This window comes from Cupressus sempervirens, chromosome 1, assembly GCF_028749045.1.
Source record: "Cupressus sempervirens isolate cs-2001-9-10 chromosome 1, ASM2874904v1, whole genome shotgun sequence".
In the NCBI taxonomy this organism is placed as follows: domain Eukaryota; kingdom Viridiplantae; phylum Streptophyta; class Pinopsida; order Cupressales; family Cupressaceae; genus Cupressus; species Cupressus sempervirens.
In genome coordinates, this window is record NC_143118.1 from 445,434,344 (window position 1) to 445,506,432 (window position 72,089).

Sequence of the window (72,089 nt, forward strand, 5' to 3'; positions counted from 1 at the left end):
GCAAGAAATGTATCTTAGATATGACAAAACTGACTATATAATCAGCATTTTTCCTAACAAATTCATACCCAAACTCCAAAATCTAATATATAAAGTTCATACATCACAAATACATAACAACATAACCATAGGAATACCTTATTCCTGCAAATCAAATCAAAATATAGCAAAACAAAATTAATTTTTACTTTCCCTGTTATAGATAGTAAACTGTCTTCTCTCTATAGCAGCTATAGAACTTGTAAACTAGAAAGAAGAGCCCCTTCTTTCACTTTCATTTTCATATTTAACTCATCCATTCAATTTCTTTTTAGTTACAGAATAACTACTTTTTGAAAACAGTTATGAAGTGGTTGCCACGAAATCTATTGTTGTCTGTAGACAAAATAAGAGATTGTCGGCCTTTTTGATACACGCCCACATAGTCATGTGTAACTTTTGAATGCGATCAAATAATGTTAATCACTTTGGTCCAATCTTTGAACATTAGGTTTGTAAAAACATATCCAAAACTGAGCACAATCCAATAGTTGGATAAAAAATTATTACCCCCGCAACATGACTATTTTTCTAACTGCAACACATTTGTATTTGCTGGTATGTTGACAAACCCATATACAATCCATTATAACTTTTGACCTTGACCAAATTTTCCCAATTTCTCTAGTGAAGATATGGGGAATTAGCCTCATAGAAACATATCCAAAAATGGGCCAAATCCAATGGTGCAATCAAAAGTTATGGCTCTTGCACTGAGACTTATTTTTCAGCCTACTAATTTTCTGAACATATCAGATTTTAATTTATGAAAGTTGGTTGACATAGCCAAGAAAAGAAATAAAATTTTCTAGCTCCAATGTTGAACTAAAAATATTGCGTGGATAATATTTGTATCTAAACATAACTGGTAAATTGGCAATCCATTTCCTTTTGATCTACCAGCTAGGCACTGTGAGTTGCCAGGCATGGAATGTATATGCTACTCCATCATACATGATAGTTTTGGACTCCACATAAAACCTCTTTGAAAGTTCAAGTTTGATGATCATTACAAGAATTTACCTTGAAATTGGATCTGACCTTAGTCTTAAACTTTGAGCTACCAATTTTTTGAACTTGCATTTTATAGCATGGCAAGGTGGAACTTGAACTTGAAGTTGAAGTTGAAATTTGAAACCTTTAGTTCAACTTAAACTTGGGGGTGGTGCATCTTTAACTCTCTTTTTTGAAAATATTTTCAACTTTTTCAAGAGTTTAGTTATGATGATTTTTGCCTTCAACTTGAATTTGAACTTAGGAACATTCAAATTCAAGTTCAAGATTCACATATTACTAACTAGAATACTATCCTCATAAAGACCGCAACCTTTTTATGACATCGGACAGAACTTGAACTTGAAGTTGAACTTAGGAAACTTCAACTTCAACTTTTTCTTGGATGAAATAATTGGCCTTAAGAGCGAAGAAAAATATAAGTGTAACACGCCATAAATCTTTGACATGTTCCACTTTCCTATGATTTCCTTGGTTGTTTCTTTCTAAGTGGGTTAATCTTTTCTTTGTTCTAATGCACTATTGATCTTTTCAAGATCAATGGTCAGTGCTATACCACAATATGGAGTTGCTCAAGTTTTAAGTAATGCAGGGAAGCATTGTATCGACAACTATCCAAAGTGATGACAGGTGAGATGTCACGTATAGTTCTCAGGTATCTTTTCATCCACCATTGATCTCACCATGATCAACAGTCAGTGCTTACCTACATTGTGAAGATGAAAGAACTTTAAACAAAGTAGGAAAGCGCCTTGTTGACATTTGGCACAAGGTGATGTCATCACCAAATTCTATGAAGGAAGTTATTGATCTTGACAAGTGTTGTATGCTAATACAACAAATGTAATATGTTCATTGGTTAAGGTTTTGGCTTGGTGTTATCCAATGTACTCTTACTCCATCGTTGATCTAGAGGTAGATCAACAGACAATGCTTTCTCACTTGATGAATTTGCAAGACATTTAAATAGTGCAGGCAAGTGCCTCAATGACACCTATCCATGCTGATGTAATGGATGGTGTTCCACACTACTTAAAAGGTGTAGAATGTTACACCATTGATCTTTGGAAGATCAACGGTTGGCCCTAACCCTAATTGTGAAAGTGATCGACAATTAGATAAAGTGGGAAAGCATCAACATAACATGTAGAAAATGATGACATCATGGACCCACCTTTTCCAAAGGTAATAATGAAGTCTCTGTCATGGCACTTCTCAAAATACGTTAGCTCAAAAGGAGATTTTCTATTGGTCAAATTAGCTGACTGGATCTTATAAAGATACAAATTTTTGTGATCATCGATCTGAAAAAAATCAAAGGTTGGTGCTTACCCATTTTATGAAGTTGCATGACATTTAAATAATGCAGGGAAGTGTTAATCTAACGCGTGGTGAGCTGGGACCATTTGCAACAGAAATGTGCTAACTTGTGCGAGGCTAGAAAAAGTATTGAATTGTAATTCCAATTAGACCTCAATATTAAAGGTTTTATTTCAAAGATGTTTGAATCTTCATAACTGTAGATCTTAAAGGTAGATCGATGGCTAGCACTTACCCCCATTATCAAGATGCAAGAATTTTAAATAATGTAGGGAAGTACCTATTTGACATGTAGCCGATATTTTTAAAGTCATGAAGTAGTTTTTCTTTTTGAAACAAAGCCATCCAATGTTGTGAAATTAATGGATGAAATTTAAACTTGAAGCATGACATGAAGTTAACAGCTAAAGGAAATTAATATGGCTCAGAACTCCTTCGTGCGATCTTAATACTCGGGTATAATTCACAAATTTGCCATTACTAAATCATATAATCACAAAGAAATATCAAAGTGCAAGGGCTTTTAGAGCTAGGGCATGAAATTTTGCTAAGTTTTTAGCAAATTTTGCAGAGAAGGAAAGAAAATTCAATGGGTAATTAATCTGCAACCATTGAAAATCAAGAAATTAGAATTGTGTGAAGTCAAATTTCTCAAAAGATGCCTCCATGAAAGGAATTCTCCAGTCACACTGATTATCTTAAGAAGTCTATTCATGATGATTTCCTTGAACAATTTCTACCATCTATAAATGAAGTAATAGCAAGCAGGGAGTTTATTTGTGAAAACCCTAGGTTGGTTGTAGCTAAGGGTTTCTATGATAAGGCCAATTACTTAAGAGATGCCCAAGTTTCTGTAGGAAGGTTAGAATTATTTTTAAAATGGTTTTTTGAGTGTAACTTAGATACCCCTATGAGTAATGTCTGAGAATTCGATATTGGTAAATTAGTAGTCCCTAAGGTTTTATTTGATAGCGATCTATTGACTGATTTAGCTAAAAAGTATGACCATATCACTAAATTTGTGAAGAATTATGATGGAGATAATCTCTTTAGGGTTTTCCTGAATTAATTAGTGAGGTTTTTAACCTTAACCCTAACCATGGTGTGCATAAGCCAATTGACATGGATGACCTTCAAGCAACATATGATGCACAAAGAGTGTATTTAAGAGTAGGGCCACTGCAACAGCATATTGCTAGGATTGGATCACTACCCTTGGTCACACCAAATATCTTAGAGCCACTTATGAGGAAATGCTTTAATCCTAGAGCCCAAGCTTTGCACTTCACTCTCTACAAAAATTTTGGGATTGATGAGGGGGAATACATCTAGGGTTTTATTGTTCTTATTATGGCTCAAACATTACAGTTTTAATGAGTAGCATTCTTGATTTTTTCACTTTCCTTGCAAAAGAGATTCATAATGGTTTGGTGAGAATATCTCAAGGAAAGGTAAATAGACCCTTTTGCCGGTACTCCATGCTAATGCACATATGTCTTTATAAGGAAGTTACATTTTTCTCTAAGGGAATGGAGTTGGAGTTAACAAAGGATGGTGAAAAGCAACCAGTCTAGTTATGGAGTGTTGATATGACTCGGGAAGCCAGGGATGCCAATTATGTGAGATTTGATAGATATTTTGCATCCAAGCTTAGATTGCTCTTGAGAGGGGATGGCCCAAGAGTTCCATAGCCTTAGCTAGAGTTGATCAAACCTAAAGAACATGCAAAAGGACTCTTGGTCAGTCACAATTGGGGGGATATAATCTCATACAATGTTTCTATGGTATTTAGAGTTTATGGATTTTTGGGAAAGCCTCATGTTCTACCTTTCCATGTACCTCTAAAGATAGGAATTGCAGAATTATTGTGGTAGATCAAAACTATTGAAGAGAGGGAATGATTGGTAAAGGTAAAGGTACTTTCTTTTCGGTTGTTACTTTGGCTCATGATTTTGTTTTTGTAAGGAAGGGATGAAAAAACCTTAGTTTGTTTTTGAATAGATACAATGTGGCAAAGTCCCATGCAAGGTATATTGATCCAGAGGGATTCTATGACCTTCTAAGGGATAGGACAAAAGCTAAGAATAGTACATAATATGTATACTTCCATAAAGATGTTATTAGGAATATACTTTCATTGCAGGAATAGGAAGTTAGGAAAGAAAAATGGATAGTATTCAGTAAAGTTTTGGAATTCATTAATTCATTTAACTTTGATTATAATCCCTTGAAAGATAAGAAGTATTGGGGGGCTAGAATTAATGTATTAATGAATGACTTTGTTGTAATAATGCAAACTATGAATGAGAAGAAGGCTACATATGTTAAAGCCTATCTTGATAGAGTAGCAGAGGTGGAAAGAAGAATAAATAGTAGGATAATAGTTGCTCTAGGCTAGTATACATTGCAAAGGAGGGTGCAATATATTGTGGTTCAAAACATACAACAGGTTCCCCCTCATAGAAGGCCAAGACTAGAGAGCCCAGTTGCCACTAATGCACCAAAGAGATAGAAATTGTAACAAGGATCCTCTTCTTGCATGGAAGAGTATTCCCCAACTCAAACCCCAATCTGGATAGAAAATGAAGCATCTTTAAGAGAGCAATTAAGCCAAATGGGTGGGGAAGGAGATATAATGATTACCTCTGCAGATATCGAAAGAGGAGTGCCTCAAGAGCCTCCTGTGCCCTCCTTAGACCTCATTGTTGCTGATTATAAAGGTAAGGAGATAGATCCAATTATTTCTCAAGCCTCGCAAAAGTTTATAGATGATGAAAATTTTGTTAAATCTAGAGCTTTTGCACAATTTTTGCGAAGAAAGAATATAGGGAATTTTGAGGAGATATGCAAGAAAATAAAGGTAAAACAGCCAGGAAAACTAGATTCTGACATTGAGGAAGAGGTGAAATCTAAATTTTTTAGTGATTTTGCCCAATTAACACCTGAGGCCAGGAGGTAGTTGGTTAGGGAGTCAAGAGTCTTAATTTTACCTGAGTGGGACATATCTAATGCTATGATTTTTTATTCAATTAGAAAAGAAAAAGATGTGCGCTATAAGATAGAGGAAGAAATATTACAAGCATATAGGGGAATCAAATTTAGTAATGATCATCGAGCCCTGGTTATTTGGTCAATTGAAAAAATGAATAAGACCAAAATACGAGAAATTTTAGTGAAGAACATACTAGTACTCTTACAAGAAATTTCTAGTGCAGAACATATTGGTACTGTTACAATATATAGGGTTGATGAAGTGGGTAGTCAACAGGTTACTAGAATGGCCAAAGAGATGCTAGAGTTTGGGGATGTGGTGGCTAGAAAAGAACAAGATAGATTCTTAGAGCTAAATGCCAAATTTGAAGAAGTACTAAAGGCATATGAGGATAGAGGAAAATAGATACAATTACTGGAAAATTAGGTGTCCCAAATGGATAAACAACTTGGGAAGAGGAAGATTGGAGAATCCAGCAAGCCAAGAATTGTATATCCTTGGCCACCAGTTGAGCCATTTAAGTCTACTCCCATTGTTGAAATACCAGACACCCCATAGAGGCCTAAATTCTACACTGCAAAAGAATTTGAAGAGGAAAGAGACAAATTACGGGAAATGCATATAGAATTGAATAATTAGTATGAAGAAAAGCTTAGGCAAGCTATTATGTACTTGGTAGATAGAATTGAGTGGCCAACGTTTTATGACTAGTTGGCAAGAATTGTAGATATATGGGATGAAATAAAAAGAGATGAAGACAAAATGAGACCCATTGTGCAGAAATGGAGTGAAAGGAATAATGATATTACTGTTATGTGTATATCTGTCATCCAAATGTCATGTCATCAAATAGAAAAGATTTTTGATATACTTACAACTTGGAGGACTTTGATGAGAAAAGGGTTTCTGTTCAAAAAAGAATAGCAGTTTGTCTTTCCAAGTATGTAGTAGAAAAGTTTGACCTTTTTCCTAGTGCCCTTAAAAATGTCGATAAAATAAAAGAAAAAGAAGAATGGAAAAAGGAATTAGAAGAACTATTATGCCAAAGAATGAATAATGTTGTAAATGAAAAGGGGCATATACTATGGGCAATGACCAATGAAGAGCTAGTCAAAATATAATTATTTTACAATGTTATCAGAAAGGATCTTGTTGAAATAGAAACAGTTGGGAATTTTGTAATAAAAGTGTAGAGGGAAATCCTGAATTTTGATTGGCCTGATGACACTATTTTCAACAAGTGGAAAGAGGAGTTTGTGTCTTTGGAACAGATGGCAAAAGATGATGGGGTAGATGAGAACGTAAAGGTAACTATTACCTTAACAGTTCATGATGAAGATAGTGAAAACCCCTGAGTTGAGGTTAGCTTTCAAGTACCATAACAGGTCACATTACTAGCAAGCTTGATAGCCACCTACTTCAAAGAATCAGAATAAAAAGAGTAAAAATCATTAACTTCACATTTTTGGAAGTGTAACAAAAAAATGGCCCACCTAAAAGAATATTTTGATGTAAAAAAATTTTGTTACACACAATTTTGTCCTTTTGTGATAATTACAAAATGTAAATATCCTTTTTCAAAATGATAGTTGTTAGTTCTCTATGCCTGAAGCTTGTTGCATCTCACACTATATAAGTGAGATTCCAGGGCTAGATAAAAGGTACGAATTATTATCTTTTTAAGTCTTAACTAGGTTTGTTCGATCCATTTTTTAAAAAGATATACTTTATAATATTTTTCTCTGCACATTTACGAGAATTGTATCAGTGTGATAGGCTCAAAAATGCTTAGTCTTGAACTATTCTGAGTTTTATTCAATTGTACGCAAACTTTTTTCAAATGAAATCAATGCAAAGATGAACTATCACCGTAATTTTTTTTGGCTGAATCTTGTCTCCATTTGTGTTATCTGGTCACCTTGAGATTGTATGAGCAAGTCTTATTCAATTGAATACAATTAAGTCATATTATATGTCAATTTTCTATTACTTTTAATTCAAACAATTAAGTAAATGCTTCAGTGAAATTGACAAGATTACCATGATAATAGAAGGGATGTCTTTAGGAATGAGTTTCAGTCAGAATTATTGATAATATTGATTGTAATGCAGTTAGTAAGATCTAGGAATTGAGTAGACTCTAGATCTCAATAGATTAGGCACTGATTTAATTATTTTAGTTTACAAAAAGAAAGATCATGAAGAACCTTCAAACTTAATTTCAAAATCCATTTTATTTTACTATTGAAGATTATCAATGTTGGTTAGCACTCGTTTGCATTTGATCTCTGAGTCTTAGTTAGCTACTATTGCCAAAAATATTTGTAAACTTGAGGAGAATTATGACCAAATCTGCTTATAAGGGATGTCTATCATTTTTAAAATGTCATGAAATGAATGAATCATGTATATGTCAAAGATAGGAGATGAGAATTAGAATGAAACTAAAAAATATTCTCATGTAGTAACATTCATTTGAACCATCCCTCGAGTATACCCACCTTGGTTCTACAGAACCTAAATAGTAGGAATTCTATTTAGATTTCGTTGCAGTTGGGTCTAGATAAGAAGCTCTTTCAATTGTTCATAGGAAGTAGTTGATCCTTAGATTGTTTGTGCTCTCGCTATCTTGGTGTTGAGTATCTCATTACTTAAAAATTAAAAACCAACAAGTACTTTGTGAGGTACAATTTTTCTTCTTGTTGAGCCAAGAAACTAGTCTTCCTCCAAGGAAAAATGCTTCTCCACTAGTGCTTTTTCTATTATCCCTATCTCCAGCCCAATCAACATCTATATAACTACAAAGAGTAAAGTCATTGCTTCTATCATACCAAATGTCATAATCTGATGTTCCTTTTAGATATCTGAATGTCCTTTTTACTATTACATAGTGATATTCTTTAGGATCATCTTGAAATCTAGCCACAATTTCGAATGCATTAGCTATATCTGGTCTGCTATGAGTCGAATACTGTAATCATCCAATCATAGATCTGTACTTCTTTTTTTTAATAGTAGGTATCTCATCCTTGAATGAAAACATGTGACCAGTTACCATAGGAGTTCCAATAGGTTTACAATTTTCTATACTAAATATTTTTAGCAAATCTTTTAAGTACTTGGTTTGAGAGATAAAGATACCCTCTTTGTTCTGAACAATCTGTAATCCCAAGAAAAATTTTATTTCTCCTATCATGCTCATCTCAAATTCATTCTTCATGTCTTTTGAGAATTTGTTACTGGCTTCATCATTTCCACCAAAAATGATGTCATCAACAAATACAATGATTATTAGCAAACCATCTTCTATTTTCATCAAGTACAAGTTACTATATGTTGTTTCTTTAGCAAATCCAAGCTTTACTAAGTATTTTTCCAACCTTGCATACCAAGTTCTTGGTCCTTTCTTTAATCCATACAATGCTTTCTTTAGTCTGCAAACCATATCCTTCTCTTTTGTTAAAGGAAAACCCTCCGGTTGTTCAATGTAAACTTCTTCAAGTTCTCCATTCAAGAATGTTGATTTAACATCCATCTGATATACCTTAAAATTCTTGTTTGTTGCATGTGCCAAGAACATTTTGACAGTGTCCATCCTTGCTATAGGTGCATATGTTTCCTCATAATCAATTTCTTCTTGCTAAGAGTAGCCTTTGCATACAAATCTTGCTTTATTCCTTATTACTTCTCCTTGTTCATTCATTTTATTTCTAAATACCCTTTTTGTGCCAATCACATTTTTGTCCTTAGGTCTAGGAACTAATTCCCATGTGTCATTTTTAATTATTTCTTAGAGTTCTTCCTCCATTGCTCTTATCCAATGATCATCTTTGATTTCTACATCTGCGCTTCCTAGTTCTATTTGAGATATCAGACATAGTTCTTCATTAATTTTGCTCCTTGTCATTACTCCCTTTTCTTTACTTCCTATTATTTGGTCAGCAGGATGATGTCTTATCATGTTCCTATTCAGGGTAGGAGTTGCTACTTCAACTCTTATTTCAGGCACTGTGTTATGTTCTTCTCTTTCATCTTCAATTTGCTCATTATTCTGAAATTTGTTGTTAGTTTTGAGAAATAATTCATTACTTATGTTATTCATTCCAGAATAATCATCTCCATAATAATCCATTATCCTTTTCTTGGTACCAAATTTTTCATCAATTTTAACATTTGCGCACTCTACTATAATTTTTGTTCTATAGTTGAAATAGCTATAAGCTTTACTTTTTAATGAATAGCCAAGAAACATGCCTTCATCACTCCTTGGATCAAACTTACTGATATCATCATCTCTTGATGTAACATTTGTCTCCAAACATCTTGAAGTACTTGACTGATGGTGAGTGACCAAACCATAATTCACAAGGTGTTTTGTCCATACCTTTCCTAATCTGCGCTATGTTCAGTGTGTATAATATTGTATTGACTACTTCTCTCCAAAAGGTCTTTGGTACATCATTCTCAAACAACATAGCCCTTGTTGCTTCAGCAATTGATTTGTTTCTTCTTTCAGCAATTTCATTCTGCTTAGGTGTATGGGGTAAAGACAGTTGTCTCCTGATACCATGCTCTTCACAATAGATATTGAATTCTCTAAAGGTGAATTCTCCTCCTCTATCTGATCTCAAGCTCTTGATTTTGACTCCATATTCATTCTCAACTTTGTTCTTAAATATCTTGAATTTCTCAAATGCTTCTAATTTTTCTTTAAGAAAAGCTACTCACATCATTCTAGTGAAATCATCAACAAAAATCATAAAGTACCTTTCTTTGTAGTATCCACTTGTTCTTATTAGGACCACTCAGATCTGTATGAATCAGTTCCAGCTTTTGCGTAGTACAAAACTGCTTGCTAGGAAATTAAACTCTCTTCTACTTAGTCAAAATACATTCCTTACAAATAGTATTAGTGGTCTTTCTTAGGTAAATCTCTTACAACAAGTGTATTACTAGCCTTCACAATGTTATAAAAGCTAATGTGACAAAATCTTCTATGCCATAGCCAACTATTGTCAATCTTAGCTACCAAACATGTTATTTTAGTGGAGTTTAACTGAAATACATTACCTATAGTTCTTGTGCCAGTACCAAGTAGTTTTCCTTCCTTGTTTTTGATAATGCATGTGTTATTACCAAACTACAATTGGTAACCTTTGTCCATAAGTTTTCCAATGCTCAACAAATTATGCTTCAGTCCATCAACAAAGTAGACATCATCAGTGTATATTTTATCATCAAGTGGGATAGATCCAATTCCTGTAATATGACAGGCTGCATTGTTCCCTACTTTGACAATGCCTCCATCATGGCTTCTAAATTTGACAAACTTACTCATGTCACTAGTCATGTGATGTGAACAACCACTATCAATGATCCAATATTTCTTTTCAACTTGTGAGATCAACACACTCTCTTCTCTGATTTCTTTGTCAAGATCATCCTCCTTTATAGCTATGAACCCTAATTCATCTTCACTCATGTTTTGATTAGATTCCTCTTCTTTTTCTTCTTCATTAACATATAAACAATTTCTAGGTCTTCTAGAATTAAACCTTCCCTTATACTTTCTTTCTCTTTTAGGACACTTGGATGCATAATGACCATATTCATTACATGTCCAACATTTGAAGATATTCTTACCATCTTTTTCTCTTTCCACAAGAAGAGCTACTCCCTCTTGGATCTTTTCTTCAATGGACTTGTTGTTGCTACCAATGTCTCCCTGTGCTTTTATGCTCCTTGCTAAACTAGGTTTGATATTTAGTGCACTGAATGTTGTCTCAACTTTTGCCAACTCTCCAGACTATTTCAAATCAAATTCTATAGCTGCCAACCTACCAAGCAATGTCTCTTTGGTGAAATTAGTGGTACAGGGTATCATCAGCTAAATCATTTGTGCTACTATCTTGAAAGGTGGTGTCAGACTTTTCAAAATCTTCCATATCACTTCATCATCAGATTTATTTCCATCATGAGATGTGATTCCTACAATAATCTCAGATATTCTTCCAACATAGCTTCTTACATATTCATCTTCCATCATTCTAACATCTTGGAAAGCACAATACAAATTTTGCAATCTAACCCTTTTTTCATGTGTATCACCCTCATAATTAGCCTCTAAAGTTTTTTGAATTTCATGAGATATGTTGAGTAATTTTACCTAACTGTACTCACTTTCAGGTAACGCTGACAGTATTGCTTCTCTTGCCCTTATGTTGCACATAAACACTTTTCTCTATTCCTTGGTATAGGTTGCAAGATCGTCTTCTTCTACAATATTTTTAGATGTCTTGGTTACAACCCAATATCCTAGACCCATGCACAAGAGATGAGTCTTCATTTTATCCTTCTAGCTATCATAGTTTGTGCCATTGAATCTAGCACTTTCCTTTCTGAATAGATTCGCCATGGATCTCCCAAATTTGTTAAACTTCCTTTCAAGGACCTTAAGCTCTAATACCAATTGTTAGAAATAGTAGATCACCAATATAATTGGTGAGGGGGGGGTGAATCAGTTATCTATTAATCTTGAGCAATTCTTAAATATTCAACCAAGTAAACAACAATCATAAAGAAATATGCATACACAATTACACTAGATATGCTGACTAGGGAAAACCTTAGTGGGAATGATGCCCAAAAAATAATGTACTAATCTAAATATTCCTAGTTAGAGGATGGACCCTATTAGGAATCTATTACAACACTTAGTACAAAGAGTCCCTGTTAGGAGACTTTGAATCCCTGTTAGGAGTTGAAGAAGGCAGCTGAACCCACTGTCCAAATAGCTTCAGGATCAAATCAATGAACCCACTGTCCAATTGATCTCGGTACTATTCCTTTCAAAATAATAGATGTGATATAATCTTTTTCTTCTTCCTCTATCTAATACATCAGACTTCTTTACCTTCAGATCATGCAATTAGATCTAGAACTCTAAACCCATCAATAGTAACCCTTGAAGTCACACATTAGCAAATTACTCTACTCCTCTACTTTGCAATTTGTAATTCTTCTCTGCTTCTTTATCTCCAAAATGATGTCTAAAACTCGAAAAACATATTTCCTTTATACCAAACTCAATATTAATTCCTTGAGTCAACTCACCAAACTCAATATTAATTCCTTGAGTCAGCTCCATACTTTATTATGAGTTAATTAAATGAAATACACATTTAATTAATTTTTTCGGCTCAAAGTTATACACAATATTTCACATGTGTGACTTTTGTAATTGTGCACTTTCTGACATCATCAGTGGTTAGTGCACTACCTCTAATAAACTATGCAACCCTTCATTCCAAATACAATGTGCTATATTGATCATACAATAGAAATTATTTTCCTAATGTTCTGTTTCTCTACAATTCTCTGTAAATCATCAATAACTCTCATATGTTGTCAATTTAGGTTCTGCACACTTGCTCACATGTCACATACATGTTGTAGTATATGTTGGTAACTGTGCATAAGTAGTTACGTAGTGTATTATCCTTAATACAAAAATCACAGTCTGCTACTCTGCCAATTTTACTAACTTATTACTATGTTGTCATCAATGACAAACACAATTATACATCATGTTAGGGTTTTGCAATACTCCCCCATAGCATCAACATACATGCTAACAACATAAACTTCTTCCTCCAAGCACTGAGCTCTAATACCAATTGTTAGGTAATTGAGAGGGGGGTTGAATTAGTTATCCTATAGTTCCTTTGAAATATTTCAGTACCAACCAACATTCATATTCAATATAAAATTTCACTTGGTGTATTCATTCAACTTCACATTTAACTTAATCAATCACTTAACTCAAAATTGTTCAATTATTTTTTGTTTTAATCTACTAACAGAAATAAAACATAGTTGTTAGCAAGTTGCAATAAAATAAAAATAACATGGAAATTAACTTGCAATTTAACAACATTAACAATTTGATACCAATATTTTAACGTGGAAACCTTAGTAAGGGGGAAACCACTTGGGATTGGCAACCTAAATTTTTTCACTCTTATGAAGTGAGCTCTACTAGGAACCAACCTTGTTAAAGGTTACAAACACATTGCTAATGTGACCTTGTTAGATGATTTTAACCAAAAGATCATCTAGACCTTATCACTCGTTGATCTTGTCTTAAAAGTGGCATGCTCTAAAGGATATACAAACACCACTAATCAATGTTACTATACATAATTTCACAGACTTGTTATGTCCACTCGGTTGACAAGATTTTTTGCTACAATGATTGAAAAGTAACAATATAAAGTGGTTTAGGTATAGCACTACCTTTCTTGTTTAGATATCCTTTATGTTCATTCTTATTTCTAATTGTCTACTCTAATCTCTTTACTTTTCCCTCTTGACTGGTTGATTCACTCTTTATCTTTCTTCGTCCTTTAATGGTGTAGGAGCTCCTAAAGTATAAGAACATGAGAAGTTTAAGATTCCTTATTTGAGATATTTAAATCCATTTGAGTCATTTATATTGTATTTGGGTCAATTTGTAAAGGGTATGAAGCCATTTTGTCAAAAATGTAAAAGTTGCATAAAAAGTTGTAAAATGCAACATTGATAAAGTTGCTAACAATACAAAAATGATGTAAATAGGTATATGGTTGGTCTTGGGGGTAGTTAGGAAGGTTTATAACTATAAAATGGATATAAATACCATTGTATGGTTGAACCAAATCAAGATTTGAGAAGAGGAAATATTTTGATACATTTTTGGTGCATTCTATTGTTGTTGTTTTGATTGGTGTTTTAGTTTTAGTGTTGTTTCTAGGCCTTGTATGGTCATTTACAGCCTAAAAATGATATAATATAGTAATTCATAGGTATAATGATGAATCATCCTTCTCATGCTTTTTGTTTGGTTCAAATTTATGAAGAAATGAATAAGATATGATCGTTTTGGTGAAAATGGGTATTTGCAGATTTGAGATTCCCTAAATATAGTCATATTGTAGAGTGTGTCACAAACACATATTGGAGACTCAAGACCTCTAATAATATTCATTGGAAAGATATGTGAACTATCTTTCATTTCCAATTGGTTTGAATCATTTTCATTTAGATTTGTGAAAGTTATGAAGATTTGAGTGAAAATTGGTTTTTAAATGCCTTCAATGATGTTGCAAACAAAAATTTGATCTTATACAATGATTTATGAATAGAAAAAATAAATGGCTTATAGATTTGGAAACTAGACTTACAAATGGATATTGTGGAATTGTTTTGGTGTTATTTGAATTTGTTTTGTGAAATATATTTGATGCCCTAGATAGGGTTACTGTTTTTACTTCTAGTTTATGACAGAGAAAATGTGTCTTGATACAAAGACCATAACTTGTAATTGGTTTATTGGATGGGTATCATCTTTGAATATGTTTTATTATTCCTAATTTGGAACAGTTTCTCTAAAAGGTTTGGCAAGAAAAGTTCAGGAATGAAAGTTATAAATAAAGTAATCAAACATAGAAATCTAATTGTGTGAATGTAGATATTGTCTTTATTGGTGTATAATGTCAAGGTTCTTTGTTGAAATCTTTGAGATGTTCTTGGTTCCTTGAGGGTGTTCCAGCCTACTGTGAAGCCTTTGAGTTGAACTGGGGTTCCTTGAAGGTAAATATAGAGGGCTCTACATCAGATTGGTATTAGAGCTTGAAGATCTTGAGTGTGTGGGTAGAGCGCTGAGGGAGGCAATCCACACCAGGACCTTAGAGATTTGGTATTTTTTTTGTTGATGAGTTTTGGTTGCAGGGTTCTTATCCATCAAAGATGTTGTAAAAATGTGTGTGTGTGGAAGACCTAAGAAGGGGTCTTAATCTTGTCTCCATCAAGATGAAGCTGGGTAGACGGTGTAAAGAGAGAAAACACTAAGAGAGGGTGGTAGTGCATCTTCTAGAGTCTTGGATGGGTAAGATGGTAATGGGTTGATAGTTGTGTAGTAGCAAGAGGAATGGTGGATTTATAGAACCCTTGTATGACAACCATTAATGCTCCACTAATAGGAGTATTTGAGGAGATAATTTTGAGGACAATCCTGTGTCCTTGAAGGGTAAGTTGATGAGAGAAAAAGCATGAAGAGTCAAGATTTTTGGTCTAATTTTTTTTTGTGTAGGTTATTGGTTCCATGTTTCCAAGAGACTTGGAAACTTTTCAAGGTTGGGAGTATGGTGCAACAGAACCTAAAGTATAAGAACATGAGAAGTTTAAAATTCCTTATTTGAGATATTTAAATACATTTGAGTCATTTATATTGTATTTGGATCAAGTTGTAAAGGGTATGAAGCCATTTTGTCAAAAATGTAAAAGTTGCATAAAAAGTTGTAAAATGCAACATTGAGAAAGTTGCTAACAATACAAAAATGATGTAAAAAGGTGTATGGTGGTCTTGGGGGTAGTTAGGAAGGTTTATAACTATCAAATGGATATAAATGCCATTGTATGGTCGAACCAAATTAAGATTTGAGAAGAGGAAATATTTTGATACATTTTTGGTGCATTCTATTGTTGTTGTTTTGATTGGTGTTTTAGTTTTAGTGTTGTTTCCAGGCCTTGTACGGCCATGTACAACCTGGAAACCATGTAATATAGTAATGGATAGATATAATTATGAATCCTCCTTCTCATCCTTTTTTTTTTTTGTTCAAATTTATGAAGAAATGAATAATTTATGATCATTTTGGTGAAAATGGGTATTTGGAGATTTGAGATTCCCTAAATACAGTTACATTGCAGCGTGTGGTACAGACACATATTGGAGACTCGGGACCTCTAATAATATTCATTGGAAAGATATGTGAACTATCTTTCATTTCCAATTGGTTTGAATCATTTTCATTTAGATTTGTGAAATTTATGAAGATTTGAGTGAAAACTAGTTTTTAAATGCCTTCAATGGTGTTGTATACAAAGATTTGATCTTATACTATGATTTATGAATGAGAAAAATAAATGTATTACATATTTGGAAACTAGAATCACAAATGGATACTTTGGAACTAGTTTGGTGTTATTTGAATTTGTTTTGTGAAATATATTTGATGCCCTAGACGAGGTTATTGTTTTTACTTCTGGTTTATGACAGAGAAAATGGGTCTTGATACAAAAACCACAACTTGTAATTGGTTGATTGTATGGGTATCATCTTTGAATATGTTTTATTATTCCTAATTTGGAACAGTTCCTCCAAAGGGTTTTGCAAGAAAAGTTCAGGAATGAAAGTTATAAATAAAATAGTCAAACATAGAAATCTGATTGTGTGAATGTAGATGTTGTCTTTATTGGTGTATAATTTCAGGGTTCTTTGTTGAAATCTTTGAGATGTTCTTGGTTCCTTGAGGGTGTACCAGCCTATTGTGAATCCCTTGAGTTGAACTAATATTCCTTGAAGGTAAATATAGAGGGCTCTGCATCATTCAACTCTTCTTGGTTCAACTTGCTCAACTATCTTCTTTTAGCTTCAACAACTTTAATAGTTTGCATTTATAACAACATAATCAACCAACATTTGATCAATGACAAAAAATGTCTTGAACATCTCCAAAATAGTCATTTCAATGCTTCCATATTCTTCCATTTATTGTCGCTTAATCACAATCGTCAATCTCAGATTCAATGTACTTAACCACATAGAACTTTGTGCTCATCTTTATCTTTCTTCAATATTCATCATAAAATCAACCTTATTGAATTTTCTTAGTCGTTGATCTTGTAACAAACTTTGACTCGTGTGTTTGACCATCTTGAACATTCCATAGTTCCATCAAAACTCAGCCTTAGATTCCATTTATTTCAACTTGTTTTTACCAGATGTTATTCGGTGAATATAACGTTTCACTTGGGTAATATAACACTAGGGTAATACTAGACTTTTTCAAGCAATATTAATTTTTCAACTTGCTTTGCCAACAACTCGGTGAACATTGTAGTCACTTGACAAATATTGTCTACTTTCTTAAACCTTGTCACTCGATTAAGTTTGTATAACTCAATACATTACAATACTACATGATTGTAAAACAATCAAACCATCATTACATTATCACTATCCATTTCCTTCAAGTGCTCATTGTATACCATACATATCAACTCTGTCTTCAACATACTTTCTTCAAATCTTCTCCATCAATCAAATGATATAACACTTATTGAGTTTCCATAATCTCTATCCACTAAGACTTGACATCAATGAGAACATAACAACTAATATGACTCTTTTACAGACATTCATAGCATTACCAAATACATAATCAGTTAGGACTAACAGTACCATCTTATCTCTAAATTGTTGGAAGTATCAACAACATATTCTCTCTTGGTTTTAAGATTGACACGCATTCTTTAAGGAAGACCATTTGAAAAATATTGTGGGGAATGAATGAGTTTTTCTTTCTTTGAATCATTTAACTAACATAATCCAAAATATGAAGAGGACTATTAAATTGGATTATTGTATGTACTTTTGGTTAGAAGTAATGGGGGCTCTAAGTGGTGTTATGGCCATTTTTATCAAAAAAAGTTAGCATTTAAGGACCTTACATAGTGTAATTCCTACAACTTTTGGATCTTACATTGGCCCCTTTGTATTGTATTTGTTAGTGGTCAAGCAATTTGACTTCTTTGGTTCCTTTGACATGAGAACTTTCCATATAGTTCTCTTTGGATTTAATTTCTATTAGACATTTAAAGGTTCAAAAATTAGGAAATATTTGATGATCATAGTTAATTTAGATATCTCATGGCTAGGGCTTTATGATCCTAATTACTATTATTGGATAAATGAGAGGTTTTAAAACAAGGAAAAATCGCAAATGTATTAAACATAACCAACATATCAATCTAATAACTGATGTTGTAAGATTTAGGTTTATTGTCCTCTTACATTAGATTAAAATTAGTTGATACTTTCTCTCCACCCTTTAATATATTTCCTCTCTATATATTCCTAACAACATAACCATTGCACCTTATTAGGGTAGGTCCCCATCCTGTTGCTTAGCTTATTTCTACCAGTCGTAGTTGTTCGATGTTTTAAGGCATAAATTGTGGAGCTGATGACCCCATGCATATAATATTTGTTGCTCATTTTTAAGCAATCTTATTAAATTTTATTTTTAGCTACGCATCTTGAAAAAACACATCTGAAGGCAAATAAATAGGAGATTGAAAAGCTTGGTGAAGACACACGTGCTTTCTTCAATAAGTAGCAATTGCTTATTTTCAAACCCTTTTTTTTCAAAGCTTATTTTCAACTTTTAAGTAGCAACCACTCCACAAAAATAAGGAAAGATTCTAAATTATCCTGTTGCAATAGTTCAAAAATGCGCGGGGACTGAGTAGTTTAAAATGAATCAGAAATTACTCTTAAGCAACCTCATGGGACATAGGGTTAGAGTGTAATTGCTAGTTAAATAAAATTCACACTGCAATTATCTTCTAATTTCTGAATTAAATTATAAATGATTCAAAACTTTCTAATCTGAATGATCCAATCAACTACATAGATATTGCACAGAGTTACTATGTGTTGGTATGGGTGCTCTTTCTCTAAGCACTAATTGCGAATCTAAGCAAATATAGGGGATGGAAGGTCTCTTACCTCCTTAAGAATAAATGTAGGAAAGCAAAACTATGAGATTGGAAAACTAGGAAGACCCTCTTTGGTCTTTTGGTGGTTCCAATTATTCTTTATGGGTGCAAAGTTTGGGGGAGCATCGTATCAAATCATAAGGTGTGACTAATTGAAAGAATACAAAAACATCTCATTACATCTAATCTCAAGGTCAAGGTAACATTTCCTTATGAGATCATTTTGGTGGAGGTGGGCGTGTTTTCGATTGATGCCTTAGCTATTATCTAATTGCCTAGCTATTTAAACAAAGTGAGAAATACAGATAATCATGAGTGCCTAAATTGGTGGTTGAGGAGGAGCTAGAATGTAGGGGAAAAAAATGTGGAGGAAACAAAACAACAAGTGGTTGAACACATGGAACATTAACCCTCAAGGATGTCCAAACAACATTATAGAGATTTAAAAAATTGGTGTTAGAGAAACTCAGAATTTCTATGTGCACTAAGATGATTAGTAGGAAAAAAAACCTATTACATCAAAGAATTAAATCACAAATACGAACATGGAGACAAATAAAATCTAAGATCCACAATTAAAGGTAAGACCAAAATTGTAATTGCTTTAAGAACCAAGGACCAACTCTCATCATTTAGAAGGAGATGGAAGGTGCCTAAAGAAGACTGGAAAAAAAGAATCTTTTGAGACATAATCCACTACTCAAATTCTTTTCCCATTCTTTTCCTACCAGAATAGGCTGGAGGGAGATTCAAACCTAAGACTATTAGGTAACCCACACCCTCAAACATTCTCTCCAAACCAGTCAAGAAAGTGTGTTGCTTATGAAGATACATAAGCAACAAATACAAAGATAGTTTACAGGGAAAAACACGAAGGAACTTTTCTAGGAGGCAAGGAAACCGCAGTTAAACTCACCCACCGTTACCCCCACTGCAATTACTTCACGGGTAGATCACAATGTTTCACGATATGCAACAAAGAGATTTCCTAACGTCCTTCTGTTCCGTGCTAAAACGGGAGCTTCTGATAATGGTGTCGAGATAAAGCAGGATTTATGCAAAATGGCCTTGTTGATAAGGCTTCTCAAACTCTTAAGCAGTTACAATAAGTGTAAGATAAACTCCAGAACCTTTCCAACAGTTTTCCTGCCTCTGTCGAAATGGGATCTTTGGAATAGGGCATGGAGTCCGTTAGAGGATGAAGGACAGAGGAATTTTGTCAGATGTCATAGTTGCAACTACCTTGCTAGACATGTTTCCCTAATTTGTAAGCATAGACAAGTTACGCGAATTGTTTAACAGAATACCTCAAATAAATCTGGTCGTATGGATTGCCATGATTGCAAGATATGCAAAATGTGAAACCATAGACAAGGAAGATGAACGATTTAAAACATTTCCTGAAGACATGTTCTTATGGAATACCTGGAGTGCAAATTACTAACAAAAATGATTTGTTAAAATGGCTTTAGGAGCTTTCAAGCCAATTCAATTGGGAGATGCAAAACTAGACTATACAAACTTTGCAAGCAGTGTCCTAGCCTGTGTCGAAATTGGAGTTTCGGAACATGATATGGAGGAATCCAATCGTAATAATCGATCATGGATTCAGTTTACAAGGCCTGCAAGGAGTTAACTTTCCATGCATATATATGTATGTTTGTTGTTCATTGGTATTCCCTACAATGGTAGATGAGGAATGAGATGCGGCCTAACAGTTGTTGTTATGCAGACAAAGATAAAAGCAACTCCATTCGCTGGATATTTTGATTGAGAACAATATTTAGGCTCAGAAAATGTGATTTTGTGTATCTCCTGCAATCGTAGCATACAATGAGACCACATCTTATCAAGGATTTATTTAAAACAGTTCACATGCCTTGTCTATCTTTCTGCACTTTGGTCTTTAAAGTACAAGAGCCAGTATAATGACCCAAAATTTTGAAGAAATGCAATGTACAATGTATAGAGTTTGTAAACAAGAATGTAATAAGTTTAACATATGAAGGTGGTCTGACCTCTGCTATTCATTATACGTGAAGACGGCTTCGATAGCCATTTCATTTATAGCATCAGCAGTAGCTGGGATCCATTCAATACGAGATGATTCTGCACAACAATTCTCACAAACAACAGAAAAAGGAAATTATTATTAAAATTCAATAGAGAAGAATTATGCAAACTTTCTATCTTCGATGATTTCTAACAGTGATGAATGCATGCTGGCATGAAAGATAACATAAAGGGATTGAATTGTAGAGATTCCGGCTTTTCTCTTGTGGGCAAGGTGCAAACTGAACTCCATATTTAGAGAAGGGAGTATCCCATTCATTTCCACAGGTACAACTGAATAGCAGGTCATAAGTCTCTCATAAATTTGTCTGCTGATCAATGTTACTCATCTGAAATCTACTAGTTGCAATGTCTCGCAGAGCACACACCAATTATTTTCACTTTTAATGGAGGGACCCTTCACAGTACTGCGTTCCTTTTTTCTACTACTGTTCAATCAAGCTACAAAATAATTGCAGGTATGCACTAACAATCTTGTTTGAAAATCTACCAGTCAGACTAGTGTAATGGATTTGGTTGCTTCCGAATTACCTTGATTGAGAAATGAAAAAGTGCTAATATGTTAGTGCAGCTGCCATCTAGAGGATGTGTTGACTATACACAACCCCACAACCTTCAAGATGTAGGTTCCTGATAAAAGAAGAGTTGGACCTGCTTATGGTCTCAAGATCGATTGGAAAACTATTCTACCACATTCTTGGCATGTTTTTGATTTATTCATCTAAATGCATGATTATTTAAAAATAATTTATATTAAGTTAAAGGAGATTGAAATCATTGAATATAAACTGGACAAGCGTTTGACTACTTGTCAACCATTATTATACCAAGAGACGTTCTAGAATGACATCAAAGATATTATTGGCACCACTATTATCCCGAGATACATTCTATAATGACATCAAAGATGCCATTAATAGCACTTAATAGAAAGAATCACCTTGCAATAACTTGAATCAAAGCCTCAAATTTCCATTAGAATGTTCTGAAAGTGTATCTAATGTGGAAGGTCTAATAGTGCTCCAAGATCCTCATTGATGCAGACTTTGGCTCTCATTCCAAAGCAAAGAATACCATCATCGGGACAAACACCACCAAGATTTGGATCAATCCACTTTTTAAGTGTCTCTTCTTTGTCTCTCCCTTCCATAAGGGGTTTAATTGGGATTCAAAGAAGACCTGCCCTCCCTGCTAATGGAACTCCCCCTTCACACACTATGGGTTCTTTTCCAGAAATCGGCTCTAGTAGCATATCTTCAAACACATTCCAGTCCATCTGCAACATATTCTGAACCCATGTATCTGTGTGCACTGTCTTGTCGGAACATTTATCCCTGGTTTCACTGTTTCAAAATTCACAATTTTGGTCCTGAAACTTCTGTCCAAGAGATTGTAGATTTTCACATCATTGTGCATAATGCTAGGGGTTGTATATTCATGAATGTATTGAAGTTACTGGAAAAATCCAAGGCAATTTGCAATTTGATCTTTCATGAAAAAAATGTAGAACTCTAAGTAGAAGCATTCCGCTTTCAAATAACAGGTGCATGGAGCCAGCAATTGAGAGAACAATTCTCTGCAAACCCATAGGCTAAGAAAGATTTTTCTTTTGAACTGATACAAAATGCTTCCAGTTTCACGAAGTTACTATGGTTTACCTTCTGCAAAAGCTTCAATTCTTCAGAAACTTCGCTTTTCATATGCATTATGTCATAAACTTTACCATCTAAAGTACTTTTGTAAACAGAGCCCTCTATGTTACAGAGATGGTTGAATTAAATATACAAAACAAAAAACTTACGAGACTATTAAGATCTTTGTACAAAATATAGAAAATAACTTGTTTGATATACTTCTAAAACATTTGACAGCACCTACTAAATGTTTTTAAGAAAATCTCCACCTCGAAATCATAACCTTTCTGTGGTGATTTGTCAGAGCAAGTCAAAGAGTTCTGTATATTATACAGCCTTAATATACATATGATTCCATTAACACAGCTAATTGCGGAAACAAAACAAGCGACTCCCAAACAGATAACCCTTAACAACAAAGACATCCCTATAGGGAAATATCTTGCAGGTAGGCTAACATTAGTCCATAATCAAGAGAATTATCAGAGAAACAAAATCAGAGATAGAGATGCATATTCTGAATTCGATTGTGTGCCATATTTTTCATCAATGTTTTGAATCACTCACAGTAATCGATCATCAGGATGAGAAGAGCTAAAGGATGGATCACTGAGTGTGATTCAAAATGTTGATGCAAAAATATGGCACACAATTGAATCCAGAATATGCATCACTCTACTATGACTGACTGTGAAAATCTGTTCATCTTAATGAAATTAGAGATGTCATGATAGTAACCAGAATATAACTAAATCAAATAATGAAAATTCAAGAATACAAAACAATCAGAACCTACACAAAATATATCCCAGAAAAAACCCTTTTCACTGAGGGAAACAACCCAGCCCACCACAAAGAAGATATTTTATTAGAAAGCAAAACTGATTACAAAAGTATTCTGCCCCTTCGAATAATTCAGATGCTCAAGTATCATAGAGAGATCTGAGCTTATACAAACAATAGAGAAATCTGCTTAAAGAAACTACGATGCACATGCATCTCAGAAAGTACATCCTTATGTTTTCTCTTAGAAATAGAACCAATACCGATACATCAATATGAAGCAGATATATCATTCCACTTCTGAAAAACAGAACGTCTTGTACAAAAATGAGCAGTCCAATAAAGGCGAAAGAAAAAGAAAACATAATATCGTTCTCATCATAGTTGAACGAACAGAATGGAAGCAATCGAAATGTCTTAGTTTGCTATTACAATTTAAATGGTTTTTTACTAATTCTATGACCAAGAGAACCGACGTAGAGAATGCACAATCATTAAATAAAACACAGCCTAGGCAAAATAAAGACTCCCGGTAATATCAATACAGTAGAAGGTTATGCTGGCAACAGAGATACCAAGTCATCATCTATGTGGACTCCAGGTGTGATCATAAGTGATGCTGTCGATGAGGAACATATGTGTGATCATAAGGTAAACATACGAGTAATAGAAAGAAGAATGGAGAGTAAGAGAGCTATCACCAAACATTTACTTGAGCGCATGATACCAGGGATGCGCAACACGGGCGTAAGAGAAATTACTACAGATGACTCCTAGCAATTATCATAGACACACCACCATACTGCAAAATGGTAGTGACAGATAAGTTAGAGATAAAAACACCATACAACAGCAAAAAAGAACCTCAGAGAAGAGCATGCAGATCTATATCACAGCTACCAGGAATTCAACACTCCCTATTAGCAAGAGAGAGATCTTCAAAGTGCCATCTTTTGACAAGTGCACATAGCTGCAGTAAAAATTATAACAGTAATACACATCTAATCATAGATTGTTATCTCATTATAACAATGTTCACCATAGCTACTCTTAGCGGGTAAGTCATAAGGAATAAAACATTTTTGTAATCACATTCATGACATCCACCATGCTTACTTGCAGAGTGAGGATTAAAGGATTTCCCCTCGAACTTCTCTCTCAGACAAGAACTCATTAGCAATATCCATAGTCACTGAAAATGGGATTCTCTCTCAGCAAGAGAATCATTTTCCACTAAGCCTAGCTTATTCCGAAAGTAGCAGAACTTGACTCTCAGAAGAGGCTTGGTAAGTTTATCTGCAATCTGTTCCTCCATATAAGTGTATTTGTGCTCAATAGCTTTCCTTTGAACCATATCCCTTAAATAGTGATATTTAATCCCCACATGTTTTGACCTGTCATGGAGTTCTGGATTGACTGAAAGTTTTACTTAGCTTTGGTTGTCAAACAAGATCATAGAAGGTTCCAAATGCTGTCCAAAAAGATCTGTAAGAAATTTGCAAACACAGCTTCTTTTTGCAGCCATACATGCTGCAAGATACTCTGCTTTAGCTGTACTCTATGTCACACAAGATTGCCTTTTGCAACACTAGAAATCATGGCTGACCCTAGGCTGAAACAACATCCTGAAGTATTCTCTCTGTCAGGTACGCATGCTGCCCAATCTTGATCAGAGAATCCCTGTAAGTTCAGCTCAATATCTGAGGAGTATTTTAATCTATATCCTATTGTATCACGGACATATTTCAATATATGTTTGGTTGTGACAAGATGAATTTGTCTTAGTTCACACATGAACTTACTCAATGTATTAACTGCATAACATATATCAGATCTTGTGTTTACCAATTACATTAAAGAACTAATAAACTGCCTATATATAGTAGGATCAACTAAATCTGATACACCAACATCGTCGTGTAATTTTTTCAGATGTGCTTCCATAGAAATAACCATGGATTACACATTAGCATTCCAAATCTCTTCAAGATATCTATTGCATATTTATCTCAACTTAAAAGTTAATATGATTTCATTTGATCTTTGCCAAACCTAAGTACAAGGAAATAATATAGCTTTCATTTCAAATTCCGAGTTAAGCTCTTTCTTACATGTACCAATGAGATCATCATCACCGGTAAGAAACAAATCATCAACATATAAGTGCAAGAATCAACACCTTGTCATCGTTTACCTTGAAGCATAGATTTGGATCAGGATCATTCTTATTGAAAACCAAGCTTAAAAGATAGTGTTCAATTCCTGACTCATAATGGTCTTTTCTTGTTGTTCGAAAAATTACTAGGTCTTGTTGAACTATCAATTTAATCTATACGATTAACTGGTTCAGCTGAAATGTTTGAATCTACATTCTCCCTCTGAATTTCAGAAGGTGAACCTGGACCAACCATCACTGAATTTTGAGGATGCTCAAAATCTTCTCCATCATTTTCAATGATAGGTTCATTGCAAATTTTGCAAGCTACATCTTCATCAAAGATAACATCCCTGCTTAGTTCAATCTGTTTTTGACTAGGAATTATAAATCCTAAAAGCTTTTGATGAATCGTTGTATCCAACAAAAATACCTTTCTTTCCTGAAGGTTCCAATTTTGATCTTTTCTATTTTGGAATGTGATTATATACTAGACATCAAAAAATTCTAATAAAATTAACGTCTGGATTGAAACTTGTAAAAGATTCTTTAGGGGTCATGTTGTCAAGAACTTGATGAAGACTGATTTTCTACAGTTTTGCATGCCTCGGCCCATAGAAAGGTTTGAAGACTTTTTTCATGAATCATTACCTTTGCTGCCTCAATAATTGTCCCGTCCTTTCCTTCTAACTACACTATTTTGTTGAGGATTATAGCGAACATAAAACTCCCTCTTAATCCCAACTTCAACAAAATAGTCATGAAATATACCAGAGACATATTCACCTCCATTATCAAATCTTAATATCTTAATTTTCTAGTTAAATAAGTTTTCAAAAAGAGCTTTGAATTCTTTGAACCGGAACAACACCTCATCAAACTCTTTAGACTTAAGAAAACAAATCCAGCATTTAAGAGAATTATCATCTATGAATGTAATGAATTATCATCTATGAATGTAACATAATACCAAACACTAAGAGAAGCAACCGACAATGGACCACATAAATCAAAATGTATTAATTCTAGAATATCTCTAACTCTGCTTTCACTGCTATGGAAAGTGCTCTTGATAGTTGAGCACATCCCTTGCAAATCCCTTCATGCTTTTGGTTCAGCTCTGAAAGACAACCTACAACCTTTTCCATAGAGGATAAAGTCCTGAAACTTAGATGCCCAAACCTCTTATGGAAAAGTTCATTTGAATCTGAAGAATTAAGAGCAAGAATTTGTAGAGGACGGACTGAAAGTTTGTACAAACTATCATGCCCAACACTGATTTCACAAGCTGATTTAATATTGCTGTTCTTTTTCCATGTCAAGACCTTGCCACTAGAAAAAGAAACATCATATCCTTTGTCTTCTAGAGCTGATATGGAAATTAGATTCTTCTTTATTCCAAGAACAAATAATACATCACTTAGATGAAGAGGAATTCCTGAATTTAATTTAAATGAAGTAGAACCAACACCCTTTATTGAGTAACTTGCACCATCACCAATTATGACTTGAAGATGAGTCTTTTCCTTCAAATTGATAAGATGTTCTTGGTAACCAGTGATATGATGAGATGCACCATTGTCAATCAGCCATGTATCGTTGTTTGTAGGAATATTGCTAGAAAGTGCACAAATAAATAAAAAACTCTTAGAATTTTCACCTGACTCCTTTTGAGGAGAGATTTCGACAATTGTTGCAGCAGCTTGAATCTTCGGTCTAGTACAATAATCTCTTGTAATGTGCCCATACTTGTCACACCTGAAGCACTGGATTTTGGAATAATCCCTTTTTCTCTTGGAGACAAGTAGATGCTAAAATTTTGCATAGTTACACCACCCTAGGAGACAGGGGGACGGCGGGATGGCGGGACAAGTTTCCGAGATGGGGGGACAAGTTTCCGAGACGGGGGGACAGAGGGGCCTTGATTTGGGGAAGGTGGGGGGACGGCGGTGGGGGACGGGAGGGTGGTAGGGGAAGCAAGGGTGTATATACTATACATATGGTACTTAAAATGCTAGTTATAAAAATATGTACTACAATCATACAATATAACTTGATATAATCATATAAAGATGTAAAAAATAGTAAACTTAAACAATAAAAAATTAAAATTGAACATTGCATTGAAGTTTTGAACTGGAACATCATGATTCATGATCAAATGACAAACAAACAATGAACATTGACATTGAACATCGGCAAATATTAGTCTATACTAGTCTTCAAATCATAGTATGAGTATCTAGATTCTACTATTTAAAAGTAATCAATGATCATAAGTCATGACTCATGACTCATGACATAAAGATGATTACAATAAGTATCATGTGCCATGAATCATGACATCAAAATAAGAATATAATATTATAATGCAAACAAAAACTACAAGTCTCCCCGCACCCACAACAAAGGAGATTCCGTCATATCCCCCCACAATAAAGGAGACTTCGTCACGTCCCCCCGCAATAAAGGAGACTTCGTCGTGTCCCACTGTACCCACACATAGGAGACGTCTCGTCTTGGAGACATCTTGCCGTCTCTGACAGAGGTGGCGCTCTAAGTGGCGCCGCTTGAAACATCGAGATGCAGTCTCACCGTCCTGAGGACGTCCCCATCTCCAAGACGGCCTAGTTTGAGGGGGGGACGCGTACCCGTGTTACACTAAAATTTTGTCTATGAACCTCTTGAAGCATTCCTTTTCCTCTTGAAGTATGAGATGCAAGAACACAATCATCTTCAAGATTATTTCTTCGGTCATTTTCTCTTGCTTCTAATCTACACTCCTCTTGAATACAATTTGCTCTTAATCTATCAAACCTTGGAAGTTCATCCCTTCCACTAATGCCAATAAAGCATTCCAAAGAACGAGGAAGTCCACATAGCAAGCATAACAAGATCTTAATCTGAAAATGTCTCACCAATTCTGCAAAGTTGATCCTTCAATTCTATAATTTTCATGAACTATGTAACTATAGTGTCACCCTTTTCCATTTTTACATGCAACAGTTGACACCTCAAGGCAAGAACTTTACTAGTATCATTAATTTCATACAAATCCTTAAGAGTTTTGAACATTTCTTTTGCGGATTCCAACTTTGAAATGACCAAAATCAAATGATCTTTGACAAAGTCGATAATAATCTTTTTTGGCTATAATCTTGTTCTTCTTCCACGAGTTCTTTCATCATCGTCAAACAGCTTTGCAACATCATAATTAACATAATCCAAAAAGTCATTCACTTCAAGAACAATGAGAACCCTAGGTTTGCAAGAAGTAAAACTTGTTGAGAAATCTAATCTATCTTCATCTTTTAATCTATTCACCATTTTTACCCACTGAGAGATTAACAAATTAAATAATACTTCTGGTTCTAGATCGATTTTCTTTAGACCGGCTCAAATACCATGTTATGATAGTAATAGAATACAACTAAATCAAATAATGAAGGCACAAAAATACAAAACAATTAGAACCTACACAAAATATATCTTGGGAAAAAGGCCCCTCATTGAAAATATATAATTAGAACACAAAATTGATTAGAGAAATTTTTTGCCCCTTTGAATACTTCAGATGCTCAAGAATCATAGAGAGATTTGAGCTTATACAAACAATAGAGAAATCTTCTTGAAGAAACTTCCATGCGCACATGCATCTAAGAAAGTGTGTCCTTATGTTTGTTCTCAGAAATAGAAACAATACTAATACATCAATATGAAGCAGATATATTGTTCCTCTTCAGAAAAATAGTACGCTTTGTACAAAATCGACGAGTTCAATAAAGACAAAAAAGACAGCATAATATCGTTCTCATCATACTTGAATGAACAAAATGGAAGCAATCGAAATGTCTTAGTCTACTATTACAATATAAATGGTCTTTAGTTAAAAGTCTATGACCAAGAGACCCAACGTAGAGAGTGCACAACCATTAAAAAAACACCGCTTAGGCAAAATATAGACTTCCGACAATGCCAATACAATAGAAGGATATGCTAGCATTAGAGGTACCAAGTTATCATCTATGTGGACTCCAGGTGTGATCATAAGTGATGATGTCGATAAGGAACATGTGCACGATCATAAGGTAAGCGTACGAGTAATAGAAGGAAGAGTGGAGAGTAAGAGAGTTGTCATTAAACATTTATTTGAGCACATGATACCTGGGATGGACAACATGGGCAGAAGAGAAATTACTGCATATGACTCCAACCAAATGGTATAGAATCACAACACCACACTGAAAAATGGTAGCGACAAATAAGCTAAAGATGCACAGACACCATGCAACAACTGTTAAATTTAAAAGACAAATTGCAAACCACAAAATAGAGAAAGAGACACATGATTTATCCTGGTCCACTACAAATGTGTCTATATCCAGACTGAAGAGCAGAGCATATATTTATTGAGTCATTGCAGCTTACAACTTACATACATAGGGCTTTGCCCTTAATAGTCTTCAACAAAAGACAAAGAGTCAAACAGGAAACAAATAGTCAGGGAAGATGAAATGAAGAGTTGGACTTCACATTCAACAATCTCCCACTTGAAGTTCAACTCATGCTGCAACCTCATATCTGAACAACCTACCACTTAAAGTTTGCTTTCCTTTACCAAATACCATGGTAAGAAATTGCCAATAGACAATCATCACAATTGGATAGCAACCACAAGCAATTGCTAATCACATCCAACTAACTATAAAACATCAATAGATTTGTGCTGAAATATCCAGCTTATTCAACAATGAGCAGTGTCAACCAAAAATTGACTCAATCTACCAAACAACACATAAAAGGTGTGGCAATAACTTGAGTTGATCTGCAGACCACAACCAACCTGCTACAAAATATCATGACCTCTTCCAAGTTCTTTCTTGGAAGGAACACCCATGCAAACCATTACTCATCCTTTTACCAACACCACCAAGTGCTCAGCTGTGTTAGGTATGATCTCCTTTACCTCTCCATATGAGAGCATTTACAACACCCAACCACCATGGATGAAAGTCTTTGTAAACAAAAAGATCAAACTCAAAACACTCCAAAACTATGAACAATACCAATCATCTCCTAAATGCACAAGGAGATAAATCTGCCAAATAGGCCAAGCATGGGGAATGAGAATGCTCCTCTAGGATACATGCATAAGGAGATAAATCTGCCGAATAGGCCAAGCGTGGGGAATGAGAATGCTCCTCTATGATACACCAAGTCATAATGACTCTTCTCCAAGAACAATCTCCACTAGGTCCATAATGAACTCATGTCCATCCACAGGTGTAGGCTCCTCGGACTTCATGCTGAAACCTCCAAAGAGAAACTATCTCAACAAATGTTCTCCAAACCAAGAGAACTGTAGCCTCACCCAAGCCTCTTAATTTTTAAAAGCACACCACGGTCAATCCACCAAAGTACCCGATACCAAGAGCACTAACCAAGATCAATTGTCAAAACTCTCATCGCACATCTGCATAACCAAGGAACACAACATGACGACTTGATCTCCACAAATTAGAACCTCATGCTCTAAAGAGCATAACCTGCTATACCATGCCAAAGCTCTAATCTAAAATCAAGAGGTCACTATGACACAACAACATACATCTCCAATCACATGAACGAAACAATCTCATGACAAAATAAATTGAAGTTGCAATTGTATCACTATTATTAATAATAATGCTGCCAGTAAAACTATTACCAGAAAAAACAACACAGCCCCAATAACCACCTCTTTGCCCCTCGTCAGAATCAGAAAAACACCAGACTCTACTACCAAAAACACACCAGCCCTTTGCAATTGCAGCTACCACGAACAATTACCACGCACAAGCTAGCATTCGTTTTCCATCATGGCTATGGGAATTTTCTTCTTTCAAATAACAAACCTATGAGGCTCATTACTTGCTCCAACTTTCCACAGCGCGTAACAAGAAAATTTATTGCCTCAAAGCTAGGAATGAGCATCTTGCTTCTCATCCACTGGCCTTGCTATTTCTTAACCTTCACTTCTAGAGTACAATATTTTATTATTTTTCAGTCTTATGACCCTTTGTCTTCTTATCGTCATTTGGCATATCCTTTGCTAATCCTTCATCCGCAGGCTACCATGTCTTAACTCATAACAAGCCTGTTCCGTTAAAGAAATGCATGTGCTTTGACAGAGCTAACATTCAAAGGCTTAATTTTTGATTATCATACAGATATGCATCAATTCAGTCTGATGGACGACTGTTCACCTCCGAGGCTCTTCATGTCCTTTGCACACAATCACTACCCATGGTCGCTCTTTGAGAAAGTGGGAAAAGTTCCTATGACTATAGTTTTTGAACTTGACTTCCAAAATTACCCGCACACCCCTATCTCTCTCGGTGAGGATGCTGAACACGTGACCAAGAACAATCTCAGGCGTGTGTTTTCCTACATGTCGTAGTAACTCCAATTTTGAAAAGTTTTCAACATGGTGAACACCTATGCTTTTCCACCGTATAAAAGGACATCTCCTATGCAAATCGCACATGATCATGAAGTGTGTGACAGACTGAAATTTCATTCCCCAATCTCTGTAGACTTACTCCCTCACTCATCTTCTTCTGTCCATAGCACGTTGCCTTTACAACAAAATCCACCCATAGGTGAGATGGACTCCACCGTGGAGCCTCATCCGCAGGCATCCTTTGACCCTGCAGATTTGTTCCCATCTCTTATGCATCTGCTAATAGATTAGCACTCAAATAAATTTTGCTCTTTATTAATCCAACCATAACAGCTCTGGGAGTGTTGCGAGGTGTGGCCTCCTCGGCCTTGTCGGGCTGCATGATTTCTTAATGTCACACCAGCCTGTTATAAGCTTCCATATTACAACTTCCCATGCTTCTGGATCTCCCTTTAATGGTTCTGATAGACTACTCTGCTCTCCCGGATCTTATATGCTTTGATATCAATTGTTAAATTTAAAAGACAAATTGCAAACCATAAAACAGAGAAAGACACAAATGATTTATCCTAGTTCATCACAAATATAACTACACCCAAACTAAAGAGCAGAGCATATATTTATTGAGTCATTGCAGTTTACAACTTACATACATAGGGCTTTGCCCTTATATTTATACAATAGTCTTCAAAAGAAGACGAAGAATCAAACAAGAAATAAACACTTAGGGAAGATGAAATCAAGAGGTGGACTTCACATCCAACAGCAGCAACAAAGAACCTCAGAGAAGAGCATGAAGATCTATATCACAGCTATCAGGAATTCAACAAGAGATAGATCTATCTTGGGCTTAAAGTGGTTGGAATAGAGTGTGACATAAGGGAAGAATTGATGGTAATGGAAGCGGGAGCATAGGATGGTACAGGCAGTGCAGGTGGAAGAATAGGCTCTGCAACTTCAAAGCTCAGTAACCTCAGCACTTGCCTCATTTTAGGGCGACTAGCAGCATCAGGATGAGAACACCACAACCCCGTGACAGTCAATCGTTCCATTTCTTTCGTTTCAAAATCCCCATGTAATCTCACATCTGCAGCCTCCAATATCTTTCCTCGACCATACAGATCCCATGCCCAAGCTACAAGCCGCATGTCGAAATCTACCAAGCTTGCATCTATTACTCTCTTGCCAGAGGCTATTTCCAAAGCTACAGCTCCAAAGCTGTATACGTCAGATTGAGGACTAGTTTTTCCGGATGCAACACATTCAGGGGCCAGATATCCCAATGTCCCTGCAGCTTGGGTGGTCTGATCTAAACGCTCATGCGTAAGCATGCGCGCCAGGCCAAAATCCCCAAGTTTTGCACTGAAATTGCTATCCAGCAAAACATTACTTGATTTCACATCTCTGTGCACAACACATTCATCCCATTCTTCATGAAGATACAGCAGTGCACTCGCCACTTCAGTAGCTATTTTATACCTGATACTCCACTGCAGCACATAACGTTCTTCGTCTTCTCCTCTTCTGGGGAAAATATGTCTGTCCAGACTTCCATTAGACATATATTCATAAACCAAAAGCAACTGGTCTTGCTCATGGCACCATCCCAAGAGTTGAACAAGATTCCGATGTCTCAAACGACTAATTATGCTCACTTCTGAAATGAACTCCTTAATCCCTTGCTTTGAACCTTCTGAGATGCGCTTTACAGCCACAATCTCATTTGTTTGGACAAGATTGCATTTGTATACTGCCCCAAATCCTCCATGCCCAAGCTTTTGAGCTTCATTGAAAGTGTCAGTTCCGGCGATTAGATCATCCATCTTAAATCGTCGTGGAATATGGCGTAGAAGCTTTTCAAGATCCATGCCTGCTAGCTTTTCGCCGCCAAGGGATGCAGCTCTCTTCCTTCTTCTGTGAAAACAAAAGTAGAAACATAGGCAACCTGTGATGCAAGCCACAATACCAGATCCAATACCCAGAAATAGTTTTGTTCTTGAAGAAGGAGATGATGACGGTGAGAGCGCAGAGGAAGGAGATTGAGCTAACGTTGGCTTTTCAGAAACAGGAATCAAGAGTGTAGAATTATAAACAAGTAAATTTGACGACATACCATTTGCAGACCTTATATCCTCCAGATTTGCACCAAATTTTTCACTGATGGATTCTAGACTATCTCCTTTCTGTACAACATATGTTATCTGCAAATTGATCCCTTTAGTAATTTGGGCTTTAGATGGACACTGACACCTGATTGGAAAGGTACCCGGAGTACCAATAGTGATATTTTCTGGTACCAAGGTAGGATTTGCGATTATTACAGCCTGATATGTGGTCAAATATTCAAAATTCTCTGTTGAGATCTTATAAAAGGTACCACCGGGCGGTATGACGAAAGTTATGTTGGCCTGAGAATAATTTCGCACGCATGTACATGTAATGGGAATAAGCAAACTTTGCCCTTCAGCCAAAGTAGTAGTATTCTCGGGCAAACCATTGGCAGTTGCTATACTTATCGGGGTAACAAGAAACAAATTAGCGATGGTCTGCAAATTTACGTAATTAGGGGGCTGGGGTTTATAAAAGACATATGTATTACATGGTGCTGGGCCATCAGAGCAGCTGTAGCCTGTAATATTGGATTTTCCATCTTGCCCTTGAACTTTAGCAGTAATACAGAGGAGGGTGACGGATAGAAATACCAGTTTCCAAGGGATTTGAAACATGGTGGGTGAGGACTGAAAACGCAGTACAATCATCCAAGCTGATGAATTGGGTACATATGCACTTGCCTAATGGATCAAGAGGTAGACTGTAAATTATTTTTATTTTTCTATCCGGTCACAAGCTTTCGTGAGCAGATCGAACTTCCCAATTAGAATGAGTGTTATGTCAAAAGTAGGATATGTTTTTGGAAAAAAAAAAGCAAATTTAAGAAACGAGGATTCATCACTGTTTTATTTCTGGTCAGAAGCCATCGCCCGCGGATCGAACAGTCAATTTGGATGACTGTTGAGAGCGACTGGAGTAATGTCCAAAACAGGGACTGAGGGCTTAGTTGAGTCGAAAGGAAAAAAAAGCTCTAGTCATAACAATCCTCCGTTTCGTGTGTCATTGAAATTCCGCAATTCTCCCCATGTTTATTTATTTAACACGTAATTCGGTGTTTCTGTCCTTTCAGATTCGCCGTTGACCTCAACTTATTAGTACTTGCTACTATTGTGATGATTTTTGAAATTTATACGTTAATTAGTTATTAAAACTTTTCATTTCTATCATAAGAATATCTTTAAATTTTATTATAATATTAATACACTCTATATAGTATAGATGCAAAAAAAATTACTTCTTATATGATCCAAATTTCATCAAATATAAAACTTAATACTTTTTGAAAGATTCATTATTAGTTTGTCTTTGGCAAAAAACTAATGGAATCACCTAGTTCCATATTAGTTCTATAAGCTAAAAATTTCATTGATATACTAATGTTTGCAAAAAGTTTATTAATTTGCATTTTTTTTTAAATTGAAAAATAAATTTTTTTTAAAATTTTATTGGTTCATGATGAAAAAGGCAATGAAAAAATTCAATTTTCTTCATAAAAAATACAACTATTTTTTTCAACACCTTTATTAATGCAAGCATTAATTGCAACCTTATCTTTTCTTGTGACAAGTGGATAATTTTTTTTTTTTAAATAATCATTTCTTTAACACCTCTATTAATGAATGCATTAATTTCAATTTTATCTTTTTCACATTTGTGACAAGTGTATAAACTTTTTTTTAAAAAGACAATTAGTTTTAATTGATGTTTATTTTTGTAATTTGTAAAATGTTATTCAAATATAGATATTTTAATCAAATATAGACATTTTAACTCTTTTAAATTGTCAATTTTCAAAAATTATTTTTTATATAGTTTAATTTCATATTTATTTTAATTTTAATTTGTATATAAATTTAAATTAGAATTTAATTATTTTTATTTTTACATATCTAAACCGATGCTTTTAATACATTTTTTTTTTTTTTTTTTTATATACATAATTTTATTAGATTATACATTTATTTAACATATATACTTTATACTATATTGATATTTTTAATTTATACTTTAAAATACATAATACTAATTTTGTATCAATTTTAATAAAGTTCAAATTATTTAGCTTGGTATATTATCAACTTTATTTATTATAAGTGTGTTTGGTTTTTTTAAAGCATAAATGTTATTTTTAAATTAATTTATGTTTTTTTTTTTTATGCATTATATTTAACCTTAAGAATATTGCCCAGCTTTTGCAATTGGATGAATTTATCATTTGAACAAGATATATCAAACAATTTAATAATTGAAATTAATCAATTTAACTCTTTTCTTAAAAAATTATACAATTTTATCTATATCTCATGTATAATTAGTTGATAAATATCTTTGGTATGATAAATGTTCTTTAGGATGCCATCTAATTTTAATTTAGCATGATACTATAATGTTTATTTATATATTCTTTTACTATTTTAATTAATATACATCATTGCAGTTATATAATTTAATAATATACTAACTATACTCGTAATTTAATTTAGTTTACCACTATAATATTATATTTTTCATTACTATTTATTTGTTATTTTATTAAATTAAATACATTATATTTTAACCAAAATCTACTTCAATCAACCATAAAATCATGAAGGCAGGAACTTTGGCACATGCGCCCCTTGTTTTTATTATATATTTTAATGTTGTTAGTGTAGATTCTTTTATTTTTAATATTATATTTACTAAATATATATTTTCTCAATGCAATTAACAAATGATATATATATATATAGTATGCAATATACACTTCTATTATACGTGTGTGTATATATGTGTGTGTATGTTTATATATCATATAATAGAAGTGTGTGTATATATATACATACATACGTATATATATATATATATAGGTGTGTATGTATATATGTATGTATGTATGTATATATGTATGTATAGATATACATATGTGTGTGTGTGTGTGTGTGTGTGTGTGTGTGTTATACAATATATGTAGTGCCTGCCCCTAGTTCACATTTTGTTTTAATTGCCAAACTCTTTTAGGCTAGTTTTATACTTGATGTTTAGTAGCATTACTTTCAGATTATCAGATATTGTTTTACATTCAGTTTATTATATAGTGAGATTACTTGGTACTCTATATTTCATGTATGTATGATGATTATTCAGTGTTTTCAGTTATCGATGATGATTAGTTAGATGGTTTATTATCACATGTGCTTTCTTATGGATACTTACCCAATACTGCATGTGTATGGTGTGCGTGTTTGTTTTCTTTATGTATGGTGTTTCTGATGTGGTTAAGGAAGGGAGTCGTAGTCACCTGCTAGTCGGGATCTACATGATGCACCACTTCTTGCCATTGCTTGTTTAGTTTAGAATATTGTGTCTGTACATGCGTGGATTTTATGCAGGTTGTAGGTATCGGGTATCGACTTCTCTGAATTGCCAGGATGAGCGTACCCTATCACATTATCTCAATGGTAAGAGGGGAGATAAATCTTAAGTCCAAATCCTAAACCCTTTAGCCATTTGTACTAATTGATAATTAGGACAAGTATCTGAGTTGAGTACCCTCCGAATGCATCGGATGACATTAATTCGTGATTATAACCCTTTGTTTAATTTAGTATGTGTTTTTCTATGATGGGTTTTCGTATGTTGTCTTTATGAGTCTTTGGTGTATTTTCTATTAATTAAGTTTAATTAAAAGATTAATTAATGATTTAATTTAATAGAAAATTATTATGACATTTTAATATTTAATTATATTTAATTAATTGAGAAATTAATTAAATAAAAGAATTAAATTTGAAGATAAAATTTTAAGTATAAATTTAGAACGTGATAATATTTATTTAATTTAATAGTAATATAATTAGAGTTCATTTTTTTAAAATAAATGCTAAATAGTATTGTTATTTAAGTTAACTAAATCACTAGTAGAATTTTGGCAAATAAATGACCATGTGACTAAAATTTTTAGTCACAACACTAAAATTTTTAGTCATGTGACCAATATTGATCAAATTTTGGTAATGTTTTGTAATTTATAAGTGACTAAACAAATGACTGATTTGGTCATCAGATAAAATCACAATATTACACAAAGATAAATGACTAAATAAATGATCAACAAAATAACTAAGCAATTGGTCACTAATAATTAGTCACCTAAACAAATAATTAAATTAACGATTGATCAATTTTTTATCATATTAACTTATTATTTTTACTTTTTAATAACTTTTATTATTCAATAATATGGAGTTTTTGTTCTATAAATACATCATTATTTGTTAACTTCCTCAAATGTCCTATCTATAAATATTTCTCTTTTATGATCATTCATTCCCCTTAGTAGTGGTTATCCATTAATACAATAAAAATAGAGGAATGCCAAATTGAAGTTGGCAATGATGGATCAACCACATCAACATGACATAAAAATTGTACCACATGTGATGTAAAACAAGAGTAGAGGAAAGGCACCAACTAGGGTGAAACGTATTTTCACTTATTCAAATCAAATGTTCCATGTCACATTTGATGCCATGACATGCATAGTGTTTTCCTATCTACCAGCTTGAAGGGAGTATGATCAATATTACTAAGAATAATACATTTTAGAAGAGCATTTTATTAATGTTAATTTTTCTTTTTAAATTTTTAAACTTTTTATACTTTGTAAAATTATATTAAAAGATAGAAATAAGATATATACACGCTTTAATTTTTTTAAAGTTTTTAGCTAGACTTAGTATAGTTATATTAAAAGATAGAAATGCGATAAGTCGCATCCTCATTGAATTTAATGTTTTGTTTACATTAAAAAACTTGAATGCATGTAGAGTGGCTAATATTATGATATGAAATATTTATATTTTTAATGTTTTATAAATTTGTTTGTGGAACAAACTATATATCAAGATTATTCAAATTTAATTTTGAAATGTCAAGATGACTTTATTTGAAATGTGATATATAACAAAAAGGATGCAAACTTGTTATTTCAATAATACATTCTAAGATCATTAAATATATATTATATGTTATTCTATAATTATTATTAAATTAAATAAGAAATAATTTTTAAAAAATATTATATAATGCATTCTTCAAACATTTTATTATATGTTATATATTTTATAACATAATTATTATTACAATAAAGATTTTTTTTTTGGATTAAACACATAAAAATTGTTATTAAAATTTTAAATATAAATTTAACTATTAATATACTTAGATATTATATATATATATAGTAAAAATTATAATAAATTTAGTTGATTTTTTAAATTTAATTAAAAATAATAATTAATTAATTCTAATTTTAATATTATATGACATTTAAGAAAGTTATAGAAGAATGTAGAAAGAGTAAAATTCCTTAGAAAAATTACAGAAATTAAATCTACACAATTATTAAAATGGGGGTAAATATTTGACAAATTAAATATTTATTGATCATGAAATAAGAATGTAAATTCAAAGAGGTAGTAGCCTTATTGCACCATCAAATGATTCTTTGATAGTGCTCATCAGTGACTTTTGTCTTTTCATAACTATGTTTCATTATTCTTTAAGATGATAAAATTTTGTTTGTGATACAATTATTATATTAAATTATTGTATATGATTTAAGTACTTTTAAAAATCTATTCTTATTTGATTCATGATTTTAATAAAAATGTTTTACAAATAATTGGAAATACGTTATACATTTTGATAATATTGATCATTTTTAAAAATATTTTAAAATGATCATTTTGGAAAATAATATATCTCTTAAATTATTATTATAGTGATATGCATCAAACAATTTAGTCAATGATTATTAAAATTTGACATGATAATTTTTTTTTGTGATAGTATTGTTGTTAAGTAGGAGATAAATTCCACATGAAGTGAAATAGTGATATTGTGGATTTTCCTTCATGGTTAAACACACTCTTTTGCAACCCCATTTCCAAAACCTGCACTGAATTTTGTGCCTTATGAACCAATCATTAGAAAGCCCCTTAAGCTCATTAATTGATCAGTAAGAGATATTCTCCATAGCAAGTGAAATTGTAATATTGTTATATATTAGGATTTAACTACATAGTTATTGAGTCAAACTCATTGACCCATGTTTCAGGAGTAGTTACTCACACAAATGCATCTCTCATGAGAATAAATGGAACACTTAGCACTCATTGGATCTAGGTGATGCTCACAAAGGTAAAGCACTAGGAATTCCTATGAGGTCACCTATCCAAGTACTATAACAACTTGCACATGCTTAACTACACAGTTTTGTCCATGGTTAAAACTAGTCTACTTGCAACTCCATTTTCAAAACCTTCACCAAGTGTTGTGCCTTATAAACCATTCATTAGAAAGACCCTTAAGTTGATCAATTGATAAGTAAGAGATGTTTCCACAGCAAATTAAATTGTGATATTACTACAAGGATTTACCTATGTAGTTTTCGAAACAAACTCATTGACTCATGTTTCATGAGTAGTGATTCACATGAATCCATCTCTCATAAGAATAAATAGATCACTTAGCACTCATTGGATCTAGGGGATGCTCATAGAGGTGAAGCATAAAGATTTTCGGGAGATCCCTCATTCTTATACTACTATAGTGAATTCCTTTATAAGATTTGTGTTCTTTTAAAAGTTCAATTTTTATTTGATTCGTTAAATTAAAGAATATCTTAATCTAATCGGTCCACTTTCGAATGCCCATGGACAAGAATAAAATAAAAAACCCGCCAAATACCCTTACCAGGCGAATTGGAGAATACTTGTTCCTGTATTGAATCGCCATGGGCGTGAATTGAATCAGAACTTCACAAAATGTGAGAAGGTAGATTGGAAATGACGGTGGCCGCCACCACAGCTGGAGCAGTAGCATCGACATCGGTACTATCCTCAGAAGACGCGGCCGCCACGGCTCTGTGCGACCACATACGAAAAAAGGGCTTCTAATCACACATATTCTCAGACATAATAGTCTCCTTTCTGTCCAAAGATTACCCTCTACATAAGATCATCTTGTCCCAAAGCTCATATTTTTTGTCCCTTCCAGTCGGGCCGTGGAAAGAGCACAGGAAGGCGAAGATATAGCTTCAGATTGATGATTCCAATGTCACTACACAGGGGCTTGAAATTGCACTCACTTATCTCTGTGGAGTCACACCCGTCTTGAACTAGCAGAATGTCATGGCCGTCTTGGAAGTGGGGTGTTTTCTCTATCTGGACAATCTTTGTGATCTGAGTGTGCATTTCATTGTTGGGGATTTGAGGGTTGAGACTTTTCTGACTTACCAAACGTTGTCAGAGTGACATTGTTATGGGAAGCATGTAAAGACTGTGAGGGCTGCCTGCTGGTCTTTTCTTTGGTCTCATGCCGCCAGAGAGCTGGTGCATGTTTTGCCCAAGCTGTCTCTTCAGGTCAGGTCTTGGGTTATTATTATTATTTTTCTTGAAGTTTAGTTAATCAGGTTTTGGGGAAATTCCTAATTGTTATGTTTCCTTTTGGGTGAATTCTTGTTTCAAATTTCAAATCAAAGTTTTGCTTTCTCTATTATTTTAACAACTTTCTCTTGCTGGGCGTTCTTCGATTTCGGTGCCCTAACTGAATCTTATTTGCATTTTCTTCAATATATTTTAGCCGATCCTCGCCCATTCATGTACGAGCATCACTTTTTGAAGGCCTGTATGTGGTTTCATGGTGTTACCTTTATAAATCTTCTCATAGCATTCTATTTAAAAGTTGTCTGAAAATCTTCTTATAAATCTTCAATTATAGATCATATTCAAATCTTACATTAAAAAGTCTTTGATTTCAGTATTCAATTTACATGTCTATTGACAAAAGGAAAATAAAAATTAATAGCACCGAATAAAAGCAACAATATGCAATGCAAGCTAACTGGTGTTTGTTTTGCATCTTCTAATTCAGGATTAGATAATCTCATAGAAATAGCATTTGTAAGCATCTAATATTATATTGTTCCAGAGCAGGCCACAATGGGTTTTTGAAGGAGGATTCTGGATGGATAAGGCATGGAAAAATAGAATAGGCAACAAAAGATTGTGTCCTCATGGAGTAAAGAGATAAGTAGATCTATAGCCCCAAAGCATGGGAAGAACCAAAGGAGTAACCACTAGATCCAACATTTTTGGGAAGGAAAGATGTAGGGTTTCAAAGGTGTGCCTTCGCTAAGAAGAATAAGGTGGGTCACATAGCCAAAGAGGATCTGTTGATTTGACAAAGATTTTGTCCAGCCAGCCAAGCCCATTTTTGTAAATCCCAGTTTCCAGCTTCTAAAGAATAAGTCTGCATATAAATTGAGATTTCAGACTCATATTTCAAGCCGAGTCCTAGATAAACAAGGATGTGGTTATTCACAAAAAAAAGATAATTACATGAGAATAGAGATACCATGTCAGAATTTCATGTCCATTATGTCAAGCAGGGGATATCTATGTTGCAAGGGGGCAAAAAAAAAAACATGTATATCAAAGAGGGTAAACAAGCCCCAAAGCAATCAAAGCATCCTAAAAGATCAAATCATATTAACATGCAGCCCAGAACACATTCGGGACAACTACTATTCGACCCTTGCTTGGATTCCCCTTTACCATCACGATCTAGCAAGACATCTAATCAACATGCTTTTTAGGAAGCTAGGAACCAACAACCAAGGCACTGGAACAAGCATTCCAAGGTTAGTAGTTATCTTCAGAAGCATTCACAGCCAGTATTTGATATTTATGAAGGTTCTCTTCCACAACCCTCTTTTGGTGGGATTGTAAATAAAGTATGGAGGACTAAGGATGCACTACTTGATCTAAGGAGCTCTGATCTTGATCAACATCAACCAACATCTGCAACTAACATTTCTGGCAAGCAAGACAAGCTATGGATAGGGGATCATTCAGTCCAAATCACACTCCCCAAGGGTCCCTTATTAGAGTAAGTGTCTTTTCTTCATGAAAAGTTTTTTCCATCGTTATCAGTTGTTAAGGTTCGGTTGGTAAATCTATATTATGAATTTTTTATGATGTATCATAGTGAAAAAACTCCACCTTCAAAAATGTTGAATTGCATATTCTGGGACTGAAGTTTTTATATGCCTCCTAAAAAGTTGTTCTTTTGAGTCAAAAAATATTCAATATCATGGGAAGCACATTCAATGTAACCTTTTCCTTTTATTTTAAAGTTATCTTGGAAATTGCCATTTAAGATCTATACATGTTCCCTTTTGATATACATTAGTATACTTTCATGATTAAATGACCATTGGTTTCAGTCTATCGAGACTAATCTTAAACATAGCTTTGGCTGAAAGAAATTCCCTAGAGTTTTAGAAAGCATCAACAATATTGGCAGTACAAGTTCTGTAACGAGAACTTAAACATATCCCTAACAAGGTTTGGAACCACATATAGGAGCATCAAGTGCATATTCAGATATGGATAATACCAAGCTCTACATCCATCTGTCGAGGCCAAGGTAATGTGAAAATGCATTCTCTACTATTTGTTTCATAAATAGATGGTACTTGACTTGCACAAATTGATTTGGACAAGAATTTAAGTTATTTGTCAGTGGAAAGTGACACAAGAAAATAAACTCTAAAGGATGCAATAAAAAAACATGTATTGAGAAAATGTCGAACTGACACCCCAAATCTTTCTTGGTTCATTGTAGGCAATATCACAGCTTTCACCTAGAAACAAATGGATACTGAACTAAGTGTAATGTCCTAGCTCTAGCTACATTCTTGTGAATGAATTTGAAATAAAGACATGTTTCAAGTACATCTCAAATATTTTCTAGTCTTCACAATTGTATAGTTTTCAAGTAATATACCTCTTGATATGAACAAAATACATAGCCACAAGATAGTAAGGAAAATGTTGGCACTATCTGCTTACTATTTCTAGAAATGAGAATGCCAAGACCTGTTCCTAGCTAGAGTATAGAGAAAAAGACAAAATTTCCAACATATCTCATTTTCATCCAATAATAAACAAGTAGAATAAGGAAATCAAGGAAATGTACAGTGTCAACATACCAGATCTACTATATTACTTGTTGATTCTCCTTTAGCTGTAATATCTCCTATGTTTTCTTTGAGCACAAAAGCCTTATAGATGGGAGTATGAGTTGATGTTGAGGACACAATAACAATATTCTAGTTATAGAAGAAAAAAATATAGAAGACGTAAGTTATACCTAGTGCAAAAATATGTACTTGGAGAATAATTGAACACATGAAAGGACTGAGCACAAAATAAAATTAGAGAGATAGCTCTTACACGAACAAAATAGTAACTGGGAAAATGAAATGGTCTTCATAAAAACCACATAATATAAGCCAAAATGATCTCTAATAACTGTTCAGTAGGGAAGTAAAGGCAAAAAATGAATTCCAAATCAATTAAGGTTTAAGTCACTAGAGACAACAAATGCTGCAATGTTTGTGGAGAGGCCTTAAGATATTATAAATCTACTCCTTAGGTCACTGACTTTCCTGAAAGGATTTTAGCTTAGGTGTTCAGAAAGATTTGAATGATGCCATTCCATATAAATATCCAAAGATGCATGATTTAATCAATTATACTAAATATTGCATTGGCTTCAAGTGATGATTTTCACTAGATATATAATTGGATACTTTCTACTCAGATTGAGTATGTTTGACACAATATGGGGTGAGCATAATGTGGATCTCATTTGAGATTGTTGCAGGACACATTCAACAATATTGCAAAGGGATTTAAATTACCATACATTCTAGGGTTATCATAATTTCACCAAGCTTGAATGTTGAGGGAAGAAGAAAAAAACCAGTTCCTAATATTTAGTCATTTGGGATAGAAATTAATAGTTTTTAGTTTTCTGAGGTCAACAGTGAATTATTTAGAAAGAAAATCAACTAGCCCCAGACATACAATTATATATTACATTCCACATTACTCCCCATCTTGGATGGTAGCCAGTCAGAGCATTAAATTTACAATTTAATCAAAGTTTGTTGAGATCTATAGTAGCATTTGGGCACTAGGATAATAGTGCCAAAAAACATAGATCAACAAAAGCCAAACCATCCATTTTGTAGTCCAAGAAGTCAGATCTATACAACAAGTAGCTTGGTATGGCCATGAATGTATTATTTTTAGGAAAAATTAAACAAATCAGATTTCAATCAGTCTTTGGTGTCTAGTTTAGAAGTTAGTTTATTTATCAGCATTTGTTAATTTAATTCAAGTAAGGCTTATCCTAAGTTGCTGCATTGATTCTCTTTGACTCTCTAGGTTTGAATTCCATGTCACTTAAACTTTTTTGATGTATTCTCCAAACTTAAAAGAACTAAACATCTTTTTTACATCAAGAACAAACCTAGGAGATATAGAGTTTAATTCTATATTTGATTTTAGATCCTTAGAATCATCATTTGGACTTTCACATCTTTGTATACATCTTTCTTCAAATGATTTTGTTATATCACTTATGTTTTTATTGAGAATCTTGTCCATCATGCTAGAAATATTTGCATCTTCTCCTTTTTTTTTGGAGTTAGGTCGCTAATTGGCATTTGTGATAGTTTTCTTCAATTCCTTTTGAAAAATTCATGCAAGAAATTGCCCTTGCAACTTTGAAAATTGTTTCACCACAATCATTCATGTCCTCTTCTACTTCTTCTCCTCTCTATGTTCTTCTTAGGGGCTTGAAGCTGGCCTCAATATTCATGGGTTTTCTAACAAATTATTCCTATTGTTGTTCTTTCTTTGGATTGTTCAGTTGTGGTAATAAGGAGCTGTTGGTAATACAAGATGTTCAGGCAAAGACTTTTTTAATGGTCCCTAATATTCTTATTAGGCTAATAATTATTTAATCAAGGTTTTGAATCTTGCCTTGGCAAAGCTTACATTTCTTGAATCATTTTTTTTCATTTTGTTTTTTAATGAACCCTATTTACACCTTCTAACTATGTTGAATACAATTCAAGATTTTGTTCATACAAAGTGTAAATATTTGATACTAGGAAAAAAGAAATATTTTATCCTAGTAAACATTTTTAATACCCACCTAAGCTTAAGGAAGAGGAAATATTTGATCCTTTCGCAACTCCATATGTTAAAAAGTGAGTATTTCAATTTATTATGTTCCATAGTTTTTAATAGATGTGATTTTTTAATGGGGTTTGATATTTTTACTTATTGCAAAGGTATATTTTTTTGACATAAATTGCATAATCATTTCTATATTTTTTTGAGAAGTTAGCACAAGAAATGATACTTGTGTGTGGCCAAAGTTCTCCAAATTATATTTTGTAAGTCTATCACTACATTAATTTAGAGAAGTGTAATTGACATGAAATATAATTAAAAAATGCTTGAACAAAATAATTTAAAATTGTTGAATTGTTATTGATCAAGATTTAGATGATTGTTTTTTACTAGCTTATATATACCTCTATATATATTACGCCGAGTAATCGTTCTCGAGGCGCCTATTTTTATTTAATCTCAAAGTTATTTTAATTGAAGTTGGGATTTATGAAAATAAAAATAGGCGCCTTGAGAATGATTACTCTCGGCATAATATATATAGAGGTATATATAAGCTAGTGGCAGTCGCGACGCAATAGGAAAAATATTTACTTTTTATTTTTTATTTTGATAAGGTTACTATAAAATTGTTAATTAATTTTTTATTAGAGTTGTATGGAGTTACTATAAAATTATGCTTCAAAATTATTTTTTTAATTTAATATAAGGAGTTTAATTTAGATTAAAAATATATTTTTTATTTTTGGGATATTGTAATGGAAAATGTTATAGTCATATGTAGATATATGGTTAGGGACAAAGTTACCATTATAGTTAATGTTAACCTTAGGGATAGAATTAGGGTTAGGGTTAGCATTAGGGTTAGGGTTGGAGTTAGGGTTAGGGTTTGAGCTATGGTTAAGGTTAGGGATAGAGTTATGGTTATGGTTATTGTTAGAGTTATGGTTAAGGTTCATATTAGAGTTATGTTTATGGTTAAGGTTAGGGTTAAAGTTATGGTCATGGTTAAGTTTAGGGTTAGAGTTATGGTTATGGTTATGATTAGGGTTAGTGTTAGGGTTATAGTAAGGCTAAGGTTAGGGTTAGGCTTAAGGTTTGAGTCAAGGTTAAGGTTAGAGTTAGGGTTACAATTTGAGTCAGCATTAAAATTAAGGTTAGGGTTAGGGTTAGAGTCCAATTATGGTAGAGTCAGATCTAGGGTTAGAGTTATGCTCATGGTTAAGGTTAGGGTTAGAGTTATGCTTATAGTTAGGGTTAGGGTTAGAGTCCAATTATGGTAGAGTTAGAATTAGGGTTAGAGTTAGGGGTAGAGTTATGTTTATGGTTAAGGTTAGGGTTAGAGTAATGCTCATGGTTAAGGTTAGGGTTAGAGTTATCATTATGGTTATGGATAGGGTTATAGTGGGGATAGGGTTAGGGTTAGGGTTTGAGTCAAATACTTTTTAAAATTTAATATAAGGAGTTTAATTTAGATTTTTTTAAATTTTTTTTTTGGGATATTGTAATGTAAAATGTTATAGTCATACGTAGATATATGGTTAGGGACAAAGTTACCATTACAGTTAATGTTAACCTTAGGGATAGAATTAGGGTAAGGGTTAGCATTAGGGTTAGGGTTGGAGTTAGGGTTAGGGTTTGAGCTATGGTTAAGGTCAAGGACAGAGTTATGGTTATGGTTATTGTTAAAGTTATGGTTAAGGTTCAGATTAGAGTTATGTTTATGGTTAAAGTTAGGGTTAGAGTTATGGTCATGGTTAAGGTTAGGGTTAGAGTTATGGTTATGGTTATGATTAGGGTTAGGGTTATAGTAAGGCTAGGGTTAGGGTTAGGGTTAAGGTTTGAATCAAGGTTAAGGTTAGAATTAGGGTTAGGGTTTGAGTTAGGATCAAAATTAAGGTTAGGGTTAGGGTTAGAGTCCAATTATGGTAGAGTCAGATCTAGAGTTAGAGTTATGCTCATGGTTAAGGCTAGGGTTAGAGTTATGCTTATAGTTAGGGTTAGGGATAGGGTTAGAGTCCAATTATGGTAAAGTTAGAATTAGGGTTAGAGTTACGGGTAGAGTTACGTTTATGGTTAAGGTTAGGGTTAGAGTAATGCTCATGGTTAAGGTTAGCGTTAGAGTTGTCATTATGGTTATGGTTAGGGTTATAGTGGGGATAGGGTTAGGTTATGGTTTGAGTCAAATATTTTTTTAAATTTAATATAAGGAGTTTAATTTAGATTTAAAAATACATTTTATTTTTGGGATATTGTAATGTAAAATGTTATAGTCATAGGTAGATATATGGTTAGGGACAAAGTTACCATTACATTTAATGTTAACCTTAGGGATAGAATTAGGGTTAGAGTTAGCATTAGGGTTAGGGTTGAAGTTAGGGTTAGGGTTTGAGCTATGGTTAAGGTTAGGGATAGAGTTATGGTTATGGTTATTGTTAGAGTTATGGTTAAGGTTCGGATTAGAGTTATGTTTATGGTTAAGGTTAGGGTTAGAGTTATGGTCATGGTTAACGTTAGGGTTAGAGTTATGGTTATGGTTATGATTAGGGTTAAGGTTATAGTAAGGCTAGGGTTAGGGTTAGGGTTAGGGTTTGAGTCAGGATTTAAATTAAGGTTAGGGTTAGGGTTAGAGTCCAATTATGGTAGAGTCAGATCTAGAGTTAGAGTTATGCTCATGGTTAAGGTTATGGTTAGAGTTATGCTTATAGTTAGGGTTAGGGTTAGGGTTAGAGTCCAATTATGGTAGAGTTAGAATTAGGGTTAGAGTTAGGAGTAGAGTTATGTTTATGGTCAAGGTTAGGGTTAGAGTAATGCTCATGGTTAAGGTTAGGGTTAGAGTTATCGTTATGGTTATGGTTAGGGTTATAGTGGGGATAGGGTTAGGGTTAGGGTTAGGATTAGGGTTTGAGTCAAGGTTAAGGTTAGAGTTATGGTTAGGGTTAAGGTTTGAGATAGGATTAAAGTTAGAGTTAGGGTTATGGTTAGAGTCCACTTATGGTAGAGTTAGATTTAGGGTTAGAGTTAGGGGTAGAGTTATGTTTATGGTTAAGGTTAGTGTTAGGGTTAGGGTTAGGATTAGAGTTAGAGTTAAGGTCAGGGTTAAGGTTAGACTTAGGGTTAGGGATAGTGTAAAGGTTAGGGTTAGGGTTAGAGTTAGTGTTAGGATTAAAATTAGGGTGAGGGATAGGGTTTGACTTAGAGTTAGGATTAGATTTAGGGTTATTGTTAGGGTTAAGGTTACAATTAGAGTTAGAGTCAAGGCGAGGGCTAGACTTGGGGTCAAGGTTAGAGTTAGGGTTAGGTTGAGAATTAGAGTTAGAATTAGGATTAGGGTTAGGGTTAGAATTAGGGTTACAGATATAGTTAGGATTAGAGTTAGAGTTAGGGTTAGGGTAAGAATTAGGGCGAGGGTTAGAATTAGAGTTACAAATATAGTTAGGGTTAGGGTTATAAAAATACTTAGGGTTAGAGTTAGGGTTAGGGTTATATTTAGGGTTAGAAATAAGGTTAGGGTTAGAATTAGGGTTCAAGTTAGGGTTAGGGTTAGTGTTAGGGTTATGGTTAGCATTAGGGTTAGCATTAGGGTTAGGGTTCCAATTAGAGTTAGAGTTAAAATTAGAGGTAGTGATAGTGTTAGTGTTAGTATAAGAGTTAGAGTTAGAGTTAGATTTAGGGTTAGAATTGGGGACAAGATTAGGGTTAGGGTTAGAATTAGAGTTAGAGTTCCAGTTCAAGTTAGAGTTAAAGTTAGAGATAGAGTTGGAGTTAGAGTTAGGGTTAGAGTTACCTAGTTAAATTTAGGGTTAGGGTTATACTTAGGGTTGAGATTAGGATTTAATTAAGGTTAGGGTTGGAGTTAGAGTTATATATATTGTTAAGGTTAGGATTAGGGGTAGGTTTAGAGTTAGGGTTAGGGTTAGGGTTAATGTTAGGGTTAGGGGTACAATTAGAGTTAGAGTTAGAGGTATAGTTAGAGTTAGAATTATGAATAGGGTTAGAATTAGAGATAAAGTTAGAGTTAGAGTTAGGGTAAGAGATAGAGATAGATTTAGGGGTAGGATTAGAATGAGCATTAGAGTTGAAGTTAGAGTTAGGGTTAGAATTAGCATTAGGGTTAGGGTTAGGGTGAGAATTAGAGTATTGTTAGAGTTAGAGTTAGGATTAGAGTTATAGTTAGGGTTAAAATTAGGTTAGGGTTAGGGCTAGAATTGGGATTAGGGTTAGAATTAGGATTAGGGTTAGGGATATATAGGTTAGGTTTAGGTGTAGAATTAGAGCTACAGTTAGAGTTAGGGTTAGGATTAGGGTTAGGGTTACAAATATAATTAGGGTTAGAGATTGAGTTAGAGTTAGGATTAGGGTAAGGGTAAGAATTAGTGTTAGGGCTAGAATTAAAGTTGCAAATAAAGCTAGGGTTAGAATTAGGGTTAGGGTTAGGGTTAAATTTAGAGTTAGGGTTTGAGCTAGAGTTAGAGATAAAATTAGAGTTAGAAGAAGGGTTAGAGATAGAGTTAGGGTCAGAATTAGGGTTAGGGTTACAGTTAGAGTTAGGGTTGGCATTAGGGTTAGAGTTATAATTAATGTTAGTGTTAGAATTAGGGCTATAATTGATGCTAGGGTTAGGGTTAGGGTTAGGGTTAGAATTAGAGTTAGAGTTAGGGATCAAGTTAGAGTTACAATTAAAATTGAAGATAGAGTTGGAGTTAGGGTTAGATTTAGGGTTAGAGTTAGGGTTAGATTTAGGGTTACAATTAGGGTTGGGGTTAGGATTAGAATTAGTGTTAGGGTTAGAGTTAGAGTTACATATAGTTTTAGGGTTAGGATTAGCATTATATATAGTCTTAGGGTTAGGATGAGGGGTAGGGTTAGGGTTAGGGTTAGGGTTGGGGTTAGGGTTAGTGTTAGGTTTAGGGTTAGGGTTGGGGTTAGGGTTAGTGTTAGGGTTAGGGTTACAATTAGAGTCAGAGTTATAGTTATAGTTAGGGTTAGAGTTAGAGTTAGTGTTAGGGTTAGAATTAGGGGTAGGGTTAAGGTTAGAGATAGAGTTGGAGTTAGAGTTTGAATATGGGTTAAAATTAGGGTTAGGTTTAGGGTTAGAATTAGTGTTAGAGTTAGAATAACAGTTAGGATTAGGGTTATAGTAAGGCTTCAGGTTAGGGTTAGAATTAGGTATAGAGTTAGGGTTATAAAGAGTTAAGGTTAGGGTCAAGGGTAGAATTAGAGTTAGAGTCAGGGTTACTGTTAGGGTTAGGGTTAGAGTTAGATTCAAAGTTAGAGTTAGAGTTAGAGTTAGAATTAGAGTTAGAGTTAGGATTTGTATTATTATTGTGGTTAAGGTTATTTCTAGGTTATTAATCATATTATAGTTGATGTTAGTGCTATTATTACAGTTTATCTTAGTGTTAGGGTAATTGTCAGGTTAAATTTTTATGTGGGTTAGTTCTATTATAGTGCCCATGATTAGTACTATTGCGATACAAGTTATTAATCTTTTTAATAATGTAATCCCTCCCTCTCCCATCCTCTCTATCTCTCTCTCCCTCCTTCCCTCTCTCTCTCTCTCTCTGTCTGTCTGTCTCTCTCTCTCTCTCTCTCTACTCTCTAACTACACCTATTAATACCTCCCCCTATCTAAATACACCCTCTAACCTCTCTTTGTCTCTAGTCTCTAGATACGCCCCCTAATCCCTCTCTGTAATATCTAGATACACCCCTTATCTCTCTCATCTTGCTCTCTAGATATACCTCCTAATCTCTCTCTCCCTCTATGTTCTCCAGATACACCTCCTAATCTCTCTCTCTCTCTCTCTCTCTCTCTCTCTCTCTCTCTCTCTCTCTCTCTCTCTCTCCTTGCTCTCCAGATACACCTCCTAATCTCTTTCTCCCTCTCTCTTTCCTTGCTCTCTAGATACACCTCCTAATCTCTCTCTCTCTCTCTCTCTCTCTCTCGATAAACCCCCTAATCTCTCTCTAGATACACCATCATATGACTCTCTCTCTCTCTCTCTCTCTCTCTCTCTCTCTCTCTATATATATATATATATATATATATATATATATATATATATATATATATATATCCACTTATAAAAAATATAATATTATTTCTAGTTTCTAGTACATATAGGGTTAGGTTAAGGTATATAATTTACTAAATGCTTAGTACAATCATATATAGAGTAAGAGTTAGAGTTAAGATCCAAGGTTTACAATTTCATTTATATGACACTCAATGTTATGGTTAAGGTTAGTAAGTGGTTAAATGTTACACTAAAATAAGGGACATGGTTAAGGGAAGTATGAGATTTAGGTGTAGTGTTGGAGCATTTGGAGTACAACTATGGTCAAATTTGGGATATATGTTATACAAATGACTCAAATAGTCCAAACCTTTAAATTCATGAAAGAGAAATTATAAGTCCCAACACAACTATTTAGATGATGTAAAAAGTGTGAAATAATATATAAGAATCAATTTTATGGAAATTATTTCTCCATGATAATGTGAGAACATTATATACTGTTGAATTTTTAATAATGCTAATGTAATTTTTATTGCAATGATTAAGAATTGTAATCAATAAATATACTTATCATTAAGGATATCTATTTAGACTTATGATTTTCTTTCTCAATTAACATATTTAGTAGCCACATCCATTAAAGAATTATTTTGTACAATAATAAATTTATTTTTTCTTGTTCTCTTCTTCATGAAAGTTACATAAAACAATGGGGAAACAAAACTACCAATACAACTAATTAGAAGTAAAATTCTAAAATTGGAGACAAGAATGAACCATATACAAAAAATAAAAATCTTTGTAATGTTATAAATACATGTCACATTCTTCAATGATTACGATACTTTTGTGACCTTTGTTTGAACAATGATCATGAAAGACTTCTTTCATCATTGAGGGAAACCCATCCACTTTTGTAGATGTGTCACATATGAATTTGTATGCATCTTTCATATGCATTACTTCTATTTCCTCAACATAGTCAATTGGAATTATTGTGTTCTCCACAACTTTAATTATAGTTGTGCACATCTCTTTAATTATTTGTAGGCATTTGTCAAACTTGGTCTCAAAGAGATCATTTGAGGTTATTGAAGTAGTCAGGCTAGTATCAAATAATGTTTGATTCTTTGTTTGAGGCATCCATAACTCAAATAGTAACCTGTAAACTTATAAACAAACATCAACATATAGAAATTATCAGAATAAAAAAGTATTCATAATTAACACAAATTCTTTCAAATGAATAATTTTTAAAATAACATAAATAAAAATAAAAACTATTTCAAATGAAATAGTTAGATTGTAATGCTTGAAATATGGTGGCATTGTCTTCCACTTTTCAAACATTACAAACATAAATATTAATAAAAAATTATATATACTGTGAAAAATATTTAAATAAAACACATAATTAATCTAATTAAATAATGATAAAATATAAACTAAGTATATGATTTGTTTATTTTAAATTAATCATTAAATTTAATAAAATACAAATTTTATTGATAAGGTGACCTTGCCATCCACATTAATGATAAAATTTAATTATGAAACATGAATAATATAAATATTTTGAAACATGCAAAATATAAAACTATTATGAAACATACAAATCTAAAACATAAAAACCAAAAGCATTTTGAAATATGAAAATCTAAAACTAATATGAAACATGCAACTATTATTCTAAATTGAAACATGCACATTAAAAATGTGCAAATGAAATGTATTATCAAATATCTAAATCAAATAGATTTTGATTCAATTTGAATTCTAAATCTAAATCAACCATGCAAGGCTAAACTATAACTAATTTTGAAATTAAATCTACATTTAAATCTAAATACATAACTAAATCTAAATCTAAATGCAAAACTAAATTAAAAATAGAGATCTCACATGCAAAAAATTACTCCAAAACTTTAATCTACTCCTCTTCAAAAACTCTAATCCACTCCAATAATCTCCACCTCTTCCTCCTTGTAAAAACACAAAATGAAAATGAAATGTGGAGCATTTGTTTTATAACCTATGAGAGACTCCTCATATCCCCCAATAGATGTCTTTTGACATTCCACGGATTTGTTTCAAATTCCCCCACTCCCCACAAAAAATAAGCATGAATGTGCATGCAAAAATAAATTTAACAAAAAGAAATATTTTATATTAAAAAATTTAATGAAATTATTTCAGCCCTATTTTTTTGGGTTCTATTTTTTTGGCCTTATTTTTTTGGGTCCTATTTTTGGCCCTTTTTGTCAGGCCTTATTATTTCAGCATCCATTTGGCTTCATATGATTTTGGCCAGCTATTATTTGGAGATTTTTTTTCTATATTTTACAATCTAATAATGATAAAATATATACTAAATATATGATTCATGTACTTTAAATAAATCATTAACTTTAATAAAATATTTAAATTGCATTGATATGGTGACATTGTCATCCATGTAAATGATAAAATTATACTTTGAAACATGAAAATATAAATACTTTGAAACATGCAAATGTAAAACTATTATGAAACATTCAAATCTAAAACATGCAAACTAAAACTATTTTGAAATATGCAAATCTAAAACTAATATGAAACATGCAAATCTAAAACTAATTTGAAACATGCATTTTTAAAATATCCAAATGAAAAGTATTATAAAATATATAACTCAAAAGATTTTGAATGCAAATCTAAATCTAAATCAAACATGCAAGACTAAACTATTAAAACTAAGCGTAAACAATTTCGAATATAATTGTAGAAATCTAAATGGAACTAATTGAAATTGAAATCTAAATCAAAGTAGAATATTATAACTAATTTTTAATTTGAATCTACGTCTACATCTAAATCTAAATAGAAAATAGAAATCTCACCAGTGAAAAAATTACTCCAAAACTTCAATCTATTCCTGTTCAAAAACTCCAATCTAATCCTCTAATAATCTCCACCTCTTCCTTCCTGCAAAAACATAAAATGAAAATGAAATGAGGAGCCTTTATTTTATAGCTTGTGAGAAACTCCTCATCTCCCCCAATAAATGTCTCTTCACATTCCACGAATTTATTTCAAATTCCCCCACTCCCCACAAAAAATAAGCATGAATCTGCATGCAATATTATATTTAACAAAAAAAAAATCATATTGAAATTGTTTTGCCCCTATTTTTTCGAGTCCTACTTTTTCGGACCCTATTTTTTCGGGCCTATTATTTCGGCCTCCATTTGGCATCCTATTATTTCGGCTAGCTATTATTTTGGGAGTATTTTTTATTTTATTTTATGATTTAATAATTTAATATTTAATTTAGAAGTTTGTAACTCCTGTATTTTCTTTTTTATTGACAAGGAATCTTGGCATATTCGTGTGCTGGGCATTTGTGCTGCCATTGTATAGAATGCCTCTCGGCGTAATAATAGCTAAAATAATTTGTGTTCATTAAGACGATTATATCATGTTACAGTGACCATGATCATGGTAGATCTAATGTTGGGAAGACAACTTTGTCAATTTTTTGCATTATTCTTTAAAGGGTACTAGCTCAATGGAAGAGCACCTGCTTTAAAAGTAGGAGGATGGTGGTTCAATTCCATTGTGCCCTAATGTGACTAAATTAATGATTAAATAAACTACCAAATATACTGCCATATATACTACCCAAAAAACTACCAAATATAACCAAATTAACTACCATATTTACTACCCAAAAAACTACCAAATATACTGCCAAATCAACTACCATATATAATACCCAAAAAACTACCAAATATAGTACCAAATAAACTATCAAAATTACCAAATAAACTACCATATAAACTATCAAGTAACAACAATAAATGACTAAATCAATGACCTAATCAATGATTAAAATAGTTTTAGTCATAAATTTGGTTGAGAGATAAATGTTTGGAAATAAACTACCATTGGTCACGTGATCAAAATTAGTCACATATCTACAATTTTTAGTAGTTTATTTAGTAATATATTGTTGTTTTTGTACTAGTGAATATTTTATCAATTAAGTTTCTAAGATAAATTAAAAGTAAAAAGGATATTAAATTATTAAAAGATTCCAGATCGCATGATGCGAGTAGGAGTTGAAAATAAAAGAAATTAATTAAAAGATAAAATAAGTGAAAATAATAATGTTATTTTAATTTCATAAAGTGCGCATGGGTTTAAAAGTAATAAAGATTTAAAATAGAAGTCAAGTGGAAAATTAAATAAAGTTATTTAATAATTTATTTAAGGTGCATTAAAAGATAAAGCAAAGATTAATACAAGTTAATTTTAGAGTTAACTCAGTTTAGCAGAGAGTCCTCTCGGGTGAACGCACAATTAGTGCCCTGATTTGAGGAGAAAACTCCTTATCACACTTGGGGGTTCATTTTTCAAGGGACCGGGAATTTTGGAGACAAGAATTTTGGGAGACATCTTTTGGCAGCGAATTTCAGAAGGAGAATTCTAAGAAAGATTTACAGAGAAAAGTTATTGAAGGGGAGCGAATTCTCTCATAGGTTTTCGAGGACTTCGTATTAGCATCAGGATCAACTAGGGTCTTGTGTTTGATCGCTGATTATTTACGCAATTTCCTTATTTCCTGTCTTCTTCGTGTCTATGGATTATAGACCTGAATTCTCTATGATGAATGTTTAAACATTTCAATATTGGAATCTATCAGATGCTTGTCAATTAACTTCGGTATACATAGGATTTAAATGGGAAGGGTTTGAATTTAAGGATGAAATTTTAAATTAAAATTTGGAGGGTTGATAATAATTTCTCTATCAGAGTAAAGATGAAAACAATTTAATATATATATATATATATATATATACATACATATATATATATATGTATATATATATATATATATATATATATGTATATATATATATATATATGTATATATATATATATACATATATATATATATGTATGTATATATATATATATATATATATGTATATATATATAAATAAAAATTAAAAAATGCATATATAATTATGGGGGGGGGAGGGAATTACCTCGTACCCCACCCCTTGTTTTTTTTAATACATTTTAAAAAAAAATCGCAATCACTTTATTGAATTTTAAATAATATTAAATTTATAATATTAATTATTAATAATTTTATTAATAAATTTATATTATTATTAAATTAAATTTTATTATTAATTTATATTAATAATTAAATAAATTATTAATTAATGAAATATATGTAAATAAGTGCTGCACCTGTTTCCTGCAGTCTAATATATATATAGTTAAATAAATTATTAGTTAATTTAATTAAATTTGATTTAATTAAAGATTACTAATAACAAAAGAATTTAACGAAGTTGTAAATTTAGTTATTGTTGTTAATCATAAATAATATTGATTTTTACTAAAATTGTAATTATTCAATTAAGATAAATAATTGTTAATTTCATAATTAAAGGATTATTCCTAGACTATTTTTAGGATGTTAAATCTAATAATAAGGGTAACTTTATATATATTTGAGCCAATAAATTAATGGGTTGACTTGTAAATTAAGCAGAGAATCTCATACACTTGGAACGTACATTGAAATGCAAATTGAAACTTTACTGTTAACCCTATTATGTATTTTGAAATCAACCCAAACTATGAACTGTATTGTTTTGTTTATGTTATCTATGTTTTTGGGGTTGTTTTAGATGTCGACCAATTTAAGTTGTTACTAGAGGCTCGAGGGTTATGTGATTGTGATGTTATGATGATTTGATCTCGATCTTTTAAACCCAACCATGGTGATGTGATCAGAGTGCTCTATGATGGATGTTTTTACTATTTGCTATCGTTTTCTAGTTTCCTAGTGAGAAGTTGATGGTGTATGTATTTGAGTTACTCGACTTAACCATTTTTGAGTCACCGATCAATTATACTTGGGTTGCTTTTCAGTCGCCTTGATGGGATTGAAGTGTCTTGCTATGCTCTTGATGATGTCATGTTGTGACATGTTTGACTTGACCATTTTGGAGTCTTCGATCAGTTTTGTGTTCTATTATTGGGATCCTTTCCGGTTGCTTGTTGGAGAACCATTGGATATTGTGATTTATCATTGATGCCTTTAGATGCTAATAGAGATTTGTTGTGATCATTATGATTGTTATTTGATGCTATTCAGTTGCTCATGGAGAACTGATGTGATGATTGTGGATTATATTTATGATGTTTTCAGTCACTTATATAGGACTAAGGTGATTTTATTATGATTCTTTGATTTGTGATTTCATGAGCCTAGGGTAGGTTATCTATGTGTAGTGTCGGGAAGTGGCTTGCAATGGGGGTCGAGGCCCTAAGAGGCTACCTGGAGAAACCCATTGTAAGTTGTTTTAATAAGTGAAAACATCTCACCTAAATACTGACTTAAATGAACCTAATAAGATAACTGTATGTTCTCTCCCATGCCTTGAGTGCTAGTACAGACTAGGATGGGGTAGAGAGAATGCTTGGTTACAACCTTGCATTTTGTAGTATGCCTCGTCAGTATGAGAGGATACTAGTGGCCGCAGGATCACAGAGGACCCCGGATTCCTAAGGGATTGCTCGGGTAACTTCCAATGTGACTTTTACGATGACACTTTCTCGCTTGCATAGTAGGTTTCCTACGTGTCTTTGTGTGCCTTTGGGTCTAGATGTTGATCTATGTTGGAACCTTTGAGTTAGTGTACTTTTAGGATTTCCTGGACTTAGAGAGTATCCATATTTTGTGTTTTGATATCTTGTGTGGGACTTGAGACTATCTCCTCAGTGCGGTGGGAGTGGACCATTTAGGTTCCATGCGGTCGGGTGGTAGTGCTTTTTACTCTTACCATTGAGATCCGTCCGTGGTCACTGTGGCTGGAGGTTTCTTGGTTGGCATATACTTTCATTCTATTCATGGATTACTATGATGGATGGTTAGATTTTATGATGGATGTTATATCATTATGGATGTATGGATGTATCATGTATGTTATTAGTTTCATTTATTTTATTGTACTTTGTATCATGGATTCGAGGATGATGTATCTTTATTTTTATATATGTATATTTTTTTAAGCCTTTCATACCCTGTGACATGTACAGTGGATGATTGAGCATTCCAAATTAATTTTCCAAGAGGCATTCAGAACAAATGTATATCGAATGGACATTAGACTATATAATTATTCTTTCATGTGGATGTGGTAGTTGTTAGACTTAGGATTAATTAAATTTAAATGTGACTCAACGTCTTGGGATCCTTAAGGAATGTAACCCGTTATGTATGTTTGTTGAAGATTACATGTTATTGCTTCCGCTACTATGTGTTTGATGTGTATGATATACTTTCTTACTTTAAAAAAAAAAAATGTTTAGCAAACTTAGTAAAACTTTAGGTTAATTCTTTTGGATCCCTTGGCGGGGCGTTACAATATACACCTCTATTATATGATATATAAACATACATATACATATACATATACATATACATATACATACACATATATGCTTATATTATACAATATACACTTCTATTATATGAAATATAATATATAGTTTTATATACTTATATAATATTATTTTTAATATTATTACTCTCAACCAATAATTATATTTATAATGAATATTTAAATTAATTATAATTAATAATTATAATAGAAAATATGATTATTATGATAACTATATAATATTTTTATTTATTTAAAAAAAATTATATACTATAATAAATTTATTAAATTAAAATTGGATTTATACTAAAAACTAAAAGGCAAGTACTAAGCTACTATGTGGCACTTGTAAGTTTTAATATTTTGATGCAGATGGACTCTTTATTGACATTTCCCATAAAGACTCTTTATGTGTGGGAGTTAGGATTGTTGAAAATTAACATTTTCAAAAAGATTACATTTAAATTTTAAATTTCATTTTAGGCATTGTTAATTATTTTAAATAGATGGTGTGACTTAAGATATTTTATGATTTTTTTAAATTTGTGAAGGTTAGTATTAAATTATTAAGTTAATTTTTAATTTACGCATTGGTAAATATTTCTATATAGATGGCATAACTTGAGGATATAAATTATGTTTTTTTATAATTTTGTTAAGGTTAGTGTTATAAGTATGGTTACATTAGAGTTAGCATACAATTATGTACCTAGGGTAAATGGAAGAGATGGTTGTATTTAGTGTTAGTGTTTAAAGTTAGAATTATGATTAGTTTCACATTTAACCTTAGCATGTAACCTAGCATCAATGGTCAGGACATGGTAATAGTTAGTTTGAATGGTTTAAAGTTATGAGTAGCATAATGTGAATGATGACAAATTAGAGTTAGGGTTAGGCTTATGATTAGCATGAGGGGTTAGTGTTAGGTGTAGGATGAGATTAAAGTTGTAGTTAGGGACATGATGTTATGTTTACATTTAGAATTAGTATCATATTTAGGACTGGGAGTATAACAATTATGTTTACCATTTTACTAATGTGGAGCATCCTACAACCAGACAATCCTAAGGACACTTCCACACCCTAACATCCCTTTAAGACTCCAATTTGATAGATTTGAGGCATCTAACATGATTATATTCTTCTCAACTTGACAACTTATCAGGTAGAGGACTTACACTTGATCCCAAAACACCATACACATCTTTGCTAAAAGAACCCACACATTCTCTTTCAACTCGTCTTTGACAATCTTCAAGTAATCAATACACTCTCACTTGAATTTTTTATCACAATTCCCTCACCCTTGTATGCAACCCTAACCTTATCTTCCTTAACACCTTACCACTCATATGAACTCATAGGCAAACCTCTACACATCCTTCTTACAAAATATTTCTCACAACTATCCTTGGCCTGTTGATCTGACTTGTCTAACCTTTGCATGACCTTGTTCATCATGACACAACTCATCATGCTTCCATTGGCCTTGAGAAGACAAGACTAATCCACATTGTTGTTCTATTTTGCAACAACAACATTCTAATGCTAAGGAGTCTCGAGCAACCTCATGCCCTTGTGTGATAAACATCTTGACAAATGTATCACCTTTAATATGCATTTGTCCTAGATGTGATATGGAACATAATAATTGTATTGTCTTAAAATGGAAGCACTTCCATGTTAAGAGTGTTTAGCCCTCCAAGTAAGTGGTCTGGGGTCATGTCAAGTGTCTTGAATTGGTCTTTGCATGAATCTAGTTGTTTCCTCCTTGTACTACTTCTCTCTCCTTGTTTCCAACCTCTTCCTAACAACTTTCTCTAAGAAACTGAAGACTTTGACTTTCTAGGTCAATGATGACCTAAAGGGTAAAGGTCAACCTTAATCTTTACCTAGGTCAAGGATGACCTCGACTCTGACCTAGGGAAGAGTTGACCTTGACCCAGACTCCATGTCCAAATTTCAAGTTCTTGAGGTTTTAGGATATCAAGCTTCGAAAAGTTTCATTTTCCCGCTTCCAGATCAGTCATTTTAGGTTTTAGAATGGTAAACTCTTAAATTGCATTTAATCTAGGTCCATCTCTAGGGGTTAAGGTTAACTGGGATTTAATTCTCCAATATCAGCCTCTCTAGAAGTTTGTGCCCTAGATCACTATATAAGTGTTAGCCATATTATGAGTCGCCATATTTTAAACTTTTCCTAAATTGCTCATCTAGTCATTGAAGCTTCTTATTGTCGTTTGATGCTCTCCCAATCATTGAAAACATTATATAAAGTCACCCAAAGCTTCTTATCTTTCCTCATCTTTGTCTGAACCTCTTTGAACCACTTTAAACCTTGGTTCAAAGTAGTTCAAAGCAGTTCAATCAAAGGTTTTTATGTTGACCTTTGTTTTCTATAGGTAATTCTCGCAAGACTTCCAAGTGTTCCTTTGAACTACTTCGAACCCCTTTGAAGCTTGGTTCGAAGCACTTCAAAGAAGTTCTATAACTAAGGTTCTCTGGCAAAAATTGATTATGGTTGGTGGAGTCACTGTTTCCACATGGCATAAATTACCATGTCAGGAAGTAATCATTCAAAGGAGGTGCCTTAATTTCAAGCATGGGGAAATACCATCATGACTTAAAGTAAAATAATATTTTCGCCAAAGGAAAGATTGGGTGTCAGATAAAGCTAATCATTGTCAATACAACTGCAAAGGAAAGTATTTAATAAAAGGTCACGTCGAAAGATTTTGAACGTGCAAGCTTAGCCGTAGTTGATCTATCATGAATGCCTCATTATTAGGTTGTACTTTCACATGTATAATGAATGCCTCGTTATGATTTATCTTGGTCCACCATAAATGTGTTTACATCCAGATTGAAGAGCAGAGCATATATTTATTGAGCCATTGCAACTTACAACTTACATACATAGGGTTTTGCCCTTATATTTATACAATAGTCTTCAACAGAAGAGGGAGAGTCAAACAAGAAATAAACAGTCTGGGAAGATGAATTGAAGAGTTGGACTTCACATCCAACAATCTCCCACTTGAAGTTCAACTCATGCTACAACTTCATATCTGAACAACCTCCCACTTAAACTCTACTTTCCCTTATCAAATCCCATGGTAAGAAATTGCTAATAGAAAATCATCACAACAGGAATAATGACCACAACCAATTGCTAATCACATCTAACTAACTATTAAAACATTAGTAGATTTATGCTGAAATATCCAGCTCATACAACAATGAGCAATGTCAACCAAAAATTGACTCAATCTACCAATCAATACATAAAAGGTGTGGCAATAACTTGACTTGATCTGTAGACCGCAACCAACCTGCTAGAAAATATCATGACCTCTTCCAAGTTCTCTCTTGGAAGGAACAACCATGCAAATCATAACTCATCCTTCTACCAACACCACCAAGTGCTCGCCTCTGTCAAGTATGATCTCCTTTACCTCCCCATACAAGAGCATTTACACCACACAACCACCATGGATGAAACCTCTTTGTAAACAAGAAAATCAAACTCAAAAGCTTGCAAAACTAGGAACAATACCAACCATCTCCTAAATGCACAATGAGATAAATCTGTCGAATAGACCAAGTGTGAGGAGTGTGAATGCTCCTCCAAGATACACCAAGTCATAATGACTCTTCTCCAAAAACAATCTCCACTTGGTCCATAATGAACTCGTGTCCATCCACAGGTGTAGGCTCCTCGAACTTCATGCTGAAACCTCCAAAGAGGAACTGTCTCAACAAATGTTCTCTAAACCAAGAGAACTGTAGCCTCACCCAAGCTTCTTGGTTTTCAAGAGTACTTCTATAGTCAATCTGCCAAAGTACCTGATACCAAGATCAATTGTCAAAACTCCCACTGCACATCTGCATAACTTGGGAACACAACATGACAACTTGATCTCCAAAAATTAGAACCTCATGCTCTAAAGAGCATAACCTGCCATAAGAACCTGTACCATATTGATGCTTTAATCTAGAATCAAGAGCTCACCATGACACAACAACATACATCTCCAATCACATGAACAAAACCATCTCATTAATAATAATGCTGCCAGTAAAACTGTTACTAGAATTAAAAAAACATAGCCCCTGTAACACCTCTTCACCCCTCATCAAAATCAGAATAACACACGACTGTACTACCAAAAATATACTAGCCCTTTGCAATTGCAGATACCACAAACAATTACCACACACAAGCTAGCATTCCTTCTCTATCATGGCTATGGAAATTGTCTTCTTTCAAATAACAAACCTATGAGGCTCATTACTTGCTCCAACTCTCTCTCCACAGCACGTGACAAGGAAATTTATTGCCTCAAAACTAGGAATGAGCATCCTATTTCTCATCCTCTGGCCTTGCTATTTCCTAACCTTCACATTTACAGTACAATCATATTTTATTATTTTTCAGTCTTATGACCCTTTGTCTTCTTATTGTCATCTAGCATATGCTTTGCTAATCCTTCATCTGCAGGCTGCCATGTCTTAACCCGTCAACAAGCCTGTATCGTTAAAGAAATGCATGTGCTTTGACAGAGCTAGCATTCGAAGGCTTAATCTTTGATTATTATACAGATATGCATCAATTTAGTCTAACGAATGACTGCCCACCTTCGAGACTCTTCCATCTCCTCTTCACACGATCACTACCCAGGGTCGCTCTCTGAGAAGGTGGGAAAAGTTCCTATGACAATAGTTTCTAAACATGACTTCCCAAATTACCCGCACACCCCTATGGTAAAGATGTTGAACACATTGGCAACCAAGAACAATCTCAGGCATGTGTTTTCTGTCAACATAAATTAATTACAACAACCAAACAGTATGGTCGGCACAGACCAGTGAAATCTCTAGAAACACATGGAAAAAATGTGTAGCCATTTTTCTCAACTACAACCATTAAATACACAACCAAATTTATCTCTAGAATGCTCTGTAAATTTATTACTCATTCAGCTATAAATAGAATGGTTGAGGCTGGGATATCAGCGCTCATTTTCCTGAGTAAACTGCTATGAGTTTTTGTTGTGTTATGATTAAGTTTTTGTTCATGGTATCAGAGCCATGAGGGAATGAGTAAAGATTGTTGTATTCTTCTATAGTGGTTTTTGGATGACAGGATTGAAGAAGATTACTGTGAGAAGACTGTCCCCAATTCTAAAGCAAGATTCAAGAAATATGTCGGTTTGAAGAAAGAAAGAAGTGTTGTTAAGAAGCTGCCATAGAAGCCGGTGATACCATTGTGGATCAAAAGCATCAATAGTGTTGATACCATTGTGGATCAAAAGCATCAATAGTGTTGAAGGTAAGTTTCAGCTACATATATTTCTTTATTGAGTAAGATTTCACATGTAGTGGTGTTGATGAAGAGCTATTTGAAATATTGAAGGATTAAGTTGTTGTGTGGGACAGAATTGAGTGCCATTTATATTGTTATGGTTATCTATCTTACTGTGATTTTTGAAGTACAGTTGAAGTACTGAATGCTCTTGTGATTTAGAAGATGCACTAATCCTTTGTTTGTTTAGATATGTTTGTATGATTGAGAAGTGAGAGTATCTTTTGGAAGATACAAATTGTGTGTGCTTCAAGGTGTGTGGATGTATTTCACATGATTAAGAAGTGTTATTAAAGATTTATTGTGAAGAGATTGATAAGAATAAAAAGTGGGTAACTTTGTGTGGAAGTCTTTGTTTGATTGGTTCATAAGGAGGCCAATATCAAGGGTGGTCTTTGCTAGATGCTTGACGCTTTATGTGATTGTGTGCATGTGTGTTGGTATTTGATTGAAATCTAATTATGGTTGGTGAGATGTCTAATCTTGTGGTTAGTGAAAAATTGGATGGTTCAAATTATGCTAATTGGAAATGTGAGATGGAGTTAATTTTACAAATGAAAGATTTATGGGAACTAGTCACAGAAGAAGAACCTGAGGATCAAGATAAACTTAATAAATGGAATAAAAAGGATATGAATGCACGTGCTACACTTTTGTGGAAAATTAGTCCAGGGATTAGGCCTCATGTTCAAGGTTTAAAAACAAAAAAGGCAATATGGGAAACTTTACAAACAATGTATGAAAGAACAAGTAAGTTAAAAGCAATGGATATTAAGAGGCAATTAACTCATTTGAAAATGAAAGTAGGAGATAGCATGAATGATCATATTGCTAGATTGAAAAACTTAACAAATCAGCTTGCAATGATGAAGGTTGAGTACGAAGATGATGAAATCATAGAATTTTTAATTGAAAGTCTTCCAGAGGAGTATAATAATTTCATTCGCACTTTAGAATTAACTGACAAATTTGAAAATATAAAATTGCAAGAAGTCTATGGTGCTTTGTTAAATGAAGAAGAAAGGCTTCACAAGTTTACAAGTGAGTCTAGCAAGAGTCAAGCATTTGTAGCTAGAGGGAAATACAAGTATTATAATCAAGAAAGAACATATCAAAATCAAAGACCTAATCAAGGGAATCAATATAGAAATAATCAAAGACAATGGTCTCAACAAAGAGATAATCAAAATAGGCAAAATTATCAAAGGCCACAAAATGAAGGGAGAAATTACAATAATAATCTCAAAGGAGAAAATACTATCAAATGTTTCAAGTGTGGAAAAGAAGGACATAAAAGTGATCAATGTTTTAAGAAATGGCAAAAGAGATTTAATCAAAGAAGGCAATCAAATTTTGTTCAAGAAGAGGGTGATCATCATATAATGATAGCTTCTTTGGCTGCTCAAGGTGATTCAAGTAATGCATGGTATATTGATTCGGGAGCTAGCCAACATCTAACTCACAACAAAAATATCTTTAACTCTTTAGAAGCAACAAAAGGTGCAAAAATATTTCTTGGTGATGATAGTTCACATGACATAGAAGGAATAGGTACAATTTCAATGAAAGGTAATGATGGTAAAAATTTGGAAATAACTAATGTGAATTTTGTACCTAGGTTGGCCAAAAATCTTCTATCAGTGAGTCAAATAACTCAACATGGATATAAGGTGGAATTTTATTCAGATAAGTGTTAAATCAAGAATATTAATGATGGATACAAAATAGTTGCTAGAGGAGTTGAGAATGATGGATTATATAAATTTCAAGCTAGTGTTGCTAAGAAGGCTTATATCACTACAAGATCATCCTTAAGTGAGTTATGGCATCAAAGATATGGTCATTTAAATTATCAAAGTTTGGCTATGCTTTCAAAGATGAATATGGTTGATGGATTACCTTGGATAAAATTAAATACAAATGTGTGCAAAGGATGCATGGTTGGTAAACAACATAGAGACACTTTTGAGAGGTCTACATGGAGAGCAAAGAGAAGTCTAGAACTTATCCATAGTGATTTGTGCGGTCCTATGAATCCAACATCAAAGGGAGGAGCTAGGTGTATCTTGACATTTATTGATGCTTTTTCAAGGAAAATTTGGGTTTATTTCTTGAAACAAAAGGATGAAGTGTTTAACAAATTTGAAATATTTAAAGCTCTTGTGGAAAATGAAAGTGGAAATAAGATCAAGAGAGTTAGAACTGACAATGGTGGAGAATATGTAAACAATAGGTTCAAATCATTTTGTGATTATCATGGGATCAAAAGAGAGATGACTAATAGATATACTCCTCAACAAAATGGTATTGCTGAAAGGAAGAATAGGACTTTAGTGGAAATGGCACGTTGTATGCTACTATCTAAGAATCTTCCTTTGTTTCTATGGGCTGAAGCTATTAATACCGCATCTCATGTTTTGAATAGATCTCCCACAAATGTTTTGCAAAACATTACTCCTGAAGAAGCTTGGAGTGGAAGAAAACCTAATGTTAAGTATTTTAGAGTGTTTGGATGTGAAGCCTATGCCCATGTGCCAGATGAGATTAGAGAAAAGAAATTTGATAAGAAAAGCATTAAGTGCATCTTTGTGGGGTATAATGACCAATGGAAAGGATATAGGTTATATGATCCTAGTGTGGAAGATGTGTTTACAAGTAGGGATGTCAAGTTTAATGAAGGGTTTGATGATATGCCAATATCCACTCCTATTCCACATGTGGCCATTGAGAATCATGAAGATCCTAATGATTTTGAAACTGGTGAAAGTTCTAAGGAACCCTTTGACATGGATGAAGAATCTAGTTCTTCTCCAAAGACCAAGAGTATTTAAGAAATTTATCAAAGGACTCATCAAATTAATTATGCTTTGATGACCACCATAATGAAAACTAATGATCCTCAGACATATGAAGAGGCCAAAGGAAAACATGAATGGGAAGAAGCTATGAAAAATGAGTATGATTCATTGATAAAGAACAACACTTGGGAATTGGTAGAGTTGCCAAAAGGTAAGAATGTGGTTAACAATAAGTGGGTATATAAGACCAAGTTCAAGTCAGATGGGAGTATTGAAAAACATAAGGCAAGACTAGTAGCCAAAGGGTATTCACAAAAAGAAGGGATTGATTACATAGAAACTTTTGCCCCAGTAGCAAAGATTAGTACTGTCAGAGTTATTATAGCATTAGCAGCTCATTTTAAGTGGCCTTTACACCAAATGGATGTTAAAAATGCATTTTTGAATGGTGAAATTTTTATATGACTCAGCCACAAGGATTTGAAATACAAGGGAAAGAACATTTGGTTTGCAAATTAAGGAAGTCTTTATATGGTCTCAAACAAGCTCCAAGGGCTTGGTATGCTAGAATTGATGAATATTTTCAAATTCAAGGCTTCCATAATAGTCCACATGATCCAAATTTGTATGTGAAAGAATTTTCTAGTGGTGATATCATAATCATTGTGCTTTATGTTGATGATCTTATTATCACATGACATAGCATGGATAAAATTAGTAACATAAAGTTAAGCTTGCAAAATACATTTGAGATGATAGATCTTGGTTTTCTACACTATTTTCTTGGTATACAAGTATGGCAAAAAGATGATGGATTTTATCTTTCTCAAACTAAGTATGCCCTAGACATATTGAAGAGGTTTCAAATGACAGATTGTAAAAGTGTATCTACTCCAATTGCTTCGGGGTTGAAATTAAGCAAGGACATGGAAGGTGAAGATGTTGATCCTACCTTATATAGGCAATTGGTTGGTAGTCTTGTATATTTAACACACACTCGTCCTGATATTTCTTTTGTAGTTAGTGTGGTTTCCAGATTTTTGAGCTCACCTAAAGTCCCACATTGGATAGCTGCTAAAAGAATACTAAGATATGTGAAAGGGACTTTAACGATGGGCATCTATTATTCATTTCATGGAGATATTTCCCTTGTTGGCTATTCAGATTCTGATTGGGCAGGATGCATGGATGATTGTAAGTCCACTACAAGTTATGTTGTCTATCTTGGTGCAGTAAAAAGCAGTCTACCATAGCTCTATCCACTACAGAAGCTGAATATATTGCAGCAAACGAAGCAGCAAAAGACATCACTTGGCTACGAGCTATCTTATCAGTCCTTAGGCAACATCATGCAGGGCCTTCTCTACTTCATTATGACAATCAAAGTGCCATATCATTGTCTAAGAATCCAGTGTTCCATGCTCGCACCAAACATATTGAAGTCTATCATCATTATATCAGGCATCTTCTCCAACAACAGGTGATTCATCTTCAATATTGCAAGACAGAGGACCAGATTGCTGACTTATTCACCAAGGCTTTAAGTGAAGCCAAGTTTGTATCTCTTCGATATCTTTTGGGCTTAAGAGCAGTGACATAATTGTCTCATGGTTGTCATTCAGGGGGGATTCTTATGGATTCCAACCATTGAATTTAGGAGTAACTGATTGTAAATGGGTACCTAACAAGGCTTTAGGCCAAGACCCATCATATGTAGATTATGGGGGGATATTTAGATAGTAGATATTTAGTATTGCTATTGTAATTAATTTAGGAGGATGTCAACATAAATTAATTACAACAACCAAACAGTATGGTTGGCACAGACCAGTGAAATCTCTAGAAACACATGGAAAAAATGTGCAGCCGTTTTTCTCAACTGCAACCATTAAATACACAACCAAATTTATCTCTAAAATGCTCTGTAAATTTATTACTCATTCAGCTATAAATAGAATGGTTGAGGCTGGGATATCAGCGCTCATTTTCCTGAGTTTTCTGCTATGAGTTTTTGCTGTGTTATGATTAAGTTTTTGTTCATTTTCCTGCATGCCGTGGTAACTCCAATTTTGAAAAATTTTCAACACGGTGAACATCTTTGCTTTTCCTCCTTCTCTGCAGACCTACTCCCTCACTCGTCTTCTTCTGTCCATAGCACGTTGCCTTTACAATAACATCCACCCATAGGTGAGGTGGACTCCACCGTGGAGCCTCACCCGCAGGCATCCTTTGACCCTGCAGATTTGTTCCCATCTCTTATGCATCTTCTAATAGGTTAGCACTCAAATAAATTTTGCTCTTTATTAATCCAACCATAACGGCTCTGATAGTGTTGCGACCTGTGGCCTCCTCGGCCTTGTCGGGCTGCATGATTTCTTAATTTCACACCAGCCTGTTATAAGCTTCCATATTACAACTTCCCATGCTTCTGGATCTCCCTTTAATGGTTCTGATAGACTACTCTGCTCTTCCGGATCTTATATGCTTTGATACCAATTGTTAAATTTAAAAGACAAATTGCAAACCACAAAATAGAGAAAGAGACACATGATTTATCCTGATTTGCGACAAATGTGACTACATTCAGACTGAAGAGCAGAGCATATATTTATTGAGTCATTGCAGCTTACAAGTTACATACATAGGGCTTTGCCCTTATATTTATACAATAGTCTTCAACAGAAAACGAAGAATCAAACAAGAAATAAACACTCAGGGAAGATGAAATAAAAAGGTGGACTTCACATCCAACAGCAGCAACAAAGAAGCTCAGAGAAGAGCATGAAGATCTATATCACAGCTATCAGGAATTCAACAAGAGATAGATCTATCTTGGACTTAAAGTGGTTGGAATAGAGTGTGACGTAAGGGAAGACTTGATGGTAATGGAAGTGTGAGCATAGGATGGTACAGGCATTGCAGGTGGAAGAATAGGCTCTGCAACTTCAAAGCTCAGTAACCTCAGCACTTGTCTCATTTTGGGGCGACTAGCAACATCAGGATGAGAACACCACAACCCCACGACAATCAATCGTTCCATTTCTTCCATTTCAAACTCGCCATGTAATCTCACATCTGCAGTCTCCAATATCTTTCCTCGACCATACAGATCCAATGCCCAAGCTACAAGCCGCATGTCAAAATCTACAAAGCTTGCATCTATTACTCTCTTGCCAGAGGCTATTTCCAAAGCTACAGCTCCAAAGCTGTATACGTCAGATCGAGGACTAGTTTTTCCGGATGCAACACATTCAGGGGCCAGATATCCCAGTGTCCCTGCAGCTCGGGTTGTCTGATCTAAACGCTCATGCGTAAGCATGCGTACCAGGCCAAAATCCCCAATTTTCGCACTGAAATTGCTGTCCAGCAAAACATTACTCGATTTCACATCTCTGTGCACAACACATTCATCCCATTCTTCATGAAGATACACCAGCGCACTCGCCACTTCAGTAGCTATTTTATACCTGATACTTCACTGCAGCACATAACATTCTTCTTCTTCTCCTCTTCTGGGGATAATATGTCTGTCCAGACTTCCATTAGACATGCATTCATACACCAAAATCAACTGGTCTTGCTCGTGGCACCATCCCAAGAGTTGAACAAGATTCCGATGTCTCAAACGACTAATTATGCTCACTTCTGAAATGAACTCCTTAATCCCTTGCTTTGAACCTTCTGAGATGCGTTTTACAGCCACAATCTCATTTGTTTGGACAAGATTGCATTTGTACACTGCCACAAATCCTCCATGCCCAATATTATTAGCTTCGTTGAAATTGCTAGTTCCGGCTAGTAGATCATCCATCTTAAGTCGTCGTGGAATGTGGTGTAGAAGCTTTTCAAGATCTATACTTGCTAGCTTTTCACCAACAATGGATGCACCTCTCTTCCTTCTTCTGTGAAAGCAAAGGTAGAAATACAGGCCACCTGCGATTGAAGCCACAATACCAGATTCAACACCCAGAAATAGTTTTTTTCTTGAAGAAGAAGCAGATGGTGACGGTGAGAGTGCAGAGGAAGGAGATTGAGCTAACGTTGGCTTTTCAGAAACAGGAATCAAGAGTGTAGAATTAGAAACAATTAAATTTGATGACATACCATTTGCAGACCTTATATCCCCCAGATTTGCACCAAATTTTTCACCGATGGATTGCAGAGTGTCTCCTTTCTGTACAACATATGTTATCTGCAAATTGATCCCTTTACTAATTTGGGCTTTGGATGGAAACTGACACCTGATTGGAAAGG

At 33.7% G+C, this 72,089-nt stretch overlaps 1 protein-coding gene and 2 pseudogenes across 1 annotated transcript; all 3 read right to left on the bottom strand.

Moving 5' to 3' along the window:
• Positions 1-22,037: 22,037 nt before the first annotated feature.
• LOC149578220 (serine/threonine receptor-like kinase NFP) lies at positions 22,038-22,809 on the bottom strand (annotated as a pseudogene).
• Positions 22,810-32,655: 9,846 nt separating this feature from the next.
• Positions 32,656-34,976, bottom strand: LOC149578221 (L-type lectin-domain containing receptor kinase IX.2-like). The gene has a single exon (XM_089827842.1). The coding sequence runs from the start codon at positions 34,811-34,813 to the stop codon at positions 32,894-32,896; it is 1,920 nt and encodes a 639-aa protein (XP_089683968.1). The 5' UTR covers positions 34,814-34,976; the 3' UTR covers positions 32,656-32,893.
• A 35,647-nt stretch (positions 34,977-70,623) lies between these two features.
• The window catches only part of LOC149578222 (L-type lectin-domain containing receptor kinase IX.1-like), a 1,911-nt pseudogene continuing 445 nt past the window's right edge, over positions 70,624-72,089 (bottom strand).

Excerpts from the sequence above, each read along its gene's own strand:
- LOC149578221 (XM_089827842.1), bottom strand. The coding sequence starts at position 34,813 with ATGATTGTACTGCGTTTTCAGTCCTCACCCACCATGTTTCAAATCCCT.